The sequence below is a fragment of the Fusarium coffeatum genome, assembly GCF_003316985.1.
Source record: "Fusarium coffeatum strain FIESC_28 chromosome Unknown BRIP53273_contig_183, whole genome shotgun sequence".
Classification (NCBI taxonomy): Eukaryota; Fungi; Ascomycota; class Sordariomycetes; order Hypocreales; family Nectriaceae; genus Fusarium; species Fusarium coffeatum.
In genome coordinates, this window is record NW_022157976.1 from 1 (window position 1) to 66,103 (window position 66,103).

At 47.0% G+C, this 66,103-nt stretch overlaps 18 protein-coding genes across 18 annotated transcripts; 9 read left to right on the forward strand and 9 right to left on the reverse strand.

Moving 5' to 3' along the window:
- Window positions 1-3,860: 3,860 nt before the first annotated feature.
- On the forward strand, window positions 3,861-5,569 carry FIESC28_08063 (uncharacterized protein; the record flags this gene model as incomplete). Its single annotated transcript, XM_031162202.1, has 3 exons — window positions 3,861-4,121; window positions 4,172-4,405; window positions 4,451-5,569. The coding sequence occupies 3 exons, from the start codon at window positions 3,861-3,863 to the stop codon at window positions 5,567-5,569; spliced, it is 1,614 nt and encodes a 537-aa protein (XP_031013722.1).
- A 663-nt stretch (window positions 5,570-6,232) lies between these two features.
- Window positions 6,233-7,121, reverse strand: FIESC28_08064 (uncharacterized protein; the record flags this gene model as incomplete). Its single annotated transcript, XM_031162203.1, has 2 exons — window positions 6,233-7,047; window positions 7,100-7,121. The coding sequence occupies 2 exons, from the start codon at window positions 7,119-7,121 to the stop codon at window positions 6,233-6,235; spliced, it is 837 nt and encodes a 278-aa protein (XP_031013723.1).
- Window positions 7,122-7,163: 42 nt separating this feature from the next.
- FIESC28_08065 (uncharacterized protein) lies at window positions 7,164-8,213 on the reverse strand (the record flags this gene model as incomplete). Its single annotated transcript, XM_031162204.1, has 1 exon — window positions 7,164-8,213. The coding sequence occupies one exon, from the start codon at window positions 8,211-8,213 to the stop codon at window positions 7,164-7,166; it is 1,050 nt and encodes a 349-aa protein (XP_031013724.1).
- Window positions 8,214-9,249: 1,036 nt separating this feature from the next.
- FIESC28_08066 (uncharacterized protein) lies at window positions 9,250-10,924 on the reverse strand (the record flags this gene model as incomplete). Its single annotated transcript, XM_031162205.1, has 2 exons — window positions 9,250-9,570; window positions 9,626-10,924. The coding sequence occupies 2 exons, from the start codon at window positions 10,922-10,924 to the stop codon at window positions 9,250-9,252; spliced, it is 1,620 nt and encodes a 539-aa protein (XP_031013725.1).
- An 864-nt stretch (window positions 10,925-11,788) lies between these two features.
- Window positions 11,789-25,072, reverse strand: FIESC28_08067 (uncharacterized protein; the record flags this gene model as incomplete). The annotated part of the gene is made up of 13 exons (XM_031162206.1): window positions 11,789-13,662; window positions 13,746-14,586; window positions 15,074-15,089; window positions 15,139-16,091; window positions 16,143-17,774; window positions 17,831-22,652; window positions 22,702-23,561; window positions 23,612-23,854; window positions 23,910-24,075; window positions 24,131-24,260; window positions 24,317-24,431; window positions 24,489-24,556; window positions 24,610-25,072. The coding sequence occupies 13 exons, from the start codon at window positions 25,070-25,072 to the stop codon at window positions 11,789-11,791; spliced, it is 12,183 nt and encodes a 4,060-aa protein (XP_031013726.1).
- Window positions 25,073-25,762: 690 nt separating this feature from the next.
- On the reverse strand, window positions 25,763-27,274 carry FIESC28_08068 (uncharacterized protein; the record flags this gene model as incomplete). The annotated part of the gene is made up of 1 exon (XM_031162207.1): window positions 25,763-27,274. The coding sequence occupies one exon, from the start codon at window positions 27,272-27,274 to the stop codon at window positions 25,763-25,765; it is 1,512 nt and encodes a 503-aa protein (XP_031013727.1).
- A 2,566-nt stretch (window positions 27,275-29,840) lies between these two features.
- Window positions 29,841-32,847, forward strand: FIESC28_08069 (uncharacterized protein; the record flags this gene model as incomplete). The annotated part of the gene is made up of 14 exons (XM_031162208.1): window positions 29,841-30,091; window positions 30,148-30,162; window positions 30,213-30,525; window positions 30,578-30,992; window positions 31,047-31,135; window positions 31,187-31,218; window positions 31,271-31,300; window positions 31,352-31,404; window positions 31,452-31,535; window positions 31,594-31,942; window positions 31,995-32,170; window positions 32,226-32,427; window positions 32,483-32,705; window positions 32,758-32,847. 14 exons carry the CDS (start codon window positions 29,841-29,843, stop codon window positions 32,845-32,847), a joined length of 2,322 nt encoding a protein of 773 aa, XP_031013728.1.
- A 525-nt stretch (window positions 32,848-33,372) lies between these two features.
- FIESC28_08070 (uncharacterized protein) lies at window positions 33,373-34,803 on the reverse strand (the record flags this gene model as incomplete). Its single annotated transcript, XM_031162209.1, has 1 exon — window positions 33,373-34,803. One exon carries the CDS (start codon window positions 34,801-34,803, stop codon window positions 33,373-33,375), a length of 1,431 nt encoding a protein of 476 aa, XP_031013729.1.
- Window positions 34,804-39,262: 4,459 nt separating this feature from the next.
- Window positions 39,263-40,888, forward strand: FIESC28_08071 (uncharacterized protein; the record flags this gene model as incomplete). The annotated part of the gene is made up of 1 exon (XM_031162210.1): window positions 39,263-40,888. One exon carries the CDS (start codon window positions 39,263-39,265, stop codon window positions 40,886-40,888), a length of 1,626 nt encoding a protein of 541 aa, XP_031013730.1.
- A 122-nt stretch (window positions 40,889-41,010) lies between these two features.
- On the reverse strand, window positions 41,011-42,294 carry FIESC28_08072 (uncharacterized protein; the record flags this gene model as incomplete). The annotated part of the gene is made up of 4 exons (XM_031162211.1): window positions 41,011-41,494; window positions 41,544-41,926; window positions 41,978-42,082; window positions 42,139-42,294. The coding sequence occupies 4 exons, from the start codon at window positions 42,292-42,294 to the stop codon at window positions 41,011-41,013; spliced, it is 1,128 nt and encodes a 375-aa protein (XP_031013731.1).
- A 6,281-nt stretch (window positions 42,295-48,575) lies between these two features.
- FIESC28_08073 (uncharacterized protein) lies at window positions 48,576-49,694 on the forward strand (the record flags this gene model as incomplete). Its single annotated transcript, XM_031162212.1, has 1 exon — window positions 48,576-49,694. One exon carries the CDS (start codon window positions 48,576-48,578, stop codon window positions 49,692-49,694), a length of 1,119 nt encoding a protein of 372 aa, XP_031013732.1.
- A 231-nt stretch (window positions 49,695-49,925) lies between these two features.
- On the reverse strand, window positions 49,926-50,516 carry FIESC28_08074 (uncharacterized protein; the record flags this gene model as incomplete). The annotated part of the gene is made up of 1 exon (XM_031162213.1): window positions 49,926-50,516. One exon carries the CDS (start codon window positions 50,514-50,516, stop codon window positions 49,926-49,928), a length of 591 nt encoding a protein of 196 aa, XP_031013733.1.
- Window positions 50,517-51,338: 822 nt separating this feature from the next.
- Window positions 51,339-53,058, forward strand: FIESC28_08075 (uncharacterized protein; the record flags this gene model as incomplete). The annotated part of the gene is made up of 2 exons (XM_031162214.1): window positions 51,339-51,372; window positions 51,422-53,058. The coding sequence occupies 2 exons, from the start codon at window positions 51,339-51,341 to the stop codon at window positions 53,056-53,058; spliced, it is 1,671 nt and encodes a 556-aa protein (XP_031013734.1).
- Window positions 53,059-53,558: 500 nt separating this feature from the next.
- Window positions 53,559-56,261, forward strand: FIESC28_08076 (uncharacterized protein; the record flags this gene model as incomplete). Its single annotated transcript, XM_031162215.1, has 1 exon — window positions 53,559-56,261. The coding sequence occupies one exon, from the start codon at window positions 53,559-53,561 to the stop codon at window positions 56,259-56,261; it is 2,703 nt and encodes a 900-aa protein (XP_031013735.1).
- Window positions 56,262-56,330: 69 nt separating this feature from the next.
- Window positions 56,331-57,796, reverse strand: FIESC28_08077 (uncharacterized protein; the record flags this gene model as incomplete). The annotated part of the gene is made up of 9 exons (XM_031162216.1): window positions 56,331-56,561; window positions 56,607-56,961; window positions 57,008-57,064; window positions 57,120-57,277; window positions 57,333-57,377; window positions 57,430-57,436; window positions 57,502-57,555; window positions 57,607-57,635; window positions 57,692-57,796. The coding sequence occupies 9 exons, from the start codon at window positions 57,794-57,796 to the stop codon at window positions 56,331-56,333; spliced, it is 1,041 nt and encodes a 346-aa protein (XP_031013736.1).
- A 2,939-nt stretch (window positions 57,797-60,735) lies between these two features.
- On the forward strand, window positions 60,736-61,506 carry FIESC28_08078 (uncharacterized protein; the record flags this gene model as incomplete). Its single annotated transcript, XM_031162217.1, has 3 exons — window positions 60,736-60,777; window positions 60,836-61,279; window positions 61,330-61,506. The coding sequence occupies 3 exons, from the start codon at window positions 60,736-60,738 to the stop codon at window positions 61,504-61,506; spliced, it is 663 nt and encodes a 220-aa protein (XP_031013737.1).
- Window positions 61,507-62,605: 1,099 nt separating this feature from the next.
- Window positions 62,606-63,008, forward strand: FIESC28_08079 (uncharacterized protein; the record flags this gene model as incomplete). Its single annotated transcript, XM_031162218.1, has 2 exons — window positions 62,606-62,812; window positions 62,868-63,008. 2 exons carry the CDS (start codon window positions 62,606-62,608, stop codon window positions 63,006-63,008), a joined length of 348 nt encoding a protein of 115 aa, XP_031013738.1.
- A 1,780-nt stretch (window positions 63,009-64,788) lies between these two features.
- FIESC28_08080 (uncharacterized protein) lies at window positions 64,789-66,012 on the forward strand (the record flags this gene model as incomplete). Its single annotated transcript, XM_031162219.1, has 4 exons — window positions 64,789-65,032; window positions 65,099-65,192; window positions 65,247-65,641; window positions 65,729-66,012. The coding sequence occupies 4 exons, from the start codon at window positions 64,789-64,791 to the stop codon at window positions 66,010-66,012; spliced, it is 1,017 nt and encodes a 338-aa protein (XP_031013739.1).
- Window positions 66,013-66,103: the final 91 nt, after the last annotated feature.

Here is a 66,103-nt window from a genome sequence, read left to right on the forward strand (position 1 = left end):
GTATACTAATAGAGAGTAATATTAAGAGAGTTAGGTTATAGAAGTAATATTAAGAGAGTTAGGTTATAGAAGTAAGGTTATAAAAGTAAAGTTACAGAAGTAAAGTTATAGAAGTAAGGTTATAAAAGTAAGGTTACAGGAGTAAAGCTACGCAAAACTAATGTTAATAAGAAAGTAATATTATTAAAAAGAGAGAGAGAAGATATATTCCAAGAAATACTTATAATCAAGTCCTTACTATTACCTTAAGAGTAAATATACTATTATTATTTCTTTATTATAAAAATATAAAGTAGCTTCTTTATTACAAATATACTATAGTAACTTTTCTACTATAAATATAATTATATAAGTTCTTTATTATTAAGTACTAAGTAATTACTACTATTATAATCTATATTATAGTATATTCTTCTTATAATAGGTATAATTAAGGTCTTCTATAAGAAATAGTAATTTCTTTATTATCTATATAATAAGGTAGTAATTATTACACTTTATCTCTACTTCTATCTTCTTTACTACTCTAAGTAGCTTTATCTTTACTTTTATCTTTAGCACCTTTGCTAAGTAGCTTTATCTCTACTTCCGTCTTCTCTACTGCTCTAGGTCGCTTTATCTCTACTTCCGTCTTCGCCGTAGCTACTGCTCCGGGTAGCTTTATCTCTACTTTTATCGTTGCTGTCTTCTTTACTGCTCCGGGTAACTTTATCTCCACTTTTATTATTACTATCTTCTTTACTGCTCTAGGTAGCTTTATCTTTACTTTTATTATTATTATCTTTGCTACTCCGGGTAGCTTTATTTCCTTTACTTTTATTATTACTATTATCTTTACTACTTTAAGTAGTATTATCTCTACTTCCTTCTTCTGCTATTACCTTTACTATTACTTTAGTATATAGCTTTAGCTTACCTTTAACCTTAGAATAAGCTGTAAAGTATTCCTTTATTATCTATATAATAAAGGAATAACTGTGCTTTACAAGGCCCTATATTTTTATTAGTAATAGACCTATAAAAAGATAGCTAATATTACTTTTACTAGTATATCCCTACTAAAGATACCTTTTGCTAGTAGTAGTACTTACCCTAGAGGAAGGAATTAGAGTCCTAGTAGTAAATAACTAAGCTAAGTACTGCAGAAGTACCTTTACACTAGCCTACAGTGCAAAGATACCTTTTTAGTATACTAATTGGTAGCGGATTTTTACTAGTAATAGTTACTTATTATATATAAGTCTTTAGTTAAAAAAGAGACTTATTTAATTTATACTATATAATATAAAGTACCTTGTAATAAGAAGATAGTAGTTTTTTAGCTACTATTTCTTACTTTTTTAGATATTTTACTTTGTTTATAGTATATATAACTATTAAAATTAATACTAAAAGTTAAAAAAAAGAACTATAAGAACTTATAAGAATTTAAAGGTATATTAGTTATATTATAAGAATAATTAAGAGAAATATATAAACTATATTTCTTCTTTCCTATAATTATTTTATAAGCTATACTATGCTTACTATAATAAGAATAAGGTATAACTTTAACTTTAAACTATATAATACCTTTAGTAGCTTTATACTACTTTTTAGTAGAAGATAATAAAATAGTATTAAGGGAATTTACTTTTTATTTATTAAAATACTTTAATATAATAGATATAGAATTAAGTTAGACTTATATAGGAAAAATAGTTAGAAAAATAAGTTATATAGGTCTTAAGGATAAGACTATAGAAGAGAAGAGATTATATTATAATCTCTGTAGTTATATTATATATACTTTATATTTTTTGCTAATTAGGGCTTAGCTTACCTATACCTATATAAGCTTTACCTAAGCTTATAATACTAGCTATAAACTTACTTACTAGCTTACTTAAGTAATTATAAGCCTTTTCTTAAAGCTTATAACTATACTAGTAAGCCTATTATATATATATATATTTACTTAGTACTAAATAAAATACTTAGCTTACTAGCTATTAATAAGACTTCTTTACCTAAATATACCTAACTTACTTTATTTACTATTTAGAGATATAATACTTTGTAATACTTAGTATCTATACTTTATATATCTGCTAATATAAACCTAATATAAACTAGTTTATCCCTTGGGAATTATAACTATTATATCTACCCCTTGTAAAGTAAGGCTTTTAAAAGAACTTTACTAAAGTTTATTTTATTACTAACTTTACTAAGGTAAATTATTAAGATTCTTAATAATAAAAAAATAGTAAGAAAAGAATAGTTTTATATAGATTACTAATAATTATTACCTTAGTATAGTTAAGTAATAAATAAAAGCTATTAAAATTAGCCTTTACCTTTAGCTTTATAGCTAGGCTTAGATTATAGCTAATCTAAGCTATACTATATTTAATTAAGATATACTGTAATTAGTTACTATAAAAAAGAACTCTACCCTCTGTATTATAAAGTATCTAAAAAAACTCTACTAGAGTTCCTTTTATTATTAACTACTAGGGTTACCTATCTATATTAGGATTTATTAGGACTTTATAGAGTGGCACTGCTCTCGAGTTACTGACCAATGCATTACCTCGTAAGTTGTTCTAAATTGCGTTCTATTAAAACGTAACTAACAATTTTTTAGCAGAATATTTTATTAATATGCAAGATAATGCTAAACTTCACGTTGCAGCTGCTTTGTTACCTAATGTATAAGGGGAAAGGATCTTCCCTTGGCTGAGACGTGGAATCTAGACTAAATCCTAGCTATTCTGCAGGCGCAAAACCCTGACAGGACTTTTGTAAAGGACTTTCAGGCCATGCGTTATCTAGCAGATGTCGAACAGCCAAGGCTAAGATGTATTTAACTTTTGCAGGCGCTGGGTGAGCCTGGATTCACGTCTCTGGAGGGGAGCATTCGGCTGAATAGTAAGGACTTGGCTCGAGCTGCCTAAAGCTTTCATACAGGAGGTTATCACCTCGTTGACGCGTCAACAAGTGGAAATAGATAGCGTCATTAATGGAACGTGTTGAAAGTTATTCGGGCTACGGAACAGCCGGGTTGCCGTAAACGAGGCTGATATGCGTACCGCATGTTCCAACTGCACAGTCTCGTGCCTAAGTTTGAGAAGTGCGGTTACATTATAAATCACTATTTTCACTGCCGATTGGTGCGCAATACGAAACATACAGCGGATAATCTCCGTTCCATCCGTCGCGCTCGGCTTTGGACCTTGATGCAAATCTTGGCTGTGATCGGCAGTGGGAGAAACATGCCCACGTCGCAACCCAAATTCAAATCCACAGCTTCACTTCCTCTTACTCAATAGGCTTGTTCATCGAGATACAAAAATTGATGACGATGCATATGTAATTAGAAAAGTTAAACGGAGTATTAATTGACTTCCCTTAGTACCCGTTGAACTCAACAGCACTATTAGCTTTTGTGGCTTCGGCATTGAAACGCAACGTCCTTCCTTTCTAAGCCAAGAATTATTAATTTATGACATGCTGCTGTCGACTCAGAGTCTCCGGCAATTGATGCAGGAACCTTTCCCATTGGCCCGTCGGTTTGGAATCAGGAAGCCCCTGGTTTATAACAAACTTAAATATAAAACACCACCAATAAATACCCTCCGCTCTTTAGCGTCTAACGCTCAAGAACGCCCGCTCAGTAAATTACGATTAGCCCAACGGACATCAGAACCTAATCGTTTCAAGCCTAGATATAACCAAGCCTCCGTCGAACCGAAAGTTTGTTTGCTACAAGCTTTCCCAGGGTAGAATAGAATAAAGATCCAGTTTTCCCCCCAGGGTCGTGATCTCTTGGCTCTCCATTAGCCTGTGTTTTTCTTTTACGTGCATTTTGGTTCCTCATGGAGTCAAGGGCGAGCTCGATCGGTGCGGCGAAGCGCGAGTCTGTTCCCACTGCTGGCAGTGTTTTCTTCGTCTCTTCCAACGGGCGCGTGCTCAAGTTGCCGATTCCGAGTAAATCGTACCGCGATCCGCTGACGTGGTCGTGGTCCAAGAGGCTGATGGGGTTTTTGGCGCTGCAGTGCTTCTCGATGGCGGCGGCGTTTGAGCTGAATCTTCCGGGGCTGTTGCTCCAGGCAATTGGTGAGGAGTTTAAGAATAAGGTATAATACATGGGTTTCTTGGTCTATGACATGATACTAATTGAGTTCAGCCGATGGGTCCTTTTGGAGTTCAGTCTTTGTCATCGGCGATGACTCTCTTCACCGGACTAGGGTACTTGATCGGCATTCCGCTATCGACGGCAGTTGGACGACGACCTATTGTTGTTAGCGCTGCTGTGTTGACAACTCTGTCGACTCTCTGGGCTGGCTACGCTGGGTCATTCTGCCAATTGATTGCCGCCCTCAGCTTACAAGGCCTCGCAGCTGGATCAGCAACCGGGATGGTAAGTCAATATCCACTCATAAACAGGCCATGCTAACAATCCCAGTTCATCCTCATCCTCATCGACGCAACATTCATTCACGAACGCCCAAACGCACTCTCGTTGTTCTGGTGTACAGGCTCAGCACTCATCAAACTCGCTCTCTTAATCCTCCCTTTCACAACCGATACCGCATTAACCTGGCGATGTGTATACAAAGTCTGGGTTGCACCTTGCGTCCTTGCATTCCTTTTAGTCCTCTTCTGTGTACCTGAGACATACTTCCTACGACCTCCCGTCGCACTAGATGGTCGAGTCCTGGTTCAGAGCAGTTCTGAGAAGGTTGAGGTCTATGGAGGTTGGGATGAAATTGAACTTATCAGAAACGACAAGCCTCTCCCTGATTTACCTTCTTCTTGGTCAATATGGTCGCACTTCAAGGTGTCGCAAGCCCCTGGGACCAAGTGGGAGTCTGTGCTTGCAACATATGGACAGATGTTCCTATGTATCCTTAACCCTCTGACTTTTTGGGTCTCTCTACTTACCGGCATCATCCTTAGCGGTGTTATCTTCCTCAACCTGACCCAGCCATCTGCGCTTATCCATATATTCGGCGATGACCAAATAAAATGCATTAATGCCTTGCTTGGTATCGCGGGCATTGCTGGGTCTCTACTCGCATTCCCCCTCACAGGACCATTCGCTTCCTGGTTTACGCGATGCTACACCTTTCGCAAAGGCGGTATCCGGCACGCCGAAGTCTACCTTGCTCTATTTTCTATCCCTGTTATTACCGGCCTGACAAGCGTGCTCCTTAATGGTCTAGCCCTTGTCAACAAGTGGCCTTCAGTCTGGATCTACATCACTTCTGCAATTAGCATTATGAGCTATCTCACCGGCAACGTCGCTTTTACTCTCTGGATTACCGAGGCCTTTCCGCGATGGGCAGCGGCAGCACTTGCAATTCAATTATTTACTGGAAATATGTTCGGGTTCGGGATCAGTACTGCCATAGCACCTTGGACCCAGGAGGGTCATATTCTACAGCCAACCATCCTCATTTTCGTCTTGATAATTGTCATGGGAGTTATGGCGGTCCCGGCGGCGTTCTGGGGCAAGACTGTAAGACAGTATATCCAGGGACGCTGGAGTGACTCGGAGAGAACTGCGCTTCGCCCTCAGTAGGGCATCATTGAATTGTCTAGGACCTTAGATCGGTGTACAAGCCAAGCAATAGCAACAGAAAAGTGTTTCCTTAGCGATTATAGTAATTATACGAGAATCCTAGATGATCATCAAGTAACACTAAAGCGACCGTAAGAATAGGATTTTGAGACCTTGCTCAAATCGTGAATTGGCCGAGATGGGATGGCTGAGGCAGGACCAAAATCTAAGATAAGCGCTCACAGAAATTCAAGCCGTAGCTTTCTGACAATGCCAAATGATATTTGAGTAGTGCTCTTTTTGGTGTTCGCTGATCGACCAGTGGCGGATATCAGAAATATGTATAAGACTACTTACTTCTATTACCAAAGAATAGCAAAATTGAGCTCGTTAGATTGACGTCCTTTGAGTTTTCGCCATACTAGCTGGCTATTGTATCATTACAATGCATAATAGAAATGCCGCAGAAACGTTTCATCATTTGGGTCGTTGGGCGACTGGAATTTGTTCAGTCCTCCCCAGTACGCACTTGTCTACGAACTATTCCTTGCTGGCTCTGAATCGGTTCCGCTGGTAAGGAAGGCCAGGCACAGTTCTAGAAGAATGCTCAGTCCAGTATGGATTTGAATAAATCCTTCATTTTATTTTCACAAGAGGCCCTTGTTATAGACGCCCAAGAGGGCGTTAGGCTAACATTCCGCTTCGAAGCAAGTGCTTCTGGCATTTAATCGCTGCTACTGTGTCCGAACTGAGCCGGTTCCGTTCACCCATGATGACCTTGTTTGTCTGTGGGAAGACGCGCTCACACCCAGCGCTCATTGCTAGGCAACTGAACAAGTCAAACGCCATCTTCGACAGGATAGGATAGTCAGATACGTGGCGAACCCACCACTCCAGAGAATCCTCAACATCCAGATCAGCCTTGTTAGTCCTTGCCATAAACTCATCCAGCTCAGACGTCAATTTTACCTGCTCCTTTCCTTGTGTAGCCGACGTCATGGTGACAGCAAGCCTCTGACGACGTTTACGAGCTTGCTGAAGCGGATCAAGAGTCACACTGTTGTCAACAACAGCCTCCTCCTCCGGCTCCTTCGGCTCCTCCTCTTGTCGCGCTCCGTCCATTGGGTCCGCTTCCGCAGCTGCTGCCTCGTATTGTGCGAATACCTCCTGTACCACTCTCCTTGCGCCACTGATCCATTGCCTATTGTGACTCCATTCAAGCTCGATATAAGTAAGCTTGTTGGCCGGATGCAGGGCAACTGCACACCGGTATGCAGGAGTGGCATCAGTGAGGCCAAAATATTCCTCAAGCTTGACACGAGCAGCATCAATGGCATGGGAATAGTATGTTGACACCACGTCAGGGTGATCATCTGTAACGTTCCTAGCATCTTGGAGCTTCTTGAAAAGCACATCCAGTGACTCGATAATCGCCTCGTCCTTGATTACGTCTGTTCCCTTCTGTACGGCTCCATGCGTCCCTCTTACTTCAATTGTAGCTATTGGACTAGCTTTAACGCTATTATTGAAGTGTTCAGTGTCCTCCTAGACTGAATGAGATGAAGAGGCGCATGATACCAGGGATTGACCGGTTGTATTGCTATCGTCTGTTTACTTAGCCACCCTTGACTCTCCCCGCCAGCTCATCGAATATCTCTCCCTTAATCTTATTCCCAAACGCCACGTCATCCTTCCCACGCTCAATAAAGTCAATCCTATTATCCAGTGTCTCAATATCTTCTCGTATCTCGGCCAATTCCACTGCCTCGTTTTCTTCCACATTGAGTCTTGTCTCTCGCAAACTCGCGACTTCCGATTCTAGTTCTGTACACCTGTTTTGACACGTCGCGATCTGTTCTTTAAGCTGAGCCACTTCGGCGCGCAACTCTTGAACAAGCAGTGACTCGTCGCTAGTTGGGGTAGAATGCTTGATCATAGCTTCAAGTTTCTGCAACTTGTTCCAGATCGCACCAGAATCGGCGAGTATTTCTTGACTTCGTTGTCGCTTGCGCGATCGTGTATTGGGGGGATCGAAGGTATTGGATTCATTGTACAAGGGTGCACTCGACACGACTTTATCGTAGGAAGGAGGTAATGGTGCAGGAAGAGTCGTCGCTTTGGCGCCACTGCCACTGAACATTCGCGAGATATCGTGGTCTGGGTCAGAGAATGGTTCTAACTTCCGTTGCGCAATTGCTGTGCTGAGGGAATCAAGCTGGTCTATAGACAGTGCAGACTCAGGGATGTAAATGCGTAGCTTCAATACATGCGATATTTCGTACAAGGAAGTAAGAATCTTGCCAGACCGTGGCCTGGCTACTGCAACCGGCTCCTTGACAAGACTTGGTACAAGGATATCAACGGCATCGGATAGTTCCAACTCGAGGCATGTCGCAGAGGGGAATATATCATCGGGTGAACTTGTTTGGCTCGAATGTCTAAGGCATGTAATGGATGAGGGGTTGATGCGGATATTGATGGTCTTGGAGCTGGTCTTGTCTTTGTAGCGGATAGGTATTATTACATCGAAAAGCGCGTATGTTGCGTCAACATGTAACGTGAATCGTATTGGGAGGTGTTCAGGATCAGACTTCGTCAAAAATTGCGTTGCATTATTATATTCGTACTCAAAAGCAGCTGTAACGCCCTCGAGATAGGTCGTCATAGCTGTCGCAAAGAGAAATCGCACTGGTAATGGAATTAGCACACTTGATAGGACTGGACTCACCTACGGTCTCAGTATTCAGCGCGCCTACAATCTCAATTCCCACCGCTTCAACACAAAACCGGCCTCGCTGCCAGGTGACCAGTGACCTCCAGGTGAACTGTGAAGTCGGCCCTGGACTCCAGGTGAACTGTGAGATCCGAGCAGGTCCCTTCTACACGCCCCGATTATTCCACGGAACTCGTTCGCGTGGGTATAAGTCGGAATTTTATATAGCGGTAGTGCGATGAACGGGCGTCGCGTGAAGTTGGGATAAAGAAAGCGAGGGCGTGGCGTAACATAACATCGTGACGAAATAGAAAGGAGGAAAGGTTGGAGAGATTGAGTGGAGATAAAGTGGAATCGACGTGATTGGATTTTCGGGGCGTGGTTAGTCCGGTCACGTGAAAACACGCAGTGTCTCCACCCAGTAATCGAATCGGGTGTGATAAGATAACAAGGTCACATTGGTGCACGGGCGCGAAATATCCCCAGGCTGGAAGGCATTTCCATTTAAGCATCTGACAAAGTTTTATCTTCCGATTAGCATAGAAATTGCTAAGTATAAATGACACAGCGTTTCAACTGAAGCTCAAATAGACTGAGAAGATAAATCCAAACTAGTAGGCACAGAATTGTTTTTTCACAATGCATAACGTACAGAGCGATAATTTCACAAAGAGACGTACTGGCTCTAATCGCCTACTGGGTCAAATAAATTTGCGCTCTCAAGAAACTTCACCACTCTATTGCGTGTGAAGCAAACAGTCTCATTTATGTTAGAAGCATGCATCTATATTAAACACAATCCGAGATACAGAAGAATACTTTAAAAATCTAACACAGCCTTAAATGGACGTACATCAAAGAGGCAAGATAAAATCGCCCCAGCTACCCTGGATATTTCCAGGAACAAAGGCCCAACAAATCTCATTCCTACCCCACCAATGGCTCAATGCAAGGAGCAGGTCGCTGCTTATCAATCCATGATAACAACTCATTCGAACTCAATGATAATCTCGGGAGCGCCCTCAAAATCAGCAGACATTCTATGCACCATAGACCAATAGTTTTGATCGTAGATCGGATTTCCCGCACCACCATACCGGCCAGCAAATGTAACTTCCGGCACGGGATCTGCATTTCCCGAGACAGAGATTGTGATTCCTTCAATGTCGGCCCAAGACTGGACATCCCTCTTTGCAACCGAGGGAGAGACTGCAAAGGTGAAAACAGAACTGCTGGTCCCCTCAGGGTAAGTTACCTTCAGCTTCTTGGGTGAGACTTCCATCAGGACGTGGGCCTCAGTAGAACGGAGCTGTGTGTTATGTCAGTAAAGGCGTAGGAACAAAATCTGAGCTATGTTGACTTACACTGAGCCATCCGATATTGTCATCTCCATAAGCCCAATGAGCAACAGCGGGATGGAACTGGCCCTTGTTATTGGATGGTCCGTTTGCACTCTTGGTCCGATAAGACTGAGCTCCGATCATCAAGGACTCGCTGAGCCACGTCGTGATGTTGCGAGCGTCAAGGTCGTATGGCGGATAGTAGGCTTTGCCTGTATATGTCCTCTCTCCATCAAGTGTCTTCAGCGACTCCTTTAGATCATCAGAGAGCAATGAGTTGTGGAAGTCCGAGTGGACGGCGATAAGTGGTGCCCAAGCCCAGTCACGAGCGTGGCTCATGACCTCCGGGTATTGCCATACACCTGCCTCCTTTCTACCGATGATGGGTGCGAGAAAGTGAGACAGGATGCCGAGAGATTTGGTCATGTCAAATGAGTAAGAACGGTCCCACGGACCAGCGAGATTTCGCATCTGTGGATTCCAGAGTTGCGATGTGTAATTCCAAACACCGCGTAGAAGATCCGGACCTCTTTGGGAGAGAATACTATCCTCATGACCATACCTACACCACAGTGTAAGACCGAAGAGTGAGATGCCGGTATATGTCGCTGAGTTGAACTCAGAAAGAGTGTCATGTAAGTCGAAGAGATCAATAATCTTATTCGCATAATCCTCCCCAGCCTGTGTCATATTATCGTCACCTATCTGGCGACCGGTCCAGCTTGTACCAATAGCGCGCATGATTGCAGGGTTGCTGTAGGATGGATAGAGGTTATCTCCGTTAACACCACCCTCTCGGTATGAGTCGCCAATACTGCAGTTGTATAGACTTTCAAGCATAAGCCCCTTCAAATCGTCAGACAGCAGGTCTCCGAACTCTTCGTATATCGTGATGAAGCTGAGACCGACGAAGCCACGCCAGTTTGGGTCCCACGATCCGTACATACGGGCCGGGTACCATGGTGTTCCAACAGTTGGCTCCTCTGGCTCTCGCGTATAGCCGCCATACCACAAGTCTTTGGGATTGTCATGCTGGTCCTTAATAACGTAGTTGATGACATCCTCAGCTCTCGAAACATCACCGTCGCCGTTCCGTGCAAGTAGTCCGACCGCATACCATGTAGAGGCTAATGTCTCATGGTTCATCGCAGCTCTAGATTCCAGGTCATAGAGCTGTTTTATCTTTGGATCGTAAAACCTGTCCATCCACTCCATAGAGTCTTCAACCATCGCTTTTGCCTCTCCGGAAAGAGCCCAGGACTGTGTAATATGCTGGGTAAGGATGCCCAGTAGACAGGTATATACCGAACTAGAGACCTTCATATTGGCTTGGAAAATCGTAAAGAGTTAGAATGTTTCTTTTGCCTGATTTGATCAAGAAGATGGCAAATCTAAGTACGTGAGGATGTCCGGCCGCCGCGGTAGACCATAGATGATCTGAACCGTTCAAAAAGACTGAGGCGGACATTGCATATTTGTATTCACTGTTCTTGCTGTCCTGATCCAGCGCACATCTTGTGCTTCTGTGTTTTCGTCCCCTGATCTAAATGCTACCTTAAAAAATAACCACCTGTGATTAATTACACATGAGCCAATCAGTGGTTGTCACACGTGGATCTCAACTGTACGCGTTATTTGCTGGACGTTTCAAAAGAGCTCAAGAAAGGGGCTGTCACCTGGCGTTGGAGCAGAAGTTCATGTAGGGAAAACTGTCGTCAGGAGATTTTCTACTTGTCCTTAATTGTTTTGTGATCACTGCATTCGACGCCGATCCCTGAGTTGGTCGTGATTAATGCGAAACATCTGGGTCAAGCATCGCTGATGATTGGCAGGGGTTCTAGAAACAAGAATACTACCTTACATCATGAGTTCTAGAAAGAAATGAACGGAAACAATAGCGGTCTTAATGAGTGTCGATATGCGACGGGGTCGCGTGATGGTGGGACGGATCCGGACTGATGTCCCCCGGCACGTGGCCAATGGCAGCAGGCACATTCCGCTACAAAGGGAAGGTTACCTGCAAAAAAGAAAAAAGAAAAAGAGAATAATTGCCAGCGCATAAGTGTCAGGTACTTCATTTAAGTGAAGATATTACTTTCATTAATAAGAAATATCACAAGGAGAGTTCCCTCGCAGTAAAAAAAAACGTGAATGGATGTACAGCTATGCTAATAATAGCCACTGAGCCTATAGAACCGTTGTCCATGTAACTGCTCTACTCCGCAGCAGTGTTAATACGCCCAGTGGAAGGTGTTCTTTGTTTACAAGACGCAAGCCTCCATAGTCGCGGCGCAATACATCCCGATACATTTGCAATGCCCATTGAGCCTCTTTTGTCTTACTATCTGTATCATTCGTCGCGACTCCCAGTTCGCTATTCAGAGCCTGCGAAACGTCAGGGTCCATCTCCGGGTTAATGGCAAATGGAATGGCCTGCAGGGCCAAGTATGCCTGCTGCAAGGCACTGCTCGTAAGCTCCCTGTGCTTCGCGAACTCTTCAATGCTGAAGAAGCTTTCGAGTTCTTCAGCCGTTAGAAGGTTCTTAAAGGCTTCAGGGCCGACAGTTCCGATACTCCATGACGCATTGACAGCTGCATTGATGCGGCTGTCCACATTTTCCAGGCCATCGAAGGACTTCATGTACCGTTTGTATCTTTCGTTTTCCGCATTAAAGAAGTCTTGGATAATTGAATCGGGAGATTTCTTTGCAATGCTCTCCCGAATCGTCAGTATAGGCACGAAGGGATTTCTTAGACCGAGTCCGCCCAGACGCTCTGGCAGGTGGACAAAGGCATCAGGTACATCTGCACCAAAACGCTCTTTTATCATACGCTTAACGTGGTCGACGGCCCCATGGCTCTTTTGTGTGGAATTCGATGTCGCGTCGAAAAGGAATTGTTGCATCTCCTGGTAGGTCTCAAGGATACTATCAACATGGCGCAGGCCAAAACAGTGCGCTGGTTCGCCGAAGGTATGGCTAAAAAACCGCCCCATACAGCTGTTCCAGGTTTGCACCCACTCCAGCACGCTTTTGCATCCATTCAACTGTTTCTTAAGCTGCCTCAAATGTCGGTCGACTTCTTCGCGGTCGATATTCCAAATTCCTGATTGAGGATCAAGTGACAGATGTCCAACTTTAACTGGACCCTCTGGCAAATTGTTTGCAACATCATCGTCTCTTTGGCTGCCCTTTCCTGAGATGTACACGGAGCCGGTTTTACTCCGATTGAATGTGAGACCAAGGATGTTGGCATATTTATTCATAGCAGTCCAAGCCCTCTTGCAATGAAGTGGCTCACCACAAAGCCAAAGGTCGTCGTGGAGTCGATAAAGCAACATGCCATCCTGTTGGTTGACAACAACATCCATGACAAAGAGAACAAGCTCGCCAAGCAGCTTCTCGGGAGCATGAGCCATGGGCACACCACGGCGGCGCACTTTGGGGCTGCCCGTCAACGGAGAGTCTGGAGATGATTGCACGTTGAGAGGCGCTTGAAGGACCTTCTTGAAGAAGGAGATGGCATCTTCTGTGTAGCCAAAGAATCGCATCACGCCAAAGATAGTAGTGTGAGACAGGCCCGTAGCGAACCACTCCAGGTCAGTCTGTACTAATGCCACTTCACCCCTCAATGTTTTGTGTATGGTAGTCTCCGTTGCGAGTGTTTGTAGCAGGCGCTGTTTAATGTTGGGCTTCTTGGAGTTCTCTTGCCCGTCCGTTGGATCGGTATAACCACTGGATCCAATTGTCTCAACACTCTCCGGCAGTTGGGACATGAAGAACCTATTTATATACTGCCACCTTCTCTCGTTCTTGACATTCGAAGTCGCAGTGGCTCCAGAGGACAGGTAGTAGGTGCGGCGCAGCTTCTCATCGTGACTAGGCTCTGATCCGGTGTGCCATTTGAAGAACGTATCATCCTGGAGAATGAAGCTATTCAGCGCCGCTTTGAGAGCAACGCAGCACTGAATACCAATATAGTGGATGAGGATCGCTTGCAAAACATCCTCGTCCATCCATATTCTGTATTTGCCGTTAAGTTGCTGTCTTGGTAGAACAGGAACTGTAGGTCATTATTAGCCATCCGTCATTTGGTCTTGAATGCGGTCTTGTTCAGAGTTGAAGGTAATGAGCCAGAGCACTTACTGCCATGTTCGCCAGCATCCCATTCCCAGCTGTCAATATTGGAAAATCGCATATTCAGAACATCGGCTATCTCTCCCAAAACCACCGGTTGCTCGAGAAAGTCACGAAGAATCGCCTGTTTCTGGTCGCTCAGCAGATCCTCGGCGAGAAGCCCATTGATGCACCACTTGAGTGTTGTAGAGTCAAATGGTGCCTTTTCGCCAAAGATCTGTCGGCAAGAGTCTCCGATAGTTTTTCTAAGAGCTTTGAGTGACTTGGCACTCTCCTCATCTTCTCCCTTGAAAAGCTCATTGAGGTAGAGATCAATCTCAACTTCATCGGTCTCCAATGGGTCGAAAACCACCTGCTCAAACTTGTCGCACAGCTCCTGTAGCCTCTCCTTCTGTCGATCCAATACCTCAAAGGACTCCTCCTCCGAAGATGAGCCGCCGCTAACGGAGGCAGTCATCCATTCCGTTATCAACCGAGCGTAGAGATGGCCCAGTGCTAGTTTCCGACTTGGTACTTCCAGGTGCGACCGAAGAAGGTCTTCATGGGCTTGCATAAAGTCGCTCGGTACAGACACATCATATTTTGACTGAGTCAGCCAGTGCTTGATGTTCTTTACTGCAGGACTCTGAAACGCCTCAGCGTTAAGACTCCGGACCCCCTTGAGGAGAAGGTTAATTCTTGCAAGCTGATCTTTTTCTTGATCAGCACTTTCTAAGATTTTATCCTTTCTTGCTTCGTGGATGGTGCGCTGCTTTTCTAATTCATTGATCTTAGTGCGTGTAATCCCACCAAGGGTCTGCGAAAGTGCCGAAAAGGATGCCATTTCTGCTGGTATCTGTGGAGCTGCGGGCTGTTGGTAAAAGTGGTTCAAACAATACAAATCTGGAACAACGTTGGCAGTAGCTACAGCAATGCCGAGAAGGAGAGGAAATGCACTTTGTTTTAAGTTCAGTTGCTTTGTTAGTAGAAGTAATGCCCAAATCGGCGCTTTCTGATTACAGCAAAAAATAGAGAGCGGTGTAAGACCAGACTAGGCAGCCAGGCTTGGCAAGCTAATTATTACCTTGTGGATAATCTCATGGTGGAGGGAATTAGTGAACACAGCCCCACTGATTTACACCGAACCACTGTGAAAAAGTGAATGAGCACGTTCAATTTTGTTAGACATTGGGCGAAAATGCATAATAGTAAGCACTAAGATAAAATTGATATTATGAAGTAGATACTATGTATATACTACGTATTTACACATCCCGCGCTGAAATAATATTCTTCACGATTTCCGCAGCCCGATCCAATGCCGTTGCAAAACGCTCTGCACCATTGGCTGGACTTACAAAACAGACTTCAACCCTATTGTTTGATTAGCAAATGCATTCGTGTTATGACTGTAAAGACTCACGAATCATCAAACACAGTATAGTTCATCCATACAGACTCTGGGTGCGGCATGGTGAAGCCAGGATCCTCGGCTAGCTTTGTTTCCACCATGGTCTGCATTATCAATTGCGGATAACCTCTCTTCCAAACTGGATCAGAGAAGAGTTCTGGGATCTCATCGTCATTTTGATCCTGAGACATAACCTCAATCACGTCCATGAGTCTAAAGTAGTTGCGACCCTCGGTACCTTTGATGATTTGCGCATTGCACTGTCGCGCCGCTTCTAGGAGTCTGGCCCGTGCCTCGTAGCGAGGTACAGCTTCGTCAAGAGCGGCGTCGCAAAAGTCCATGACAGACTTGAGAACCACCTGCACAATCTCTGGTCTGCCAAGGTGGAAATGCGCCGTGGATACTGTTTCCCAACTGGCTGGAAGGTGACCAAAGTATAATCGACTGGCCAGCTGGATCGTCAGGTCGACAGTTGCCTTGATAGGTGCCGAATTACTAAGCATGAGCGTTTTGCCAAACGAGTTGATGAGATGCGGGACATATTGCTTTGCGGAGGTAATGGCAAGGTAATCTTTACGGAGTACCTCGATGCGACTATCGATATCTTCTGCTGTCGCCAAGGGTATCTCGTTGAGACTATCCGGATCAACAGAAACGGTTTCCGCGGCATTCTTAGGATCAAGCGTGGTGATGGCGTTTTGCAGTCTTTGAGACAGCTGAGAAACCGTCATCAGATCAATCATAGAGTGCTCAAAGATGGTTGCCGAGCGCCCATTGGCTGAGACGATAATCTGTGTGCATTTATCGTGCCAACGGTTGAACGAGTCGCCGATGTAACCAGAGCGGACTCGGTCTGCGCGTGTAACGGGGCTGTCGTCGTCGAGACACATGACGAATACAGACGCTTCAATTGTTTCGAGATAAACTGCGTTTGCGCTGGTGATTGAAAGCAATCTCTGTCGGTTCTAAAAAAAATAATGTCAGTCAAAGTATTGAAGTCCAAAAAGGTCACTTACTGATCCCCAAGAATCGCGATTGTCAGTGGTTAATATGCCAGCCCAACATTTGTCCGTCAGGTCCAAATCGAGAATTGACTTGTACGTTGCCTTGAGCATTTCATATGATACCGTCATGCCTTGTTGCTTCAGAGAGACTTTGAAAAGATGTCCTCTTCGCAACACAGCAACGTACTCATTGCCGGGATACTTCATCATCTTGTCACAGTCCACGTTGGGCTCTCTTACAGCATTGAACAGCCAGGATAAAGAGTGCCCACAGTTGGCCCTGGTGCCCAGGAAATCGGGTTCCAGCCTGCCAGCGTCACGGTCCGCCTTAAATTCGCACAGCGCCGTTGTCAGAACAGCCGCCCGCTCTGCCTGAGTATGGGGAATCCGGCTGTCGAAGTGCGTACCCAAGAAATTGCCAAAGGGTGCTAATGGATAGCGGCGCTTAAGATGCAAAGCTTTGAGGAGCAGGTCTGCGATCCAGCTTTCCACATTGGGATCATCAGCCTTGACGCGTAGCTTGTTGTAGAGCCTGCGACCAAGACCACCCGGTGCCGCGAGGGCATGGGCTTTCCGACTGAGCTCAGAGTATTCTTCTCGTGTGTGAGCGAAGTGACCAACGCTGTTGAGAAGGTCGTCAATGGCCTCATCCAAATCAACGAGTGGATATCTCGGTAGATCCTTGCAGGTTCGGCAACAATAGAAGTCATGGTTACTTTGAGCCTCCTTGCTTGTAGATTCTGACTGTGCTTCTTGGACTTCAGGTTCACTGCCTTTGGAGCACGATTGACGGACCTCATCACGAAGCAGCTTAGATCGCAAGGCAACTGTGGTACTGAGGGCGGTGATGCTGCCAGCACCACTCAATTCCGAAGTCTGGAGGTTCACTTGGAAAGTGCGCACCATCCAATTCTTCAACTCAATGCTGACAAGAGAATCGAGCCCAATCGTTGCCAGAGACTGATCCACACGAATCTCGTCTACAGGTCGATCGAGGAAAACAGCAAATTTGGCGAGTGTCGCATCTTGAATTAGCTCCTCGGCCTCAGCCATGGTCCTGACACCAGCCAGTGCCTCTGCAAAGTCGATCTTGTTGGCCTTGGCACCGCCACTGGCCTTTTTCTCCGATGTATTTGGCAGTTGACTGAAGACAGGATTGTCAAGCAAATACTCGTCGTTGGCTTCCATCATTGATTGGCGCGTTACTGCTTGGATCGATTGGTGAAGGCCATCTTTCCTAGCAGCGTTGGTCATGATGTATTCAAAGTTCGCGAAGAACTCGTCAAAAGAGATGTCCATGACACTGTTTTGCCGAAGACTAGCTCTGATAGTACTGATTGCTGTCTCGTTTTGGGATGCCTCCAACGCGCCGTGCGCATCAATCGACACAGCGCCAATGTTGAGCGAAACATACTGGGTATGAGGGTGGTCGGCATGAGCACGTGCAAACGCGTCTTGGAAGCCATTACCAGCTGCGTAGTTAGACTGACCAGACTTTCCGATCACAGATACGATAGATGACAACGCCACAAAGAAGGCCAAGTCTGGGCTGGCGAAATATTTGTCAAGGTTGATCGTTCCAAAGATCTTCGGTTGGAGTGGCTGCTTCCATTCGTCAACAGTCATTTGGGAGAATGTTCGGTCCTAGATAATGTCAGATTAGAGCATTGTATTGGTCACTGTGGATGATAGCAACTTACCCTCAATGCCAAAGCGCCCTGTACAACTCCTCTAACAGGGGGTAGCGCACTGCAAAATGAGACAGCTTCCTTCATATGCTCCTCATTGGTGATATCGCACTTGATTAGATGAAGCTTTGCCCCATGTACTTCCACAGCTTCCATGTGTTTACGTCTCGTCTCATCGTCGATGGTACGTCGAGAGAGGGAGACGATATGACCAGCTCCACGGGCAGCAAAAAAGCGACAGATTCGTGAAGGTAGGTCGCCCAGTCCTCCTGCTACAATGTAAGTACCATCCTTCCGCAGTCTTAGAGGTCTGGGCTTTGCTGGTAGACATTTGACAACTGATGTAGGGTGCGTCTGCAAAACAACCTTTCCTATGTGCTTTCTTGCACCCATAGCTCGGAACGCATCCTCGATCTGCTCGATGAGATACAGGTTGATTGGCTCCACAGGAAAAAGTACGCCTGACTCAATGAGTTGCATGATCTCACCAAGTACTTGGTATATCTGCTTAGGCCTTCGTCTGGCCAGAGTTACGAGGTCAAAAGCGATGAACGTGATAGACCTCTCGAATGCGGCCATGCTCAGACAAGAGTCTCTTTGCATCTCAGACCTTCCCAGTTCAATAAAAACACCCAACGGTTTGACGCAGTCGAGGCTTTCCCTCAGCATCTCTCCGATTGATGTGTTGAGCACAACGTCCACACCCTCACCGCGGGTAAGATGCATGATGCTGTGCTTGAATGAACCGGACTGACTAGAATAGATGTGGCTTACCGGGATGCCGTAGCGATTTACAAGAAACTGCCGTTTCTCGCGGTTTCCAACTGTACAGAAGATCTCTGCCCCGACGGATTGCGCAAGTTGGATCGCCGCTTGACCAACAGCTCCAGACGCAGAATGGATGAGAATGGCCTGACCCTCCTCCAGGCGAGCCAGGTTCCTAATGCATTGATATGCCGCAGTGTATGCATAGCCTATTGATGCTGCAGTAGTGTTACTCATCCCGCTCGGTATTTTGTGAACATGGTACCCGTTGACGCGCGACAGATTGCTGTACGGCTGAGCGCCAAAGCCCATGACACTGTCTCCGACCTGGAACAAGTCCCCCATATCCTCGCTGACGGCTGTAACAACACCGGCAAATTCGCCTACCATTTCCGCATCAGACTCTGCTTGTCCCAAGGCCACGCAAAGATCCTTGTAGTTAAGACCGTAGGCCTCGGGTTTGACCTTAATCTGGCCAGCTTCTAGGTCGGTTGACGTGTCAAAATCTACGAATCGGAGGGAGCTCAGCAGGCCGGGAGTAGCGGCTTCAAGTTTGAGGGCCCGGTCACCTTGATGAAGGGAAGTCTCTGTCTCGACATCAGTGACGGCATCCCAGCTACTACGAGCCCACTTCAAGAACGTTGCGTCTGGGACTACCCGAGGAATTGAGATTCGGCCATTCTCGAACGCGAACTCAGGCTCAATAGACTTTTGAGAGTGAGTCGTTGGCCAGAAGGACTTTCCTAGGATCTCAGCCACCGCCTGCCCGATCACCTTCGGGTCGCAGACAGGATCCCGGATGTCAAGGTTGACAAACCCATTGTTGCCACTTTCACGACGCAGGACTCGTATGGTTGCACTGACTACGCCCTTGTATGCTGTAGACACAGGGTCGGCAGCAGCTTGAATGACGACCCAAAGGATCTTGGCTTTCGAAGCAAGAAGAGCATTGAGGGTTGTGAATAGCCGAGGTTCGGGGTCGAGAAGTAAAGGTGTCTCAGCGCGATCAATGACCAGGTAGACCGTATCCTCACTGATGTCCAATCGATCCCAACTGCTTATAACTTTGGTTGAGGTAGGCTCGATATTCTTTAAAGTCTCAAGAGTTTCATCATTGGGAGCATCGCTGATAAGAACAACCTGGTTGCTTCCAACAGCGTGTCCGTTGGTCAAGATGGGCACAGCTTTTGAAACCATCATGCTGTTGCGCGCAACATGGATGCCTCCGAAGCCGTTCCTCGATAGTATAGTGTCCCACTGCTCTCTGTACATGAGAGCAGTGTCGTCTCGGAATTCGTCCTCATGAGCCCACCATCCTGATAGTGTGCCAAAAATGAGACCAATCACTGCCCCTTTCGGCGAGTTCTCCACGAGGATGAGGCTTCCACCTGGTCGGAGAAGCTTTCGCACATGTCCCATCGTAACATCCATCTGCTTCGTCGCATGCAGAACATTGGATGCCACGATAACGTCATATGATTCCGGCTGAAAGCCCTGTTTGAGTGGATCCCGTTCGACATCCAGCGTCTTGAAGTCCATGTACGACTCCCAGTCGGCGAATGTCGCGCGGGCCTCTTCAAAAAAGCCGCTTGATATATCTGTGTAAGTGTACTGCTCGATGGGAAGACCATGACCAGCAATTCCACCGAGAACTCGCTTCGTGCAGCCTCCCGTTCCGGCGCCAATCTCCAAAAAGCGAAGACGCGGATTCTTGAAAGTGAGAAGTCGAAGATATGCGACTGCAGCCTCATAGTCGCCACTGAAAGTTCCACCCTCGTATGCCCGTATCAGAAGGTTACCCTCGAGCATGACACTCAATGAATCGAGTGCACCGTTCAAGATTCTGGGAAGGGCCCTCCCAACACGTGCCAGCAGTTGTAGCTCCGGTGCATCGGTTAAGGAATCAATGCGTTTCAGTATGTCAACTTCGTCCTCTAAACTCAAGCCTGACATGATCTGCTCATAATAGTCAGAGTTGACCCATTTGTTCATCCATCCGAGATACTTGACGAGATGAGGGCTAGTGATCTCCACCTTGTTAGCTTCGACATAGGTCAGTGCATCTCGAATCCAGATGGATGCTGCTTGGTCAGCTGTGCGGAAACTCTCCTCAGCTTCCACAGCAGAAACCTTGCTGCCCTCATAGTTATATGTCATGTTCTCATCCAATCCCATTGTGGTAGAGAGAAAGTGGGAGAATGATGGTTCTGTCATGAAATCTGCATCCAGATTCCACTCTAGCCGGTTCACCTTATCCTGAACGAAGGGTCGGTTCTCATCTTGGTGCGCCTCGCCAATTGCCCTGAGGTTGACCAAAAGCTTGATGACGGGCCTGAGCTGCCCATCGACCTCTCGTTGGAATACCCAAGACTGACCCGAAGAAGCCTTCAAGCCATCAGGTTCGATCTGCATGGCGGCAGTGAGGCTATCGCCTGCTCTTGTCGAAATATTGGCATCGATCTCGAGGAGAGTTATCTTGGTAGGTACGCAAGGAGCGTTAGAGACGAATTTCTTGAAGAGCATGCCGCTGAGTTGATGAACAGCATCAAGGGTGATTGGGTGAATGACATGAGGTCGGAAAGAGCGATATGGCATCAAGGTAGCCACGTCTGGGATGATTATGTCGAGAAGACCTTGTTTGTTGCCGTATTTCAGAGAGTCAATAGGACTGAAGGCACCGTCCCATTGGTTGCCAGTAAGCTTAGCAAACTCATAGAACTCGGTCTTGGTCATCTCCATGTTGCAACTCTTTCTCGCTTCGTCGAGGAGCTGCATTGACTCTTCTTTGCGCAAGTCTGCTTCTCGCGTTCCGTTAACCTCATCAATTTCAGTCATCTCGTACTCGACCGAGATCTCGCCGGAGCAATGTTCGGTCCATGACCCATTTGCATTGTCATATGACCAAATCCGGAACGACTCCCAGTGACTCCCTTCATATTGACGTGAGCTGGACATACTCAGTTGAACCTCGACTTCACCAGACTCCTCGTCATTGTCTGACTCGCTGAGAACAATGGACTTCGAAATGACTACGCCACGAAGGATGAATTTCGAGATTGGCTGTGGAGCATCCCGCAACTGCACAAGCTGCTTCATTGCCTCGATAGCCATGGTGAGGTAGCCTGCGCCGGGATACAGTGTGAAGCCCTCAACTACATGATCGCGTAACCACGGCAAAGCGTCCAGGTTGATATGGTATCTCCATCGAGGTTCGTGAATGCTGCTCGCTGGGTCGAGTAGACCGAGGAGATCATGCGGTGCAAACTTCCGAAAGCGGTGGGCCTTGCTGAGTCGAGATTCGTGCCAAAATGGTGACAGATCCCACGGGTATGATTGGAGATCTCTGACAATCTCAGGCTCTGTCTTATCAGTCATCTTAAGTACAGCTCCCAAATCGACCTTGAGGCCCAGCTCGAAAGTCTTGCCAGTAAGGGACAGGACTGTCTGTGCAGCGTTTTTGTGGCGTACAAGGGCAGAGAGGTATTCGAATTTGAACGTTTTGCCGCCATTATGTGTAAGAGTTTGACGGGAAGGCCCTGCCAAAGCTGAATGAGGGCCAATTTCAACAATGACGCTTATGTCCATCCCCGGTTCGTTTCTCAACTGGTCATCCCGCAGCAAAGCCAAAGCCTGACTGAACTTGACTTGTGATACCAGATTCTCAGTCCAATAGTCAGCTCCGAATGCTGTTGACTTGGTTTTACCGGTAACGCTGGAGTAAAAGATGACACCGTCCCGTACGGCAGAGGACTCGATGTTTCGCATCGCTTCGTGGTAATCCTGAGCGACTCGCCTCATATGCTGCGAGTGATATGCAGTATCGACCTTGAGCTTCCTGGCAAAGAGCCCCTCGGCGTCAAGTAATGACTTGAGTTCTTCAATGGCATCCAAGTCACCAGAGATTGTGCTACTAGCTGGGCTGTTCACACAGGCCACGCTGACACTTCCAGTTGTGACCTGCTCAATGTATCGCTGCACTTCCGCTTCTCCAAGAGAGACTGCCATCATTGAGCCAGGCACTTCAGCCACTGCCTTGGCTTTCGAGGATGCGACACCACGGTGATAGGCACTCATGAATGTTAGTTACTTCATCGCGTAGGGTATGCCAGTCGACTCACACAAGGATTGCATTTTCTCTGCTTAAAGCACCGGCAGCATAGGCAGCCGCTACTTCACCAGAGCTATGACCAATAACCCGACTGGGCCTCATAGAAAAGCTCTCCAGCAAGTCCACAAGGGCAATTTGTATTGCCGTCGTGGCGGGCTGGGATATCTCAGCCTCGCCAATCCGCGACTCGCTCTCTTCTTTGGATAGCTCGTCAATAAGACTCCACGAGCCTCCTTCGTGTCGAATGGTATCATCCATAGCGCATATTGATTGTCGGAAGCATCGTGACGAGGTAATAAGCTCACGACCCATCGCATGCCATTGCGCACCTTGTCCGGAGAAGACAAAACTGAGTGGCACGGTGGCACTGGCTCGCTTTGAATGAATTCTCTGATCTAACTCTTCCAGTAGCTCTGTGGATGTTGACGCGACGATAGCTCTCCGGAATGAAAGGCCCGACTTGTGAACACCTAGTGTGTAGGAAAGACTGCGAAGAGTCTGAGGTTTGAGCGGGTGGGTACTCGCCCACTGCTTGATATTCTCTGAGACTGATGATAAGGCCTTCTCGGTTGAAGCACTCAGAATGAAAAGCTGCGGAGTATACTCATCGTAAGATGGGAGATTATCGGTAGTTGAGGACCCGTTTGAGGAAGCCAAGCCAGTGACGGATGATCCATTCGTAGCTCCGTTGCGCAACTTCGCGTTACCGTTATGATAAGATGCCCCATTTTCGTTCCCATTGAGCTGGCGTTTTGCGATTGGAGCTTCAAGGATGACGTGACAGTTTGTTCCTCCGTACCCAAATGAGTTCACTGAAACTCGAGAAGGACCATTTTCCTGTGTTGGTAGCTTGATAAGCTGATTGGGAATCTGCCAGTATGTTAGAGAGCTTTCTTCCGATCATCAAGAGAATCGTGTACCTTTATCTTCTTTTCATAGAGCTTTATAGAAGGCTTCGGTTCCACAAAGTTAAGGTTGGCAGGAATCTGGCCATGCTTGAGGATAAGTATGGATTTCAGCAAACCGGCAATACCAGACGTAGCCTCAAGGTGGCCTATGTTGGTTTTGACCGAACCGAGATAAAGGTCATCTGTCCTACCAGAGTCTTCGCAGAAGACCTTGGATATCGACGCTATTTCCTCGCGGTCGCCTGCTTGAGTTCCCTGTTTGTTCTTTCAGCTGGCTTCTTCCCTTAGCTTGTCAAAAGGTGAAACCTACAGTGCCGTGAGCCTCGACGAATGACGTATGGGCAGGATTCAGTCCAGCCTCTTGGTATACACGGAGTGAAAGCGCAGCCTGCGCCTCGCTGCTTGGGGTATTGAGACCGGGGGTTTTTCCGTCTTGATTCATGCCCGAGTTGGCAATGATGGCGTGTACCCGGTCACTGCAACTCCATGTTAGTCACTGTGCCAAGCTTCTGCAAGGGATCATTGACGCACCTATCCTGAAGAGCTTCGTCCAAACGCTTCAAGACTATTGTGGCAACGCCCTCACCACGCCCATAACCAGCACCCCTTGAGTCAAATGCATACGACTTTCCATCTGGGTTGAGCATTCCCATGCCACTCACTGCTTGGATATTAGTATGGTAGTTGCTGCTGAGAAATGTTTTGTAGATCGCTTACTAATGCTTAAAACGTCTGGCTGAATCACGAGTTGTGAGCCACCAACCAAGGCGAGATTCGATTCTCCCAGTCGAAGACTGTGGCATGCTTGATGCAAGCCCACAAGACTTCCAGACTAGATATCTACAGTCAGTAAAATCCTTTCGAACAAGTTGGTTCCAAGGCGTCATACGCAGCCAGTGTCGATCGTCATGCAGGGACCTCGAAGGTCGAAACAGTACGAAACCCGGTTTGAGAGGACTAGTGTGATGTTAGCTGCAAATTATGCATGGCTGTTTAGTTTCATGACTCACTAGACTCGCCCGTTCCATTCAGGTGCGTTCTGCCAATCGTAGACAGGTCTTTGTGTCCCATGCGATCGTAGCTTCTCTCGAATATGCTAGCATACACGCCAGTGTTGGAACCGCGAAGTGTTTCAACAGGGATACCAGCATCTTCAAGGGCCTCGTACGTCGTCATGAGGAAAAGACGCTGTTGCGGATCCATTGAATGCGCTTCAGCACTGGAGATGCCGAAGAACTTGGCATCAAACTGAGAAATGTCATCTTGGAGAAAATACCCATGCTTGGTCACCATCGACTGTTTCGCATCTGGATAAGTGTCGTACCACGATTCTGCGTTCCAGCGGTCTTTGGGGATTTCTGTCTGTCCATTCCTGCTCTCTGACAGCAATTGCCATAGCTTGTCTAAGTTGTTGGCTCCACCGGGAAGCCTACAACCGACACCAACGATGGCGATCGGGGCAGGAGGACTCATAGTTAGAGACAAGAAGTGTTGTGTTTCTGCAAAGGTAGTTCTAAGAATCTAGACTTGGTAACAAGACAACAGCCAAGATATACAACGGCATATATCACGACTTCAAGTCTTGCACACTATATATCGTTTTCCAAGTTGTCACGTATCCTTTCCGCGCATCAAGGTATTCCCCCTCTTCGAAGGATTCCGGCTATCTTGATCCTACGGACATAAAAGTCTTCTTACGGCTGGTGAGTCCGAGCCATCACTATCTCAACAGCGCCAATACAACAATAGGCTGAATTGTTTTGGGAGATCTGGCTCATGATATGGCGAGTGCGTGGCTATCTGATGCCAACCCTACCAATCTAGGCAGGATCGGACCAACGGCTCCTTGTGGCCAGGCGTAGGATCATATTGTGGAGCTATGAGCCTCCACCATAGTACGATTTAGGGCTGTCGAGATAATTGCCTAGCCTTTGGGGGCAGGATGAGTATAGCAAAAAGACATGATAGTGGCGTAATGCAGATGTATTTGAAGTGCGGGATAATAGGATAGCATTTAGCCTGCCAATTACAACGAAAGCGACCTGCATTACAGTATCTCGGAAGGAATCGTGAGGTTACATCAGATCTCGCGCGGCCCTCCGCTATTGGCCAGCAGAACATGAGCCGCAGAGCCGCAGAACTTTGCTTCACATGAGCCAAATCCTACAACTTGCTAGGCGCCTTGGGTCGTGGCCCACTCGAAAGACCGGCTAAATGTTCCTCGACCACAGCCCAGGTCTCGGGAGGTAAGATCGCCATCATCCACGTATTGCCTTGACCGTCTTTGCCACCCACTTGGAACATGTTGCGAATATGAGTGCTGTGCTGTAGCGAAGTCCATTGATGCCAAGCGATTTTTCCTGGAGACTTCCCATGGCCCTCTGCGGCGGGGGTTATGACAGCGGGGGAGAAGTCAATTGAGTCAAAGAATTCCATCTTACTGAAATTAGACACAACTAAAATAAAAGAGTTTTCAGCCGCAAATATGGCCGGGTTCTCTGTATCCCTGGCGTATGACTCCCGCAGAAGATGCAGTTGCGCATGCACTTGGGGCGCCTTGGTTAATGTTGCCACAGACTCTCTCACCAGGAGAGCGGTTCTCGCTAGCGGCTGGTGCCGAAGCGCCTCCAGTGTGGTGTTGGTCGAGGTGGAGAATGTTGCATTGGCGATGAAGACTGGGCTGGACTCTGGTTTATCCTTGCGTTGGGGAAACGTTTCTGGTAGACAGTGTCTTGCCTCGTACATGCCCATCACATGAACAGGCTGGTCTGTGTCAGGAAGGATGCCACAGCAGAGTCGCGCAGCCCAGGCAGCTAAAATGTCCGCGTCGCTGATAAACTGTCCATTGAAGAGAGCTCCCTTGGGAATAACCTGGAGGTTATCGGATCTGTGGCCACCGATGAAATCCATCTTAATTTTCTGCAAGGCAGAATCTGGTAGCACGAGCATGCGCCGCACCGAGAACGGGTATGCCTCGACGTGTTCCAGGTATCTGTCGTATGTCTTCTTGAAAGCTTCGGGGCTTAGCTGTATATCTGCCAGGGCGTATGGCTCCTTGGGAGGCACTGAACCGACATTCTTCAGAGGGTCATCGTGTGCTCCCATAAATTCCGGAATGTCACCGTAGCGTCCATCAAGATCCATTGACCAAGCCAGGACCAAAGCTTTGATCCCCATAAAATCGCATACCACATGAACCCAGCGGATACTTATCAATGTTGCATCGTTGAAGAGAGCAATATGAATACCAATGACAGGCTCTTGACGACTGATATGCTCATCAAATTCAAGCGCCCATTCGGGGCCGATCGTCAAGGTATTGAACTGTGACGCGATGCCGGGAAACAATTCGGCTTTGCCTCTTGCCCTCGGGAGGTCTCTTGCAACAGGATGATCCACTGTTCTCACTGGGAACGTCTGCTCCGAGAATTGGAATGCTGGACGGGCTTGAGTATATGTTCTTGGCGCGTGAATCTCAAGCTTGCCGGCCTTGTTGAACTGCAAACGGCCACCTAACTTTCTCCAGTCACCCTGGCTCAGGAGGTGTGTAAGAGCTGCGCATAGCTTGTGCGTGTCAAGGACGGCATCGAATCGCAGGGTCCAGTGTTGTATGTATCGGTTGATGGGAGAGTCATCAAACTCGTGCAAAGGGTACACAATGTAAGATTCGGGCATTTCGTCCATACAGGGACCAGGCGCATTTCCAGAAGGCATTGAGGTTTTCTCCGCGATTTGTATTAGCTTTGTTTTTTGTTGTTGTTAAGTCTGGTCCAAAACCAATTCTCGCGCTCGATAATGCTGCCACTGAGATAAATACGGATACCAGGTTTCGACGCGCTACATGAGTGATTGAAAAGTTTCGTGGCGAGCTCTCAACTGCATGAACACCGTAAATTAGCAAATGGCCTTGTAGAACTCCTAAATAACCCTCGGGGATGCCCCGCATTCCTTCGCCTGGGCGGGCCGCTATCCGGCAGGCAGATATTCCTGCAGGGTTACCCTTCGCGTGGACGGCGGTTAAATTCCAAACAATGAATCTAACTAATCGTGTCGTTTGGCGGCTTTGGAGCGATTGTTCCCGTTGTAGAGTACTGTCCATGCGGGCAATTCTTCCGTCGGGGTAAATTAATCGACCGACGTTACTGTGACGAGTTCCTGGGTTTTCCTTCCTGTGTCGCACGTGGTCAGTGATCATGAGTCCGATCATTCCATACTGTCAAGACATGACCTCCACAGTTTACACTCAATACTAGGAGAAAGGAAAAGCCGAAACTGCAATTAAACAGAGTATGTGTTCAGATAATAACAGTAAGCTATAGCGAGAGAAATGTTAGAAAGACTAGTGTATTAAGACATCTGTTACTGTGTAGAATAAGCTTCAGGGTAGGATACACAGTTGCACAGCGCATAATTGTTTTACGTCATGTACAGAGCGGTCTTGCAATAAACTCCTGAGAACTACAAATTGAACGCTGAGGCTGAGGGTGAGCAAGCAGCTTGACAAAGCCTTGCAAGAGGCAGGATTATAGCTGCCTATTTGAATGAAGTGTTTTCATCTACTACTGATTCTGTTGAGCGAAACAGTAGAATGAGAATCATGTGCACATTGAAGGTCCCTGAAATTACTCAGGTCACAGCAGAAAGGAAGGGGTTACCTTCAGGCAACAGCACCATTGAAGATTCCCACGAATATCCTGTGTGTGAATGTGCCTATAACCTAAGCGATTTAGCATCACCCTGCGTAATGCAGCCGTGGTAAGACAAATCTCTATTAGGGTAGCTTTACCAATAGATAAGATATATCGAGATAAGCCTTATCGACTCAGTGGTTAATCTAGAAGACTGGACTCTTGCTAGTGCTTAGTCTAGCTAGTCATGTGTTATCTTTCCGGTTAGAAGGCTGGGGGGGACCTTACTTCCAAGCTCTTTCCAAAGATGGTTATTATTTCCCCAAGCCTTATGGTATCGCTTATTTTCCGTTGACTCGGTTCCGGTCTCGGGCATTAAGTGGAGCTCAAAAGTGCAGAGAACGAATGGGAGCTGACTGTTATACGGTGTGGCCAATCGAGAGATTCGTGACCTGGTCTAGCCTCTCAATCAATGAAACAGATTGTGTGGGGTCGGAGCAACCTCGCAGGCAGTTAAGCGAAGGCAAACTTAATTCAAGTTCAAGATAACAGGCAAGTCTAGGTATATGAGAACCGGTATATTACCTTCATCCACGGAATCAGTAATGATAACATCTGATCCTCAACAAGGCATGCTTAATGAACTGCTGTCTTGATTTTGACAGTAATGCATCCGTAGAGACTCGCAAAGGCGTACTCAACAGATGCCACTTCTCGTAATACAGCTGCGTAATAAACTGCAGCCGACGAAAGCGTCCACTCACTCTACGTATTCATTCCGTAAAACTCCGCAAGTTTCCGCCTTCTGAGGTTCTGCAACAGCTTGTTACGTGACCGTTACTCACTGGCGCGCAGAGAGAACGGAACCCACACCGGGACAGGCCCGGCCGGAACAGATCACGCGGCGATGTAAATGGTACAGCTAGCACTAACGTGGTATTGATTATTGAATATGTATGCACTGTTTCCTGGCATGAAACGCCATTGTTTCCCACATCAAAGTTAAAAAGTTCCCTAGCGACCCGGAAGATAAGATTCCCGATGCGCGAGTCGTGAGTGGTCCAATATATTGGTTATCTTTGTCTGTATCTGGTTATCAACCGTAACATCCGTCTACCGGATTGCAACATCAGTGAACCGGCAGTTACCTAAAATCGTCGCTTTAGAGATGGGTTGCTACAGAATGCGAGAGCTGAGAGTGGGGGGTTCTATTCTAAGAGATGAGGTATAATCACACCAACCTTGTCAGCCAGCATGAGCCTTATCATTTATGATATGGAACGTGGGGAATGGCTTGTGTGACCCCTGTCAATATTTCTGCCAGGCGAAATGGGAATGAAGGCATCGTACCCGTCTTTGATAGTACTTACACTCTTAGCAAGGCTTGTCGTCTAACAGGTCTTTGAGCTGGATCATGCCTTATCTGCACGAAAAGGAGCGTAGGGATATCCTTACCGACATGTTTAGGCGATGATTACCTGACTCGATATGCAGCGTCATGGATCTGAACATCTATATAAGCTGAAGAACTCTACTCATCTCGTTTTTTATCTCAACGCAATCAACCTTCTTCAGTTGTCTACTTGCACTCAGGGTCCCAATCAGACAACAGAATGCATTTCTCACAGCTCTTTATCCCAGCCTTTATAGGCCATATGGCTCTAGTCGGAGCCTTACCAGGCGGAAGGCTAGAGGGACGAAACCCAGGTCCAGGCCCCAAGTGCTCCTCAGGCCAACCCGCCGTGAACGCTCCTCACAAGAACTTTTGGGGTTCATTGACCGCCAACGAGACAGCCGATGTGCTTTCTCTGCTGCATAGCAATGCAACGCGTTTCAATCTAACCACCGCAAAAGATGCAGGGAGGTATGTTGTGAACCCGATAGACCCTTGGCAATATGGTTTCTGATCGTTGACTATAGTCGTGATAACAAGATGTAAGTTCTGAGCGATATACTGTCATGCGACTGACTGACAACTCTATCAGCATGTCAGTTGAACTCATGATGCCTAACAAAACCGATGTTCTCCCATTTTTATCAAACAGCAGCGGCAGCCCGGAGCGTTACGCTTTGGCTACAGTCATGTTCGGGGCATCTGAAAATGCTTACCTTCAGGAATTCAAGGTTGGACCTTTGCCTATTACTCCCGCCTCAATCGTTATGCCCTACACCTATACAAACACAAGATCAGGTGATGGTAAGATCCCTGTTGTCAACCCTGACGCCGAAGACTACGGCAACTTCAATCTCAGAACGATGAAGGAGGCAGAAGACGTGACAAAACGGCTTTGGAACCTAGTGAGTATCATGTCCTCTCACGATCGGCATTTCATCATCTGACAGAGCAAAGACGATCGATGACGGACTTCAGGTCCCATTGGCCTTCGCGGCTCCACTTACAGTGACAGAGGGTAGGGCTGTGATGTGGCAGGGCTTCAATGCACCTGTCACCAGCATCTATGATACGATCTCTTTGCTTCCACTAGGCCTTTACATGAGAACAGATATCACAGGCCGCGATCCCAACAAATGGAGAGTGACAGGTTGGGTGTACGACAACGAGTTTTACCCGGAGCTTGATGATTTCCGCAAGGTCATTGCCGACCCTCAGTTCAAACCATTGGGGGCGAATCTGGATGAGCCTTGGGCGCACACTAACAAACATGGCGACGCCCTTCCTCTGGACGATAACCCACCACCGGCCTCTATCCAACCTCATAACGCAAGGTTTGCTGTTGATGAGACTGAGAGTTATGTAACATGGAGTAAGTCTATACCTTTGATACTGTCAATTGCGAGCCTGCTAATGAGACTGTCAGTGGACTTCTCCTTCTATGCCAGTACTACAAGAGATAACGGTCTACGACTGTACGACATCCGATACAAGGGCAAGAGAATCATGTACGAGGTGGGTACTAGTCATGTCGGACCCTAAATGGCTAAGACTGATTCTTCCTAGCTTGGATTAGACGAGGCAATAGCACATTATGCGTAAGTCAATTGACACCTTTGTTTCACACTTTCCTGCTAATACCTTGTGCAGCGGCATCGACCCAGTGCAATCTGGGATCTGGTAAAAATAACCAGTGTTTTAATACTTCCTTTCCTAACTTTCATCTCTTAGTTACTTTGACAGCATGAGTGGATTCGGACCTACTATGATCTCTCTGGTAAACGGTAGGACTGGGCTGGCATTAGCAAACGCTTAGGCTGACATGATCCAGGCTATGACTGCCCGGCATACTCCCACTATTCCAATGTCACAACGACTACAGGCGAGACAACGTTTACGCAGAAGGACGCCCTGTGTAAGTTGGGACCAAATACATCTTAGGGTCCCAGTGCACTAACAGAACAATTAACAAGGCATGTTTGAGATTGACAAGGGCTTCCCTATCCAACGCCACTCTTGGGCTGGGCACACCACCGTGACAAAGAACATCGCCTTTAATGTCCGCGCTATCTACACTATTGGAAACTACGATTACATGACAACTTACCAATTCCATCTGGATGGTTCCATCGAAGTTGATGTCAGAGCATCAGGCTATATCTCTTCAGCATTCTACGCTCAGAACGAAGACTATGGGTTCAAGATCCATGACAGTCTTTCCGGATCCCTCCATGACCATGTCATCACATTCAAGGCTGACTTTGATATCTTGGGAGAGAAGAATTCATTCCAACGGATTGCCATCCAACCCACGACTGAGAAGTAAGTTTCTCGTACTCCGATTTGTCACATCTTCCTAAAAGCCATACCTTAGGTACAAGTGGTCTGGTGGCAAACCTATCAACACCATGAAGGCAGTTAAGAGCTTCGTTGAGAATGAAGACGATTCCAAAATCAATTGGGCGCCCAATGGCGGAGCGATGTATGCAGTGGTCAACAAGGACAAGAAGAACCCTTACGGCGAATTGCCGGGGTACAGGATCGTACCAGGTTAGTACCCTAGATATCTTGATGACTTGGCCCTCTGATTGACAGAGATCCGTAGCTTCTGGAGTGGCATATCTCACGGTTCAGGACTCCAACATTACACAAAATGCTGGTCACCACACGACGCATCATCTCTACGTCACTCAGCAGAAGGACAACGAGACCTACGCTGCTGGGGCGTACAATTCGTTAACCCCCGAAGATCCACAGGTTGACTTCAATAAGTATTTCAACAGTGAATCGCTTGTTCAAGAGGATATGTGAGTGCCTTGCTGACTGACACTGGTGGTATGGATTGCAGCTGACGTGGCGCAGTGTGGTTTGGTTCAACCTGGGAATGCACCATATGCCTCACACTGGCGACCTCCCTAACACCGTCTTCTCGACCGCACATTCTTCCATGCTTATTGAGCCGTTGAACTATCTTCTCGGTGATCCTTCGCAGGCTAGTTCCCAGCAGGTTTTGATCAAGACCACCGATGGGAAACCTAAGATTACCACGTACGGGGCCAAGAATGCAACATGCCCAATTGATCTGGTATGTTATCCATAGTTTGTGCTTCTTTGCAGCGCTAATTGGAAAATCACAGGCACAGCTCAACCCGGACCTATCAAGCTATTCCAATAGCATCAGTGTTCTCAAGTACCCTTATGATGGATCGAAGCCGGATCGATATTAGTGGGTAATGTTGGAGGCTGTAATCTGGTTATCTGCTTTCTTTTGATGTACTGCAACTAGAAATCAAGCGTGGCTTACTGGTGTCCTGAAGTGGTATCGCACCCTGGAGCGGATCATTCAAGATATCCCCCAGCTAAATATTTGGTAACAATGAGAATGCGTCTAGACCGCTTGGAGCTTCCATACATTTAGTAAAACTGTAATCGAGCTAAGTGTATCAATTGAAATGAAAGGAGATGTATCGACACTTCCATCTGTAAAGCGGAAGTCCTTTTTTTGAAGTAAGATCTACACAACATCCAAAACCTGCTACTTGTCTCGCCTATCCTGATTCATTCCCAAGGTAAGTATGAAATCTCATTCATCGCACTAGTATGTACAGCAGAGCAGCTCGCTAGTAGTGTCCATAACGGCTGAGACAGGAAGATCCTCGAAAGTAATTGGCTAATTCAGTCCCTATCAGCGTAATCAAAAGTGTAATGCAAACTATAGTACCACAAATTCCACTGTTCTTCAATAATATATGTTATACCTTTCGAAGTCTCACCTTCACTGGCATGCCCTTACTCGGGTGCGCCGTAAGCTCGCCAGGCATATGCGCCTGATATGCTTGGTAGCCATATAGCTTGTCCTCACTGTCTCCGTACGCTGGAATGATTTCCAAATCCCTGACAGTCATAGCCAGGAGCAACCTAAGCTCTGTCAAGGCAAGCTCCTGTCCAATACAGCCTCGAGGGCCTAGCTCGAATGGGCGGTAGGCAGTTCGATGAAAGTCCGGCTGCAACCAGCGCTCTGGTATAAACTTGTCAGGATCCGCCCAGAATCTCGGGTTGCGATGGATTGCCTTGCTTGCGGAAAACAGGATAAAGCCATCGGTAGGAAGCTCCTGTCCGGTTTCGGGATGTCGCAGGAAGAATGTAGGGGAGCCTTCGCGACAGGAGCCAATTGGCGGTTCGAGTCGAAGGGTTTCCTTGATGATCGCGGTAGTATACACGAGTTGGTTCAAAATTGTAGGGGTTTCAGAAATCTTCGATGTTGCATAGGTGGGATCAGGACCTAGGACCTCATCGTGCTCTTTCCGCAGCTTCTTCATTACATGTGGATGCTGGTCCAGGTAGTTGTAAGCGAAGCAAAGGGTTGACGCGGTGGTATCATGGCCGGCAAAAAGAAAGATTTTGAGGTTTTCAATCGTTACATCAAGGAACTCGTTATCAATACCGGAATTGGTATTAGTCTCGCTTCCAGTCTCCTTTATGTATGTGTTGATAGCGAGACCATTGATAGTCTTGGGTCCTCTATCGCCCTCGTGGTTTTGGAGTTGACTCTGGATCAACGGTTTGAGTTGATCTCGCAGTTTCTGATTGAGGTTTGCAAGGCGCCGGTGGCGGAACGGATCCAGAAGGCGACTCCAGTTTGGCGGCGACCAATCCGTAACGAGAAGCCCAATGGCGGCCTTGAGCGTAGGAAAGATCTTGTCGTCTATACCAGATTGAATTCCCAAGCTTCGGCCCAATACGGAACGACCAATAACGTCGCACGTCGCTTTCATAACGGAATCTTCAAGAAGAACAACTCGATCATCTTTGGCAACTTGCTGCAAGTGCTTTTTCCAGATTGATGCCTCTTCGATAAATTCCGGGACAAGAGCTGATATATTTTGCGTCGAAAAGCCGGGGTTGAACATCGCTCGCCACCTCTTCCAAAATGACCCCTCCGCCAGAACAAGGTCCTTCAGTCCAGTCAGAGGTTGAAACTGACCACGAATAATCCCGTGCTTTGGGCGCGATGTTTCTTGGGTAAACTGCGCTGCAATATCCGGGTGGAAGGTAGCCATCATGGGCCAGGAAATTGGCCATAGATCGATGTAACACAAACCGCGCTCAGCGATTTCGGGGTACTCGCGGGCAAGAAAGTCAGGCATCAGTTGACCGTGTACATCTGGAGGATACGCTGCCATGATCTTTCCCACCGCAATTAAATTACCCAGAAGCCATGAATGATTCGGCAACGTCGGCTGTGAACGGTATGTCAGGCCTCCCGTCTCAAGGCAAGGTCCAGGTGCGCGTCATTTCGACTCACAAGATTGTACTTCTCAACATTCTTTCGGAAAAAGGTGCGTTGTTGATAAAGTCTGAAGATAAGGTAGCTCAGTAACGTAAGAAAGAGAATCCCTACCCAGCGTAGTACAAAACCGTTCTGGGCCATTTCCCTAGGAACTGAAGCAAAAGAAATATTCTGTGTTAAGTAATTCAGAACTTTAAAGATAAAATTGTACGAAAACGAAAAAAGACATCAGAATTGATTACCCCACTTACTTGGTTAGTGCTTATGCTGTACAGTAGGGTAGGAGATGGATAATTTAAATTCCGACAAGTTATTTTAACCCTTACTCTAGCAGTGTTATATAATGCAGCTCAAGCGATCAGAAATACTGTTATCAAACATGCCTTTGCGAATATCCTTGACGCGTTCTATACTTGCTGTTCGCACGCTCCTCCCACTGGCGTCCCGATTCGGTATAGTATCAATGCTGGTGAAACAAAATCTTCTTTCAAAATTGGGGCAAACTGACGGTAGAGCAGCGTAATAAGTCTTTATCGCCGATAAGCTTAAATTGCTCAACACAGCCCAAGCAAAGGATTCTGTTGATGCGCTTGGCTTTGTTATTCCATAAACATTCGGAATTACGAAGGAGTCGGTTCAAAAGGTCCGGGGAAGACACTGGGTCATTTCCGAGGCTTTGCTGAACAGTGATTGGAGCCAAGATTTAACCTTGACTGTCAAGGACAAGGATAACCTCTAACCGAACAGTTTGAAGCGTAGCGAAAGCTCAAATGGCTCTAGCGCTGACAGAAGAATGGCTCCTTGGTGAAGGAAGTGGCATGGAATTGGATGACGGATCCTGCGGTCTAAGCAATCCAGCGGTTGGGTTCCCTCTTGATCTTTCACTCCTTTCGCTCCTGACTTCCGATTTCCTCCAACTACGGATAAACATCAACCAAATCCAAGGTATTCAACAGACTGGAGTTCTTCAATTCTCGTCACATGTTAAAGATACAGTGATACCAGTTGGTCGACCAAACCTCGAGTCAAAACACAATACAAGTCCGACGAATTCCCAACCGTTGGTTATACTCAAACGTCATGGCCTCGAGATGGCTGCCTCTGTTACTTTTCCTGGTCTTGGGGGTTACTGCAGCCGATAACTACGACGACAACGACGACGGAGAGAACATGGAGATATGCTACCGGAGAGAGCCAGACTGGGTTATGCCGTGTATCTGCAGCCAGGATCCTACTGAGAATATATTCCTGACTTCCTTCGCAAAATGCGTCGGCAGAGACTCGCCAAAAGCGATCAACTCGACCTATGCCGGATTAGTGTACGATTGCTCGAGTTACAGCCTTTCCGTAAACATGACACGGGCAAAATTTGAGCAAGTAGCTATGGAGGGGAGGAATATCACCGCAGCCGAACCGGAATCACCATCAACCTTGTCAACAGGTGCCGTAGCTGGGATAGCTGTTGGTGCTATTGTAGGAGGAGGAGCAATGATTGGGGCACTCATCTGGTTCTTTTTGACGCAACGGAAGAAGAACGGAGACAAGTTGGAGTCTAATCCGCCGACCTCGCCACAACAACGGACCTCGACTGCTCAACACCAGACTTCACCAAATTGGGGAACCGAATTCAAACCTGATTGGACAACGAACGCACCAGTCGAGTTACCGCCATCACATGATGCACCAATGTACGAGATGGACGCCACGCCAACGACACCCATTGAAATGTCAGCGTCACTGCCAGAAGAAAGGAAGGGGGGAAGGAAGGATGAAGTCAAGGGGGAAAGCGGGTGGAATTGCATTCAATTGAGAGATACTTGCATGGTTTTATCGCGCTCCTTTTCATTTAAACTGTTGTTTCTATTGCTATTGTATTATACCCCAGCAGATAGTTAGCACTACACCGCTTCGTTGGGTACGTGATCGCGTCGTTCTGCCGACTATGACTAATGGTTCCAGGGATATTATCACCCAGTGCGTTCGAGGCAGTAAGCAGATAAGTGGAACTTGGGAGGCCAATGGTCAGCTTTACCAGATGACTGGCCAGTACTCTTGAAGGGCTCTAGGGAATTGCTTCCACACGATCTAATTGGGAGATCTTTACGAGCACAGCATAGTGAGCCTCTGAAGTATCGCAGATTACTGCAGAAAGGATACACACCATGGCAAACTCAATCAATATCTCAATGATGTTGAGTCGAGAATTAGTACTAAAGACAAAATGTGTCAACGTTTACCGACTAAAAGCTGATGTATTGATTTGAGTTCTGTCTTGAGCTAGGCTATGCTGTCTATGACAAGACTTTCCTGCGCGTGCTTGTTAACAATTCTGGTGTGGTCTGCGAACGTAAAAGACTCCACCACAGGCTCACAATAGGGACTTCACTAAATATGTTTTTAAGAAGGGCGAGGTGATTGCACTAAGCCCTACAAGTAGATGATTCATAGGCGGGATTTTAGTGCTGTCTCTGCACGTCAGATCAGAGCCAGTTGGATGAATATCCTTGGTACTGAGAACATCGTCGGGTAGCTAATGATATGGTAACACTCCTGGCTTCCTCTGATTTCGGCTTCAGTCACTAACCCGACGGACATAATATTGCACTGCCAGACCTCCAATTCATCAACGGAGGCGGGCTAACTTCCTTCCTTACCCGCTGAGTTCTCTCGAATGAGTCAATAGTTCGACGCTGCGATACAACTTTTAGGCTTGCGTAATCACATTACATACCAAGCTGAGGGCCATCTCGAGAATATTGATGGTAACCTCATCTTGTTCTTGTCCAAGCCAATTGACCCAATGACGTTTGAACCAACCAGAGTGGCTTATGTGGCTCAGTCTCGGGTGTGGAGGATTTAGCCATACGGTCTTGTTGTTGAATTGGGGATAGCGATTTAAGGCTGTACATGATGAGAAGGTGTTGACCTCGGATGTTGTTACTGGCAGAAGGTCTCGAACTAAATAAGATGTGGCAGGATGCTGAGATAGCTCAAACTCACTACATGATCTCACCGCCGTAATTGAAATCCCCTTTGTATAAACTTTCAATTTGGGACTTTGGACTGCAGGCTCGAAATCCCAACAGCGACAGCGGCGGTAAGGAAATAATGTGCTGGCGCAATCTTGCGAGCTTGTTGTCCTGTTTGAGGGGTACATGTTGCAAGCATGAAGACCCTGAGTAGCTGAACGTTTATTGTCAACCAAGCAACCGGGTCAAATGTACTGAGCGTTAAGCCATGTGGGCTTCTTTCACCGTTTTTTTGTCGCAGATGCCAAAGGTTACTGGTACTAAGCCACTGGAAATCGACGATTTAGCTGACTCAATGACTGTGGCTTACTGGAAGTGCGGGTCTTTATTGACTCCAATACGCCACAGCTGAAGACTATTTGATCGGCTAAAGTCAGAACAGATCCAATTCCCACATTTGCCAGGCTGCCAGGGTGGAAAAATCGAATTGGCATCATTTTAGCCAAGTTCCAGAACCTGCGGCTGAGAATAAGTACCGTTCAGCTTATTAACTAACAAAGTCTAACGGGCATGTCCCTGTTGATTACAGGTCCAACCGCAGCCTCTTATCGCGCCACGAATGTCACGCTTGGTCAGTAGCTTCGGAACCCGGTAGCTGGAGTTGATTGACCACTTTCACTGTGTCCCAATGTTGAGCAACACAGGTTTAGAGGCAGGAGGCAACCCGATCGACTGGTACATGAGATCGTAGATTCCCATTGCTGACCGCGTCATTTAGGCAAAGTTAGGTTTGCGCTTAGATTACGAGTCTATTCTTCTTATCGTATTCCTTGCTCTCTCATTGTTCCGACTTCCTGTACGTATCAAAGGAACTTTTTTGTTGAATCCTTCATGAGCGGATATTGTTAAATACCCTTTCAGTCCGGCGGCCCGATGCCTCCGTCAGCTCTTTTGGGACTTTCTTGGCTCATATGTAGGGCGTACAAAAGAGTAAAGTAAACAAAGCGCTGGTGGGTTCAGCTTATCCAGTTGTCAGACGGCGGGCCAATTGCCGGCGGACGATCTGACCCTAGCGCCTAGTGCTTGGCCTCATCTTCAAAGAGGCAAAGCCCGGAAGGATGCTGTTCTGCCTCCGTGCGTCATTTGTCTTCACATGTGGGTTTACCTGATACTGGGCTAGTGAGTTTTGCTTATCTTATTAATTACCACCTGGCTGGCTGAATTGCAGACTACTGACAACTAGATGTGGGTTAATAACCGGCATGTATGTACCTCATTCTATGTTTAGCAACGGTATTTTAGCAGTAGCGTTCTGATAAATACTCTATTAATTCGCCTCTGCCCGTTATTCTTTTCATGAGATCAGCACGAATATTTCCCAAGATGTCACTTCCATCAGCATCATCGTCCTCCTCTAGCCTGGACTGTGGCGTTGACGCCGCCAAACTAGAAGCAGCCAACCGCTATTTCCGGTGGAACTTGTTGTTTCTATCAATGATTTTCATCTTCCTTTGTTTCCCCATATGGATGCCCTTTGTTCCTGAAGTTAACAAAGTTACCAATGTTGTTATAGTAGTTATGATCGGGCTTTTCCAACTGGTCTGGCTGATAGCTACCATATGCGCTATTCGTCGAACACTAGCTATCAACGCCCGAAACAAACTCAAGACTACGAAGGTCCAAGATGTCGAAGCGGCTGTCGAAAAGGTCAATGACCACCCCAACATACATCACATCGTTGCTATGACCCTATACAAAGAGCCTATGAGTGTACTGTCAACCACTCTGGACTCTCTTGTCCAGCAGGAATGTGCCACAACCCGCCTGTGTGTTATTGTTGGCATGGAGTCTCGCACACCAGATAAGGAAGCTAAACGAGACGAGATCTACACTAAGTACGAAAACAAGTTCCTTCGTCTCATCGTTACCTTTCATCCCGCAGACGTTCCCGGTGAGATACCCGGGAAATGCTCCAATATGAACTACGCATGCCGGCAAGGACTACAAATCCTCCGCGAAGATGCCGACTACAACTATGGGGAATACGAACACATCTTCACCAACTGCGACTGCGACGCCGTCTTTGATCCTGAATACATGCTCGAGCTGGAAATAGAATACTGCAAGCTAGATACTGCCGACCGACATTCCTCCATCTGGCAATCTATCGTTATATACAAACGCGACTCAATGCCCTTCTTCGTCGACATTACCGGTGTCTTACGAACCTTCTTCTTCATGGGTGTCTTGATTCCTTGGAACATCAACCCCATGTCTCATTACTCTCTAAGTGTCAAGCTGCTGGAGGAAGGTGCCTTTACGCACCCAGCTTATCAGATGGAGGACATCATTGCCTTGATACGTTATACCATCATGACAAAACGAGAGATACGAATTAGACCACTGAACCTCATTTCTATCAACGGTCCAACCTCCGGTAGCAACTACGCCGATGAAATTCGTGAATGGGCTCTTCAAATTCGTCGATGGACGATTGGTGCTGGAGAAGTCTTCCACTACTTCATCGTCAAGACTTACCGCATGCCTAGTCTCTATCTTTCAATGAGTTGGGCCAGTCGCTTTTTTATCTACTATGGTCTTGTTCTTTGCGCCAGCGCCATCTTCTCCGTTCTTTCGCCCATCATCGTGCAGCTTGTCAACATGGCGGCTGATAAACATGATCGACTATTCATCAGCGATTCCCTTTTTACAACAATCAGCCTCATCTTCTTGGGGTCTCAATATGCGTTCTTTTTTGTTGCCACTGTCCTTGTTCGCTGGAGCTTGCCCGTTCCGGGAGATGGTAAAGACGATTACAACCGAGGTCTTGGGGGGGTGTCAAGAGGTCTCTTGCATTGGATCTTGATGTTGCCAACTATCATTGCCTACAGCTTTGTGGAGTTGTACTCTTTCTTCGAGCTGGCTTTCAGGGGGAAGAATGTCTGCAAACACAATGCTGCTAACAAAAGTAACTTGGTTATTGTGGAAGGCAACGGGAGTGTTCGATAGTTTCACACTGTTGATTCACAAGTCCGCAACGCAAACAAGAAAATTAACGTGCAAAGACTGGATGACATGTGATATAGATTGATATTATTACTTAGTAGATTATTTAATTAAAGAGCGTTATTTTATAGCAGAACGTTTTTGTCCTTCCACGATCTGGGTGAATGAAGCTCTTCCTGACTTTCACTCGCTGATGTCGCTGTTGTCTTTGAGATCTTGACCTCCCATTTTGTTTCCTTCTTGATACCAGCTTCAAGGTCGCTTGGGAAGAAGCTGCCTCCCTTCTTATCATGAGCACCGGGGCGGCTGACTGATGAGAGGGTGTATGCGTCACGGCCAGAAAAGGCCTTCGGAGTTCCGGGTCCAGGAGTACGTGCTGATCGACCGTACCCGTAGGCGGAGGGACCGTTGGAAATAGGCTTGCTGGTGAGACCGAGATGGTATGCGGCTTGTTTGAGTAGAGGTCGTAGGGTAGCCATGCTACTAGCGGTGATTGCCAAGCCTTGTTCGATGGTCGACCAGATTGCGATGTCTGTGGTGTTCCAGAGAAAGTCGGGCTTCCTTAGAAGAGGTAGGTAAGGGAAACGTGCGATGACGGCGGCGCTAGCACTGTTTTCACGATTAGTCTCCATCTTGACAATGAACTCGTCAAACTTACACGCAACCCATAGCGAGAAGAGGTATTAAGCAGTACTTTGTCTTCTTGCGCAGTTGAAGATTCCAAACAATGAAGCCCGGGAGAAGCGCGAAAACAAAGTCAGATCCCACAGCGAAAATACTGTAGAGGACGGCGAGTGCGATGACCACTGTGGGATCAATGCATGTGCCATCTTGTCCCTTGTCCCAGAAAAACGAAACGGGATGGCATTGGAAAACGGTGACGAAAAAGAAAATGGCGCCTGACAAGGCGGTCGAGAACATGGCGAGGTAAATTATGATGCGTTGAATCTTCTCGGTCGTGACTCGTAGGAGGAAGTATCCGATGGAAAGCTTGCAAGAAATCATGGTGAGGCAGTACCAAAGGTAACAGAACCACCAGCACTAAACACATAGTTAGAGATGCATACATCAATTGGGAATCGTGTCGCTTACCATCATCGCGGAATAAACCTGCTCTGTTTCGAGGTCGGCATGGTGGCGGCCCGTGCCGATAGTGACACCAAGAGTAGAAAACGTGGCATACAAGGTAAAGAATATCTGTTCGTCCGAGGTCAGTCATAGAACCTTCAATGAGATGAAACGCATGAACATACCGTGGCAACCACCATGAGCCAGTCATCTATCCTGAACGCATTGACCATGAAGCAACGCACATAACATCGCAGTATGCACGTGATTAAAGCCATAGAGTAGAAGGCAATATTCACTCCCATGAGCTCTGGGCCCCTGTTCTCGATTTGTGCCGCCATCGTGGGACAGCGCAGTCACTCAATCGTTGCTACTGATGGGAATAAAATTTGGACAGGATCGAGATCCTATTCTGTGAGAAGAAGCAAGGAATGAATGCGTGACTTTAAATGAAACTTTGATTCTCGTCTATCAAGCATCATGCCAGCCAAGTCTTCTATAGTGGACTCTGCATTATGTCCTACCTGCAACGTCCCCGGCCGACCGACTGTAACCTGCACGGTATCACAGATGCATATTGGATGGGATAAGTGTATCATGCATATGTTTTGTTTAATTGATTGCTCTGTTGAGCTTTTTACGCCGCGCTTTCGCAGTCTTCCTGCCAGGGGCGAGACAGTAGAATCCGGCTTGGTATGCTCAAGTCAGGGGACTTTCCCCATCAGGGGCTCGTCCGATGTAACCCTACCTGAGTTCCGCGTTTTAGCTAGTCCCACTGAGGATTTCCTCCGATCCATCCCCTGCGAACTGAACTCGCTTTGACAGAGACCTGCCCCATTCTGCCCCTTATATCAGACTTGAGATATAAACTGAAAGTCGCATGGACTGGAAAACATTCTCCTTCGGTACTTTGTCAACAGTTTATATGCGGATATCCGGCCTGAACACGTGCTATGGGTAGTAACGCTAAGCCTGATGTGTCGCCATTCCCTGTCCCCACCTCGCTTGTTTCTCACGTTGCCGGAATTGCAAACTCAATTCGGTAGTTCAGAATGACGTGACAGGTAGAATTCAACGTACGTCCAGAGTTTCATTTCCTTCCTAATCGAATGCCAAGTCGCCACCCTTGCCGCTCAAGATAACAACTTGGGTTAATACAGAATTTAAGTCAGTAGCAATGTCCGATAAAAGACTCAGTTTTATGCATGCAATTAAAGTAAAAAGTATTTAAGACCATTTGTCATTGCATGAGTCTCAAATGTCGGACGGCCCGAAGCTCTCACTGCACGTCAACAATAGCAGAATCTAGATCTGTGGCTATGGTGGTTCGCTTAAAACTCCACGACTCGAGAAAGGTATGCAAGTCGGCCATTCGAGCAGCCAAGGCAGTGGCGCTGCCATGAACTGCCATACTAAACTAGGGCTGAACTGGAGAAAGTTTCGGATCAGTCTCTTGAACTCATCCTGCAGGTACTTCCCATTTTTGTTGAGGCACATATCGTCGTTTGTTTCAATCCAGGTTTGCGATTCAAATATGCACGTATGGTTGGTCCGACTTAGGTCCAGTGATGCTCTTAGGGTGCGATCCAGTGAGGGGCTGGAGGGGTAATAGCCGGACGAACGCCTGGACCTTCTTGGCTTTCGGACGCGTTGCACGGACCCGTTTATCTGCGCCATTGGCAGTACCAATAACACCTGCCTATTTTTCATCAAGATCAATCGATAGGACCAGCAAAAGATGGAGGGTGACAATTCCTCAAAAAGAGGAAGTTCGAAATATTTAACAAAGTACTGTCACATTGCAAAATCCGACGTTGAGAGCTGCGTAGCAAATCACGAGGAGTGGTGACGTAGTGAGAACAAATAGACATAAACTCTTGTCACAGCTGGTCCCATTTGTTAAACAGGTTACTAGGAAATATGGATATTGCCACCGTGTATATTCGTAGTATCAATAGCAACGAGTAGTTGTTTCTTGAATTGATGATAGTCTTGAAGGTGTCGGTTGCCATGTTGATGTTCCCTGGTGAAAACGACTTCCGACACTAACGTGTCCAGGATTGATAAATAATAACGATCAATACTTACCTATCACTGACTGGACTTCGAACGGAAGATCGCAGCTGCACTTCATAGATTCTAAGCATCCCGCGAATATATCTTATCATACAGTATATGCGTTGTAACTTACCCTGCATACAAAGTGGTCGTAGCGCAGCGTACAATCTGACCAAATCCGGTTAGTGTACAGGTTGCACTCGCTACAAAGGTCAACTTCCGCAGTAACGCGCAGACCTTCCGCGATAGCACATACTAAGACTAGTAACAAATACGTAGCAAGAATTCATACCTTATGATCAGCATGCCCTTGCTTATCTGTATGAAATTACAGCGCAAAAGGATCTACTTTCCTATATCTGTTCACTCTGCACGTATATCTCGCTGTATGCAATGGCAACGTATGAATAATATTTAGGACTGAAGTTTATATGTAGCCAAGGACCTAGCTTAGAGGAAGGGCCGGTATCGGGAACAACGGCTACTAGCCAGCCCAGGCATTTGGGAGTTCTAAAACTATATGCAGCTATACTGCCCTGTCAATGCCCCTGACCTCATTGATCGCGTCTATAATAGTCGTGTTTTCTACTGAATCCACCAAGTCATCCACGCTCACCCTCTTGCGATTTATCCTACAAGATATATCCAAGTTCGCTTTGTTTCTAATTAAAAAAATAGCAATATCCTCATGCGACTGCGAAATTGCAATGTGCAGGGCCGTCTGCCCACTTCGGTCACGGGCATCGATATCAGCATCCTGATGAATAAGCATTTCGACCATGGCAGCACTTCCATGAGAAGCTGCGTAGTGTAACACAGTGCGCTTCTCATGATCTACCGCATTGATTAGTCCTGCTGTCTTCCAGAGCAAAAGCTGCGCCGCTTTGACATGGTCTCCGACTACAGCCCAGTGAAGTGCTGTGCGATTGTCAACATCCGGTTTGGTTGAATCTGCCCCTCTGCTGAGAAGTAGCTACATTCCATCCTTGCTCCTTTCTGATGCTGCTATCTGTGGAGACATGACACCAAGGTCTTTTGCCAAGCATTCACGTTGTTACCATTGGCTAACAGAGACCAACCGAACGAGACATCGCCACCTTTGACTAACCGTTTACTGTAATAAATGCTTCTTCTGCAGTGTGTGGTGCTGTCAGACCACTGTTAGAGTTATTCTGCCATTCTAGACCACCTTATTCACCAACCCCGCATCTGACATCTTCCAGTGTTTAAATCTATCTATGTATCCAATTTAAGTGATCCTACCTTTATCCCACTTAAAGTGAACCTAGGGCTGCTTTATACTCTATAAGTAAACACATCTGTATTAAGCTTTGCGCCCTGTAACGCTCTGAATCTATATAGGTCTATTTTTTGCAATGGCTATTACAGCTGCTGATGCTCAGGAACTCATTAGGTGCCTCAAGTCCAACCGAGATCTATCTCAGCTTGAGGCCTGGGGAATGTTCCAATGGCAAGTTGGAAGATGCGAGGATCTTAGATCCAGAGAGGAAAGGGACGATCCAGAAGACGAACCTTGGCGATGTGGGGCATGGAGAGTAACCAGCGATCCATCCGCTGAAGGCGAAGGATATCTGAAATGGGGACCCAAGGAGCCGCCCAGGCTGCCGTCTGATCTTGATCCGGAGTGGAGAATGTCGTACACAAGAAGACCGCCAGTCTGGCAGCACTATCGAGAGCCGGCAGCTCAAATGCCGTCAAACGGAAGAGAAGTTGTTAGCGCTCCTCATGCTAGGGCAGGGCAAATGAAAAGGTCTCGCGCAAGCATTAGAGTTTTGATGCTTCAAAGGCTTCATTCGCTAAGAATTCGCTTAACTGTCATCTCACCGAGCGTTTGCACTCCTTACTCATTACCATCCCTCCTGAGTCAGAGTTTGGTCAGTAATCCGCACATCCAAACCCAGAATAAGTTCAGTGGCGCCAATGGGTTTGGAGGTTCGCTGTGCAGTTCCTGCGCAAATACGCCGTTTCAAAAATTGCTCCACTTCCAGACCATCAAATACAGGCTTTTAAGCAACGCATCAGTATCAGGGAGAAGGCTTTGCAAGCTTTGTGAGATGGTAGACGAGATTGCAGGAGCTGGTGATCGCTCTGAAGAGAGGATTCTCGATTTGTACTTTGAGTCTCAGTCTCCAGTGTTCCTCCATAGGGTTAACCATGTCCCACACGCCAAGTTCGTCTCGCCAGCTTCCATCGACGTCAAAAACAAATCTATCTCAACACCATATCATTTGTTGCCCCACCCTATAGGGTCGCTTGCTGTTCTTCCTGAGGCAGGAAGTGAATACCATCTTTCCCTACTTCGTATCTGGCTTCAACAATGTCAGGAATCCCATGACCACAGCGTACCATATCAGCTCTTACCCCCACCAAGCAGGCTCCTAGATATTGGTGATTTGGACAGAACAGGCACAGTCTGTTTGCGCGATAGCCTCAGCCCTGGTACGAAATATGTGGCCTTGTCCCATCGCTGGGGCATATCTCAGCCGGTTATTACAACAAAAGAGAACCTTAACGAAAGGCGAAAAGGTATCCAGTTCTTTCAACTTCCGAAAACTTTTCAAGATGCGGTAGCGGTAACACGTGGTCTTGGAATTCATTATCTCTGGATCGATTCGCTCTGTATTGTGCAGGATGACCCTGACGATTGGCAGTGGGAAGCTAAAAAGATGGAAGAGGTGTTCTCTTTCGCGCACTGTACTATTTCTGCCACTTCAGCGTCTGGATGTCACCAAGGGTTCCTCCACAGATCCGCTGAGAATAGTGTAAGGGTTTTAAGTTTAAATGATAACCCCCCTATTGGCGTTTGGTTCACAAGATTGCCTTCGAACTTCAAACATGATGTGGAGAGTAGCGTCCTAAACCAGCGAGCATGGGTGTTTCAGGAACGCGCCCTATCACCCAGAAACATCCATTTTACCGCTTCGCAAACATACTTTCAATGTGAGGCTGGGGTATGGTGCGAGACTACAGGTAAAATAAAGATTCGGGGGAGTGTCAATGATTGGCTTCGTCCAATCGCAATGTGAGTGTTTCCCATGACACTTAAAACAAAGCTAATGCAGGGTGTTCTACACAGGGCCAGTGCTTCCCTTTCTACCGCAGTGGCTCAACGTTTGAATGGTCCTAAATCTCTTTTCCCAGTCCCTTTCTCACATTTGCGAGATGATCCAACGGATGCATTCATGCACTACCTCAGCTACTATTCACGATTGGCAATCACCAAGCAAAGTGATCGACCGTTGGCAATCCTTGGTTTAGAATCCCGACTCGCAGTTTCCATGAGAGCAATTAGCCTCTACGGAGTTTTGATCTCGTCTTTCTGCAGGACATTGTTCTGGCATCGCTTAGGAGACCTACCATTGAAGAGGATTGACTTCGCTCACGATCTTGTGCCATCATGGTCATGGATGCGCTATGAGGGCGCCATCAGCTATGGAATGCTTCAAGGGACTATATCTTCCAAGTGTATAACGTGGGGCAGCGACATCAGACTCAACAATGCTGGAATGATTGCACCAGTCAAGGAAAACCGATTTTCTATACTTGTACCAGTGTTGCTGCTTACTAAAAACTGTGTTGTAAGGTGTGGCAGGATGCAACAGGAAGTGACTCATGGAGGGGAGGTAGTCGCTTGGATCAGGCGCGATAATCCCGATGAGGAAGAAGATCTCAGGGACTTGCGTAGCGTTATTGTTGGGCAAGTTTCTAATACTTTAGAGGAGGATCATTCATCTTTGGATGAGTTGCAAAGGCCTAGGTCTCAATGGAGTTGTGTCCTACTTGTCAGGCCTTTCTATAAAGGAAACCAAGCTGTCAAGGAGACATACCAACGGATTGGTGTGGGAATTGTACGCACTGAGCATCTAAGTCCTGACAAACAGGTAGACAGGGTATGGGTAGTTTGAAATGTCTGGTCAACTTGCACACATGATCTTACTGAGACGTGACTGCTCGTTAGCTAGTTAATTAGGATTCGAAAATGTCCCCAACGGTGTAAAACTAGGCCTTTGCCCCTCAAATACCTCTATAACAACGTGTAAGTGCTTTGCGTGCTCGCTATAATATTCTGATCCCCGGAAACGTGGCCTCCCCCCCTCCTCGTACTAAACAGTTTATTGTGATTTTATTAAACCTCTCCTTGAAATGTTATCTATCTTTCATGTTCTGACTTCTTAGCATAATGCCATGAAGTCAGATCTTCAGGGTGAGAAGTCGATCAGGAAAGCTAAATACAACATCGCCGATCAGGCATTCCAATTGGTCACTGTCTCAAATTGTCGCGGGTCAGCATTTGCTATCCAATGGTATCGGGTACGCTTAGGGATAAGATTGGGCTGCTGACGGCGGGCCGACAGAGTCTAGTCCTAAAGCAGTAAGTTGCTCGCAGTAACTCGGATTCGCTTTCATCTGACTGAAAGTACAATGAAGACTGTGAAAATGTTTGTCTAGGGAAATGAGAGTATATAAGCATGCCAAGGACAGAAGAAAAACCAAAAATGAGCTTCATACTGTCTTCGTTCTATCAAACGCAATATTCAGCATAATGGAAGTCTCTAACAAAGCCGCCTACCTCATCAGCCCCAATGGGCCTGCCATCGAAGTTAGAGAAGCACCTATGCCAGTACCAGGTCCAGGTGAAATCCTCGTTAAAACAGAAGCGGTGGCTATCAACCCAGTCGATGCAGTCAAACAGTCCATGGGGAACATGATGTTCGAATGGCTCACATATCCTCTTATCCTCGGTTATGATGTCGCTGGCCAAGTCGTGAAGACAGGTCAGGGAGTGACGCGTGTTAAGGAGGGGGACAGAGTTGTGGGTGTTACAGCGGGAATGGATAAGCGAGGTAGACAGCCTGACGAAGGAGCTTTTCAGGATTTTGTGATCTTACGAGAGCACTTAGCTGTTCATATTCCTCAGGGGATGACATACACCGATGCAAGTGTTTTGCCCCTTACGTCAGTCACAGCTGCATGTGCACTCTTTCAGAAAGACCAACTGGCACTTCAACTTCCTGAGATCAAGGCAGAGAATAGTCCAACCGGCCAGACAGTTCTGATCTGGGGAGCAAGCACAGGCGTGGGCAAGAATGCTGTGCAACTTGCTGTAGCGGCCGGTTATAATGTGATCGCCACTGCGTCGCCCGAGAACTGGGATCGAATACACGATCTTGGTGCCTCCGCAGTCTTTGACTACCGCAGCCCATCAGCTACAGCAGATATATTATCTGCCTTCCAGGACAAGAAATGTGCAGGTGCTGTCGCCATTGGCCAGGGGTCGTTGGCGAAGTGCATCGACGTTGTCACCAAAATTCCTGGGGCTGTGAAAAACATTTCACAAGTCACGATCGACATGCCAAAGTCGCAACCGACAAGCAAGCTCTCAATGATACCGTTTGTTGCCAAGTACGTTTGGCTGACTGGAACAAACCGCTTTAAGGTCTTGAGCAGTGGGGTTCAAAGCAAGTTTGTGTTTGGGACGGACATCATCGAGTGGGATACTGAAGGAAAGCTAGCTTCGTACTTGACTGAAGCTTTCAAGCTTGGAGAGTACAAATTAACTTCAGAAGCCGATGTAATGGAAGGCGGGCTAGACTGTGTCGCTGAAAGGCTGGAAAAGGTGCGGGCAGGGACAGGTGGCAAAAAGGTAGTTATCGCATTTTAGAGTTCTAAAATTGCTAGATATTTATTTTACTTGCATGAGATGCGGAATGGAATGTCTCAAGTTCTGTAGTATTGATGAACCGGTCTGTCTAGTATTCCTAGCACTAATTGACTTGCGCTGGTTGTTTACCTTGACTATTCTACATCTGTTGTGATACAGCATCTATGCAATGCAACACCATTCTGACCAGAGTAACATCTATCGATCTAGAAGTCAGTAGCATAGAAGCATTCAGTCACGATCCTTGAGAAATACAAAGTCCTTGAAGGTCTGTGGGACCTCCCTAGTTGAGTGGGGTTCTGAGTCTGAGTCTAGCTCCAGAACCTTTATGTAGAGATCGAAAACTTCATCCTCTCGCCGCTTGACAGGCCTTGTTACCTTCTTGTACCTTTCCTTTACAAGTTTGCGCACCCAGTCCAGCTTGGTAGCGTCAAGGATTGAGATACTGGTCCTTTTGCGTCGTTTGTACAGTGTTGGCCGCTCATGGTCTGGTGGGGATTGAGACAGCTCTCTATCATCCGAGCTATCCTCGTCGCCAGAGGTGCTAGAAATATCTGGTCCAAGCTTTTTGAGGTACAATTCAAGACGAACTGCATTGTATCCTTTGAGTCTCCAACCCAGGAACGCAACATACTCTGCGTAAGTCGTCTCCTCCAGTCTAGAAACGCTGGGACCGATCCTGTCATTGGTGTACCGTCTGAGGGGCAGGTCTATACCATACTCATCATCAAGCATTTGGATGGAGATGTCGCCCATTTCCGACTCGGACTCAATCCTCTCCATCAGGTTTTCTAGCCAGTACTCAACTGCTGAGGGATCCATGTTGTTTTGTGAAGCAATGGAGTGAGTGTTGTATTATCGAATGAACCTTACTTCAGGTTTTGCAGATACCAGATCTACGAACGCGCAAATAGCAGGAAACGGGTTATGTGACGATGAATTCTTATTGCTATTGTAGCAAATGACTGATATAGGTGACATAAGAAGAGGATATTTATATGTCTCTCAGGCCTGGATAGTCTGTGGGTATCTTGGAGCTATTATTAAAGCAAGAGATATTCCATTCAACAGTACATAAGATAGAGTGAACAATGGCAATTTGCTGTGATTCGTAGGCATAACTTAGCGTACAGCGTTACGGACAATCGCTGTGGTATGAGACAATTGGTTTGTTCCAACGGAACACTTTACATCCATCTGGATGTGGCCCAGGCGTGGGACTTTGACGTTGCTGTAAGAACAGGCGCAAGAACAAACCCCTGTTCCATTAAGCGTCGTTGTGCCATTAGGCAACATCTTCCTCTTCACTTGCGTCACAATCCGACCGCCCATCCATAGCACCAGAAGCCGCTGATCATCTAGCTCAGGTTCTTAGAAAGCTTTTGGAACTTGGTTTGTTCGTCACAAACAGGCCACAACAGGTAATATTGGAACCGAGGCAATTTAGTAGCGAGGGCTAAAAACCCAGAACCGCAGTTGATTTGCTGCGGATCTTTAGCCGATGCTAGTGCCAAGTTGACTTTGCGGGGGGCTCCACTGTAGCTTTACCGTTCAATCGCCAATAAATCACACCCCGCATTCTGTTGCGTTTGTTCGTCATTGAATCAACTGTAACCTGTTCTTTGCAAACTCCAGAAATCCATCATGATACACCAGTCAGAGTACCCCGAGATCTCCTGTAAGGACATACATATGACTTATTGTACCACTCAATTAACTCTTCGCAGTCTCGCCAAAACAGACATTGTGGTCATGGGTCCTAGAGTCCAAGCCACTCTCGTCTGAACCCAATGCTCCAGGCTTCACCGATGCTATCACCAAAAAACATCTCACTTACCGAAATGTCAAAGATCACGCAACATCGTTATCGTCAGTTCTCGTGACAGAGTATGGGCTGAAACAGAATGACACCATTATCGTCTATGGCAAGAACTCCATCTGGTATCCTGTGGCTACTCTCGCCACGATCCGCGTCGGTGCTGTAGCTTGCGGAGTATCACCGGAATACACCGTTGATGAGCTTACTTACAGCCTCAAGACCAGCAAAGCAAGAACAATCTTTGCAACGGTTGATAACATCGATAAAGCTCACACCGCCGCTGCCAAAGTTGGAATTCCTCGAGAAAATGTCCTCCTGCTGGAAGGTTCAATCAAGGACAGCACCAACATACAGATGCTCCTTGATCACCCGGCGGGTGGTCGTGAAGTACCCGCGTTTGAGATACCTGAAGGCAAAACAAATCGTGATGTTTGCACATTTCTTTGCTTCAGCAGTGGCACTACTGGCCTCCCAAAAGCGGTCATGATATCACATGCCAACATTATCGCCCAATGCATCCAAGTGACAAACTTCACGCTACCTAGCCATGACCGATTTCTCGCAGCTTTGCCCTTCTATCACATCACTGGCATAGTACATCAATTGCACCTGCCAATCCACCTCAACGCCAATGTCTTTGTGCTGTCCAAGTTCACGCTGGACTCACTATTGCAGACGATATCTGAGAACAAGATCAAAGAAGTTCTCATGGTCCCTCCCATCCTTATCCGCCTTGTTCGCGAGCCAAAGACAGCGGCAAAGTACGATCTATCCCACATTGAACGCTTCTCGTCCGGAGCTGCGCCGCTGTCTAAAGAGGTTTTGCATCTCCTTGAGAAAGCCTTCCCAGGGACTGGCTTCAAGCAAGGCTACGGAATGACCGAGTCGTGTTCAGTCATTGTCGCTCATCCACCTACCAAGTATGCATACAAGTATGCCAGCCGCGTCGGCATGCTGGTAGGATCAACGGAACTGCGAATTGTGGATGTTGAGACTGGTAAGGACTGTGAGGTCCATCAGCCGGGTGAGGTCTGGGCTCGTGGGCCACAAGTCGCGATGGGTTACCTCGATAACCCCAAAGCGACTGCAGAGACCTTTGACAAAGACGGGTTCTTGCATACCGGTGACATAGGGCACATCGACGAGGAAGGGTTCTTGTCTATTACCGACAGGTTGAAGGAGCTGATTAAGGTCAAGGGAATTGGTGTTGCTCCTGCAGAACTTGAAAATGTTCTGCTCGGACATCCTCACGTTGACGATGTCGCTGTGTGCGGAATTCCCGATGAGCTTGCTGGTGAGCGGCCCAAGGCGTTTGTGGTCCTCGTGGAGTCGCAGTCGTCGAGGCCAGTTGATGCTGCAAAGGAGATATTCCAGCATGTGAAGAAGGAAACGGCACGACACAAGTGGCTTGAGGAGATTGAGATTGTGGCTGCGATACCGAAGAGTGCAGCGGGTAAGATTCTCAGGCGAAAATTACAAGGTGGAACTGCCGGCACCAAGCGAAATACCATTGTCAAGGATACTAGGCTTACTGCCAAGCTCTGATTAGACTACATCAGTATTCATAAGTTTGGAATCAGCGTATGAGACGGTTGTGATCAATATTGATGCTCTATATACACCTAGAATGCAACCCAACCACAGCCTCCGGGTTCCTTGTTTTGGTGCCTAGCTTTCTCAAATCAAGTCTCCGCGACGGGACGGAACGTGAGCTAATTTTAACATGATCGTATGATTTGTGGTAAGAAAAGATCGACGGACGATCTTCTGCGGGGAAGAAGCGGCGCGGGCAGCTCTGTTCCGGTTGGGTAAGTGCGGGGAGCTTCTCCGTTCACGCTCTATGCAGATTGACAATTATCGTCTGGTGCAACCGATGACCCGGTAATATAGACGAAAGAGGCTTTGGTGCAACGTAGCATGTGCATTTCGAAGTAACGTAGCAATTTCTATAGATAGAGTTAGGCTATGGTATCCCCCGTTTATTACAAAGGATCTTGTCACTCGGGTCTGCTATCACTTTACTACGCTATCTGTAGAGGCAAGGAATGGCTGTCCGAATGATGCTTACTTGCCTCCTGCTCTTCTTTGCCACGGCCAACGCCGCTGTCCATCGTGGACCACTAGCCACTATCGTTGGGCAGCAAGATGCGATTCCCGACTGGGATTTTCAGCAGATCAACAAAGTGTCTGGAAGCCTCAAATCGCTTTCTCTGCCAGACACCGATACCTCTTCCTGGCACCATGCCTCCGTGTCCAGATGCACGCTGATGGCATGTCTTCTAGAAGAAGGCATGTTCGATTTGGACGGGACTGATGGTCTCTGGTATTCCGACAACCTTGCGCATTTCGACGACAGCATGTTCCATGTCCCCTGGGTATATCGCAAGCAATTCAAGTTGGAAGCTGGGAAAGAGAAGCCCAAGCACCATTACTTCTTACAAACCAACGGAATCACACCCGCTGCAGATTTGTTCTTCAATGGCAAGCAGCTCGCCGACAATATCACCCAATCAGGTTCTTACGGCGGCCATACATATGATATCACCAGTCTTGCTAGGAAGGAGAATGCTCTCGTGGTCAAGGTTTATCCGACGAACTATCAGCATGACTTCGCCGTCGGTTTTGTCGACTGGAACCCGTATCCACCCGACAATGGCACCGGCATATGGAGGGACATTACTGTTAAACAGGCAGGAGATGTGTTCATGGGTCCTATGAGCGTCCTTGTAAACCTTGATACAGCCACCGATGACGGCGAGATCGACCAAGCAGCAATTACTGTTCGTGCCCAAGCTCGAAACCTGAGTAAGAAGCCAATCAAGTTTGTCGCGACAGCCAAGATCAAAACTCCCAACGGGAAAAGCCTCAAGACCATCACTAAACATATCCGACTCGCAGCTGAAGAGTCAGTTATGGTCGAGCTTTCTGAAAAAGTCAAGGATCCCGAGGTGTGGTGGCCGGCAGGGTGGGGTGAACAGCCATTGTATTCAGCCCAATTAACCTATTCTATCGGATCCGACACTTCGGATTCAAGCCCCGTTACCAAGTTTGGCATTCGAAAAGTCACCTCCGAGCTCAATTCCTATAATGATACCCTGTTCAAAGTCAATGGCTATCCGATACAGATCAGAGGCGGGGGCTATACATCCGACATGTTCCTTTGCTGGGACGCTAAGCGCTTTGAGAATATAGCACGCTATGTTCTGGATATGGGTATGAACACTATCCGCCTCGAAGGCAAGATGGAACAGCCCGAGCTATATGATGTTGCAGACAGACTGGGAGTCCTGTTGATGGTTGGCTGGGAGTGTTGCGATCGATGGGAAAGTTGGCCATACAATCACGACTTATCCCAGGATCCTCCTCCCAAGTGGTACGACGCTGATTACGACACCGTCAATGCTTCCATAAGGCATGAGGCGGCAATGATGCAAACGCACCCAAGTCTTATCGCTTTCTTAGTAGGGAGCGACTACTGGCCAGACGATAGAGCTACCAAGATCTACGTCGAAGGCTTACGGGATGCTGGATGGCAGGTTCCTATCATCTCGTCTGCTGCGAAGCGTGGTTATCCAAAGCTTCTCGGCCCATCGGGAATGAAGATGGAAGGTCCATACGACTGGGTCCCTCCAGTCTACTGGTATGACAGAGAGCCAACGTCCAAGAGGTTTGGATCATCTTTTGGATTTGGGTCCGAGCTAGGCGCAGGTGTCGGAACGCCCACTAAAGGGAGTCTGTCCAAGTTTCTGACCAGCCAGGACATGCAAGACTTGTGGGAGAAGCCAAACAAGGGTCTCTATCATATGTCGCAAAACACATCACAATTTCATGATCGGTCGATTTACAACAAGGCATTGTTCAAACGATACGGCAAGCCTACGTCCTTGGATGACTATCTTATCAGCGCACAAATGATGGACTATGAAGCAACTCGCTCTCAGTTCGAAGGCTTCGGAAGTCAATGGAGCGCTTCACGCCCGGCCACAGGGCTGATTTACTGGATGCTAAACAACGCCTGGCCAAGTCTTCATTGGAACCAATTTGACTATTATCTTCATCCAGCTGGATCATATTTTGGTACCAAGATAGCAAATCGGGTTGAACACGTTGCCTTTGATTACTTCAACAATACTATCTGGGCAATCAACCACTCTCGCAAAAAGTCAGGTTCACGGTCAGTCCACGTCGAATTGGTGGATCTGGAAGGACAGCGTCTCTTTCGTGAAACGATGCGCTTTACCACAGAGCCTATCAAGTCTCTCAAAATTGGCGATATCAGTAGCGCAATTGGAAAGATTAAGGATGTCGGGGTTCTTCGCCTGTCCTTGGTGGAAGATGGCGGTGACAAAGTGCTAAGCCGGAACACATATTGGTTGTCCGAACAAAACGATGTAGTGAACTGGGGCAGCACGACATGGTACTACAGCGACGTCAAGCAGTCAGCCAACTTTACTGCTCTGAGCAAGATGGATCCAGCTGCAGTATCAATTATATCGTCCAAGAGCGGCGACCCTGGCGAGTGGAAGCTCCAGGTTAAAAACACTTCTCCAGTGCCTGCTGTGTTCATCCAGCTCAACGCTGTGGATGGGAATGGGAACGATGTGACTCCGTTGACCTGGTCAGATAATTATTTCACTCTTCTACCTCATGAGAAGCTTGAAGTTCAGCTTACTTCCTGGTCCGGTAAAGGCAGTGCAGTGGAGGTCAGTGGGAAGAATGTCAAGGCATTCAAGGTGAAGCTAAACTAGGTACTGGAAGGTATTAAAGCAAAAGGCCTGTTGTCATTTAAAGTCTAGCCTAGTACATTTTCATCTAACTCAAGGCTTTCTCCCCCAAGCTATAACAACAGGAAGATACAGATGAATAGACGGATCCTGAAGCTCCGTCTTAACCTTGGCTATAAGGACTTGGATCTCCTGGGCTGTCCAACCAAGTGCATGCTCAAAGAGCTTTGGAGTATATGAATCAATAGCCTTGAGCTGTTGAACAACCTGATACTTGCCGATTTCCTTAAGTCTTGCATCCTTGGGCCATGGTCCGATCGGCACCTACAAATGTTAGAACAAATCATTGCAATGAGAAAGGACACAAACCTTGCGAATTTCCTGATGGACATCTATAAAACCTGCTTCTTCCATCTTTTCCTTCCACTCGGTTCCTCCATCAATGGGTTTGCCAAACTTGGCGCATGCTTCGCAGATACTCTTCATATAGAGCTGGGTGTTTGGTGCTTTCTCGATGGTTCCGTCATCGCACAAGAACTCTGCATCAACCACCTGGATTTCGAAATAACCCTTTGGTACTAGATGCTTAAATGCCTGCTGCAAAAGGCGGTCTCGGTCGGCAATACATGCCTCCAATTCCCGTGCGTGGATAAAGTCGAAGCCTACTTGGTAGAGCCAGTTATCCTCAAAGTCGTCGACCTCGAAAGTGCAGTTTGGTGGGTTCCTGACTCATGTCAATTGAATATCGCCCCGTAGGGTTGTTTACATACCATTCGGGTTGGATGGGGCTAAGGTCATTCCCGATGATCTCTGATGATGGATTCTCGCTGTTGGCAATCAGCACAAGTTGTTCTGATCTCAGGCACTTCAACATGAGCTCACTCTGCAAAGTCAATTGCCCATATACCAGTACCAGTTCCCAGATCAAGTACCCGCTGGGGATTGGGACCGATTGGAGCAAGGTGAAGCTTTCCTTCGAGAACTAGGCTGTATATATGATGTCCCAGGTCCATACGCTCTTGCTCATCTTCATCGTTGGGCTGTCCAAAAAAATTGTTACATAAGATGGTCAATCTTGGCAGCTATTTTACTTACCATGGGATAGGATCCTTCTCGGAATGCATGATAGCGACGTCCATTCTGCAGCTCATCAGTGACAGGTTCATTTTCCCGCTCGGAGTCAACGACTCACCTCGAATCTACAACAAGCCATTAATGTGAGTTGAAATCCCCAACAAGTCAGAACGAGACATTCATAACGTACCGGTAATTGTATATGCTCGACTTCAGCGACGTCATGAAGCTTGAAGTCCCAGTCCTTGGACACTGATTAGATGCATTAATCGGAGGATAGCGGCAATCAACTTACGAGGAATCCAATACAGAGTCAACATCGTCCTATGAGAGTAGTCAGTTATGATGAACAATTGCAATGCGTGATATAAATAACTCACATCGACCTCGAGATCATTGTTTGCTAGATTGGTACCCATAGTGGGGGCAGAATCATCTGAGGCCGCAGGTGGACGACCGGCTTCCTGGGTGGGTTCGATAGCCATTGATAGAGAGGTTATACACGGGAAGAAAAAGATAAAGAAAGTGAGAAAACTTTAGAAATGCTGGAATTGCAAGATGCGCTCTTCGGTTAATAACATCATGACGAGCCCCCCTGCTTGGACCCCCTGTCGCTGTTGGTTGAACAGTACAGGATACCCGTAAAAACAACGCAATTACTTGACGCTCCAATCGGAACGGAACGCGTCCCATGTTGAAGGGGTTATCTGCACGTATGGCTTGATGATTGCGTAAAGGGGAGGGTGATGTTATCGCGCAAGTCTAGGATCATTGTATTACGAACCCTTCTCTCGGTCTAATAGAAGAACTGGTCCCCTGGTGGCATGAGAAACGGAATAATTCAGCCCGTTTATGCCATCTTAGATATGATTCTAGGCTACTTTATTATGGTAGTTTAAGCTGAGGGGGATAATCTTCTTGTTAGTCGCCAGGTTGTATTCTTAAAATGACATTTTCTTCGTGTTGGTGGAAATCGGGGTCGCGAGGCATCATAATTATCGGATACGACAAATGCAGCTTCGCCACAAACTACTCAAGGTAAAACGTTCCAGCGCCTGCAATAGTTTAGCGTGTTAGTAACCTTTTTTCTATCTTTTAACTCTTGGAACGAAAAGAAATTCCACATCGTATCAAATATGCAAAAAACAAGTATACTCTGAGATCGGTTCCTGATATTACATTAAGCAAGATACAAAACACTGAACGTGCCCTTATTGTGTGGTCTGTCTCTTTCATCCTGCCCAACACAGGTCTCTCAACTGCTCTCGAAATGCTTACTAAAACTGCAAGCGGCGAAGGATAAATTTCTGTTTTATTATGAATATTCTCGCCCTCTAACACGATCTAATGCTATGTATCATGCGATGAGACCGAGCCGGCTTGCATGGGATGCTCTCAACACTCGCTACCCCGCAGCTTCGAGTCGAGCCCCCCAAGCAATAAACCATCATTCTACAGCTCTGTCTCATGGCACGTGCTTGCATCCTCGAATCAAGCGATAGAATTGCTCAGCATTATACGCCGCCAATATGCTTGTTTGTGTACGCATTTACCAAGCCAGTCAAAAAAGATCGACATTCTTGACTACTTGATGGTACTGAAACCGCTTGGTGGAATTTCTCTCGCAGCGTTCGCCTCTTCGTCGGGACCAACTCGCTTAGATGCGATATCTCCAGGTCCCATTGGTCGTTTCCTCCAGAAAAACGCATCAAATATACAACCACCCATAGGTAGAACTGAATACATTGCTTGGAGCAAACCTTATTCTGACGTAAGTGCAATGATCTCCAATTCTCAATCCTTGGAAATCTCTAAATCTATACGAAACTCGTGAGGCTCTTGTATGCTGTTTTGGTGATGTTTTTCTAACCGCTGAACAGCCTCAGGAAGCTACGCATGGGAAACGCCTATTATCATGCTATGGCCATGGTTCTCAGAACATGGCCTTACAAAGCGGGTCGAGAGACCGAATCCTCAAGTACTGGTCATATCAGCTCACTTCCCTATACTGGTTGAAACGTTAGAATGCTTTTGGTATATGCGATAGTGGGGGCATCGCATTTTGGAAAGCATCGCGGAGCAGTTTGACCCCGACTATGCTGCATAGATAACCTGGCCAAGTTTTATGTTCGAGCTGAGTTGCCTCTATGATCTGTCTAGCGTGAACTGATCTACGTTTGTCTTTTGACGTTTACCCTAGTTGCCATGTCCGTTGTATCAGCCATAGCGTTCTTCTTCTGCATTTGTTTCAGACGGATGTCTAGCTACCTCTCTACTTTCCAAATCACACTCTACATGATATGGGGAAAGTCGACGGAAGTGACGGGCAAGTCCCAGTAAAGGACAACAGTAGGAGATAACGTAGACGATCCAGAAGACTTCCTTACATTACTCATCAAATTCCTATTGTCCAAACTCGCCTACGCTAGCACAAGAGATGCTCTATCACAGTAGGAAGCGGTGAGCTATTTGTTCCATCAAGCAAGTTATACGGTGACCAGATGCTCGACCAGTTACAGCCCCACGTGCGTTCAATTATCCTACGGAGTAGGATGGTCTCTGATACGGACTTATGCAACTCTAATTCTGAGCTTATTGTCAGTGGTTGCTGATACCAGGGCTCCAGTCTTTCACCTTCCTAACAGCATGAGCCGTGATCCTCTCTTCTTATCTCAACGCTTATCGAAGGAATGCCCAGGTAAAAAAAGTAGAGACCCGGGTCTTTGTCGCAATAGCGCATCGGCAGCCCTCCAGAAACTGCGGCAATTGTTGGACCTAGCCTAAGGTTACTACTGCTGGTAAAGCTGTCCGTATCTTCTTGTTACATAGAAGGATCTCATCCTCTACGGCGAAGTTTGCTAGGCGCAGTATCTAACTCGGAATATAGTGGACTGTTTACACCTGTAGGATCTCCATCCTAGGTCTATACCTTCCACAACTGGACAATCTAGGGCTTGGCGACTCGGGTAGTTCCGTTTTCGTACGGCAGCCTACTTCGCGTAGTATCCGACGTGGGATTTGGTGGATTGTTTACAATTGTAGGAACTCCATCCCAGGGTTGTACTTTCTGCTACTGGAAAGTCGACCTCTCGGCTACAGAGATGGATTTACTTGGCGATGTGCTTAGACACAGGACTTGGTGAATTATTGGATTTTGATCCCAACCGTGAAGCTTCTAATAGTGGATAATCTAGTTCTCGGCTGCGTAGATGGGCTTCTGTTTATACGTTGAAGTGCACTCGGTAGCGCATCTTGATATGGGACTCCGTAGATTGAGTAAAGCAAATGGTCTATAAATATGGCTTGATCTCCCACTCTATCTTTTCCTCATCGCAAGCAATCTGCATCCATACTTGGCAACTACCACTCAAGTCGCTCAGTAACCTGATCTCCGTTCTCACTCTTCAAATCCCATTCAATCATCATGCGTTCTGCCGTCGCTATTGTTTTGGCTCTCGCCAACTTCGTGAGTACCCATCGCAACCCGAAATATCTGCTTATATCTGACATTGTTTCTTCATCAGTCTCTTGTCTCTGCTGCTCCAGCAACAAAGGTGCTTAGTGACAGTGTGTTTGAGAATGCAGACACCCCTACTTGGAAGATCGCCGTCGTGGCTGGTGAGGACCCCGTTGAGTTCAAGGGTACCATCCAAGATGTTATGGAGCAGCTCAAAGTTGACTACCCTGAGTATGCCCGCAAGGCTCAGAAGGAGATCGACGCTGCTATTAAGGCTGAGGAGGAGTCGGGCATTGATGACGCTCCGTCTCCTGAGGCCCAGGCTCTCGATCGTTTACAAAAGCGTGATCACAACCTCTGTTGGATCTTCCCATCCGCTAGGGAGGGGCCTATTCGTGAGGGAATCCAGTATTTGCGCGGCATTCGTGGCAGCTTGACAGTTCGCGCGGGTCCCGGAGCCTGCGACAGAATTAGCTGCAGCAACGATGCGGGCATCTTTATCTGCAACGATGTAAGTTCTTCCTATCCCAGAGGAGACCAATAGCTGACCAGGACGCTCAGAACCGCACTCCATTTTATATCCCGTCTTGGGACAATGTTGCCAATGCAGCTAGGGCTTGCAACAACGAGTGCCGTAGATTCTGCTTTGGTTGCGGTCTTGATACTGCTTGGTGGACTTCTGGACAGCGCTTCCATGATGCCAACTTTAACGTCATTCTCCGCAAGCAGTCATGCTAGATGAATAATCCAAGAATACCAGTTATCAGCTGGTCTGGTATTCCGGAGTCTTAGATGGTTAGGTGATCAAGGGTTGACATGAACCCAAGACCTACCATGGGCCTGTTCAATTCGTTTATCTACAGTTACCTTCTCTATTACATGCAATACATTCATTACATACTGAACACTAACACCGAGTGGTATACTTAACTGAGAAAACTGATAACTGGAATTCTTACCATGTACAGTTAGTAGATTACTACGCATACTAGAACTTAACTATTCACATTGGACAACAGATCCCTGGTGATTGCAGCTGACTCTTAACCTATGGCGAATGCCTCCTACCGTAGCGCTGAGCACAGCGGTAACTTTGCCATCAGCAACGCCCTGCTCAAGGTTACTTTACCTATAAGTGCATTCAGCTTCACCGGGTTATTAATCATCTACCGGAGGCAGCAATTCATTGGAAGTAATGCGTCCGCTTTTATCAGATTAACAGCCTCTACTAGCCTAGGCATGCACCTAGTGAGCTTAGCTTTGACAAGGTGCTGATCACTTCCCTCGTTGAGCTTCTCATGGAAGCACTACGGCCCCTCAGGCAAGGGCCATGCCGTGCTAGCAATAACTCAGTAAGAAAGCCAAGATGGAGGCCACCCACTCAGCCAGCCTTTTTCATGCTAATCTCTCTCTTTAGGAAACCTGCATGCTAAGGACAGTATTAACCAATAGGGTTAGTTTATGCAAGGTCCTATAGTTATACGTAATAACAAGAGAAGATTCTAAGAGAAGATAAGCACTGTACGTTGCAAGGTTATAGTATCTAGCGAGGACAGGAATACAGAGAGCTAATAGACAAGATGATGTTACCTCGCAGTATCGAAGTTAAAGCATAGATTATGTCTTAGACCGGGACGCCTCCCAGTTATGTGATTGGATGGCTTTCTTGTTCGTCGAAATCTGCACTGAGACAACGAGGTGTGACGATGCTCTTTTCCGTAGCCATAAATCAGGAGCCAATGTCACAATATTAAAATGTAGTGTTAAAATTACATTCTTTGTATCCCTCTGTCACAACACTCATCTTACTACACCTCTTGAGATCTCAGAACTCATTATGAGCGGTGAAGTCAGAACTATCGCCCGTGCTCTTCGCTCTGCGAGTCTTAACTCCACTCCCAACGGTGACCTTACTTTCCTACAGATCCAATGCCGTCGTATGATTGAGAGGGTCTATGATGGCGAGGAGCTCAAGGACCAGCGGGTGGTTGCCACTGGATTGAGGGAGGGTTCAACTGCGGCTTACGCCACAGCCAAAGATAGAGTGAGTTCTGCGGTAACTCAACTATTAGTGCACAACTTTAACATGCAATAAAAAGGTTTTCGCTGCGTACATTGGTGATGATAGCATTATTAGGGTTAGTGAGTATAATAAGAATTCTAAGGAGTTGGATGACTTCGAGCTCGAAGGCCTCGGTGATATGGCCAAAGTGCCCCACATCCTTCCATTTGTGGCCTAATCACTTCCACACAAATGATGTGACCCCACTTTCAAAATTCAATACTGCAAGAGCTACCGAAGGTGTGCCGAGCCTGGAGCGCGAAATACACTTTAGGGTAGGTAACGAACAAATGAAGAGTAATAATAGGACATGACATCACTCTCTATAAATACCTGCGTGGGGGCGGTTTCAAATTTTGTAAATTGAATGGAATAAAGGTTCCAGCGTTTTTATACCTGTTCATGTTAATACATCGCAACTTCTTAGAACGAGTAGTAATATGAGAGTTGTATCTATAGTACGTATCTCGTCGGTAGTCAACTGAAAGTTCACCAAATAAAAAAATCTTTCCCCATTAATTGGTCCCGGTGACCCCAAATCCCGTCAGGACCAACCGACATCTATTGTGTTTCATTTCACGGGCGGCCCTTTTCCAGAGTCAAGTTACTCAGTACATACTACTGACTGGCCAATTATTGAGTGAGTCCGTCAACATGAGAGACAGGGCCTTCTTGCGTTGGCTTTGCCTTGTCGTCTTTAGGAGCGTACTGAACGGTCGCCCATATGCACCTGTACAAAGAATGTGCTAAACAAGACCCATGCATTCCAAAGACTTCCAATTTTTCAGCACCTTCTCCTGTCATTACTCGTCTTGTCTAGCCCACCGCGCGATCCCGACCCCCATCTTCTCGGCGGCGTTCGGCACCTAGAGCAATAGTTAACACCTCCTGTCTATTAATTTACACACCTCCATTGCTTAATATTCTCCTTTGTCACAGGTCTTCTTGCGCCACAGTAGTCAGCTTGAGTCTTCCTCAAGTGAAAATCGAGCCACTGACTTCTCGATATACTCTCTGATTGTGATGGAGATACGCAACAGCGAGGTTAACATCACGGAAAGGCGGGTTATGTCACTCGTTTATCCTATCTTTAGCATCTGATACTGTGCAGGGCTCATCGAAAAGCGACCCAAAACCCCCTATTGAGCATTTGTATCGAGCTTCCGAGGCCCAATGACAGTGAGTTAGTCCATGCTGTGATGTCACCCTGGCTTATAGATTTGGCATAATCATGGAGCTACAAACTACACGAAGGTGAGTTTCTCCGATAAATCATGAAGCGATCGGACTGGTCAGCATGAGGTGGTTCATGTATCGCCAAGAATATGAAACGGCATTCTTCAAGGGGCTCGTGCGTAGTTCATGCTACACGTGGGAGTTCGCCTATTCAGATGAGCCGAAAACTCCACTTTATTCCCTTCGCTCGGAGGAAAACAACCGTACAGATGAATTTCACTACTTTGTATTGCCTAGTATTATCCACTCTGTTCTGTTTTAGTCCCAGGGGCTGCAGGGGTTTGTCTCGCGTACCTGGCAGATCTCCATCGTGATGTTCTCACATCCAGCTTTGCTCTTGTCTTTCCCGTATAATTCTCATGGTCTCATTCGACTACACGGCAGGTGGATACTATGTGCCATGAAGAAACTTTAAGCGAACTTCCAAAAATGCAGAGTCGACCTCCAGTGCATCACAATTCGCCATTGCTGTCATCCCAGCTGGGCGGATTAGTGGAGGGTACACATGGAACTTACAGCGGTACTCAGGGAATTAACAGACCATTAGTCCAGAACTATTTAAGGGACTGACTCCCGCCATCGGTATGCAAGTTTATTTCTGACAACCGTACCTGTCGCTTACTTATATTTCCCAACCTATACGCTCCCTCTTCCGGCTGTCGTTTTCGATCTACAGTACACCACGCTCTTTTATTCAATACCAACTGAATCCTTTCGCTAAGATGCATTTTGCTTCGCTTCTTCCGTTGCTCATCGGCCTCGTTGCCGCGACTGCCATTCCTCGCCAGGAATCCAAGAGATGCACCAATCCTGTTAAGCGCGTCGAGTTCCGTACTCTGGATAAGACCCTTCGCAAGGAATATACCGACGCCGTTATGTGCCTTACAAAGAAGCCTTCAAGCATTAACCTGAAGACATCTTTGTACGATGACTTCACTTATTTGCACACCCATCTCAACAGGGAAAGTACGTATCGCATTCCAAGGCTTTTAGTAGAGAGCTTCTCAGTTGACCGCTCGCGCGCTTGAACAGTTCACTATGTTGCGCAGTTCCTACCCTGGCACAGATACTTCACCCATCTCTACCACAAGCAGCTCCAGGCTTGTGGCGACACTGGCCCCATGGTGTAAGATTCCTCCTTGTCAAATTCGAATTAACGCCTAGCTGACACGAGAGAAAGGTACTGGGACTGGGTTAAGGATTCCAAGGACACTGCCAAGTCTGATTTCTGGGACGCTGAAACCGGAGTTGGCGGCAACGGCGGTGACAAGACCGAGAAGACCAGCGACGGCCGTGAATGGAAGTGTCTGGTGGGCGGACCTTTCAAGGACATCCGCCCTGCTTACAGTTTGGTTCTTTCCAACGAGCACTGCTTGTCTCGCGACTTCTTCGATGGCGAGAACCGTCCTGGTAACATGCGTGCTTCCGGCTACACACCCGAGGTCATCGCCGAGATGAACAAGCTTCCCGATTTTGAAGCCTTCGAGTTTCAGCTGGAGAACGTTCCTCACGGCTCCATCCACAGCGCCGTCGGTGGCCAAATGGGAGACATGGGCCCCTCCTCTTCCCCCAACGGTAAGTTCATTTCTTTCTTCGCAGTTTCATACTTCATCACCTCGAAGAGAGTCTTTGATCATGACTAACTTGGTCTTTGTGAAACAGATCCCGTCTTCTTCATGCACCACACCCAGGTCGACCGCTTGTGGGCTCTCTGGCAAGAGCAGGACCGCGACACCCGCCTAAAGGATTACTCCGGTATCCGAGAGCGTCTGGAGACACCCAACAGCGGCAACGCTACAGCCGGTGGAAACTCGACCATGGAAATGCCTAACCCTCGCGCTAAGATTACCGATATCATGCCCTTTATGGGCTTGGTTGGTGCCGAGGATATCCCCGTCTCCGATGTCATGGATACCAAGAGCGACCTCCTCTGTTATACATACTAAGGTGTGGGCGCATGTGCTTAAATCGGCGAGCACATAAGCTAGTCCTTAGGTTTGCGAGCTTTAGAGCAGCATTAGTACACCTCTTCCCCCC